Source organism: Hemitrygon akajei, chromosome 31, assembly GCF_048418815.1.
Source record: "Hemitrygon akajei chromosome 31, sHemAka1.3, whole genome shotgun sequence".
NCBI classification, from domain to species: Eukaryota; Metazoa; Chordata; class Chondrichthyes; order Myliobatiformes; family Dasyatidae; genus Hemitrygon; species Hemitrygon akajei.
The window spans coordinates 38113971-38184238 of NC_133154.1; the positions used below are offsets into that span (position 1 = coordinate 38113971).

At 50.5% G+C, this 70268-nt stretch overlaps 1 protein-coding gene across 2 annotated transcripts; it reads left to right on the top strand.

Annotated features, from left to right (window-relative positions):
• Positions 1-1550: 1550 nt before the first annotated feature.
• On the top strand, positions 1551-58681 carry LOC140719018 (modulator of macroautophagy TMEM150B-B-like). 2 transcript variants are annotated; one of them, XM_073033348.1, is made up of 7 exons: positions 1551-1586; positions 11575-11649; positions 21970-22029; positions 50910-50977; positions 52160-52287; positions 54594-54771; positions 57930-58681. In XM_073033348.1, exons 2-7 carry the CDS (start codon positions 11585-11587, stop codon positions 58112-58114), a joined length of 684 nt encoding a protein of 227 aa, XP_072889449.1. In that variant the 5' UTR covers positions 1551-1586; positions 11575-11584; the 3' UTR covers positions 58115-58681. The 2 variants fall into 2 exon arrangements, with proteins under 2 accessions (XP_072889449.1, XP_072889448.1); XM_073033347.1 differs by lacking the exon at positions 1551-1586 and adding an exon at positions 1710-1950.
• Positions 58682-70268: the final 11587 nt, after the last annotated feature.

Consider the following 70268-nt stretch of genomic DNA (forward strand, 5'->3'; position numbering starts at 1 on the left):
TTTTCTCTTTGGAGTGGAGGAGGATGAGAGGTGACCTGATAGAGGTGTACAAGATGATAGCAGGTACAGATTATGTAGCAGCCAATGGCAAAAATATGAGGGGTGATAATTTTCAGGAGGAAAGTATAGGGGTGGAAGTGTCAGCAATGGGGAGGAAAGTATGAGGGTCTTGTCAGAGGTATAGTTTATACACAGAGGGTGGGGGATATGGATTGTTCTGCCAGGGGTGCTGATAGATTAGATACATTAGGGAGATTTAGGAGACTCTTAGATAGGTAAATGGGGGCTGTGCGGGAGGGAAGGGTGAAATTGATCTTGGAGTAGGTTGAAAAGCCAGCATAACTTTATGAGCTGATGGTCTTGTACTGTGCTGTAATGTTCAATATTCTATGTTCTATCTATCCTTTAAATGATTCTGATAATGTTATACAGAATAACTTCATCAGGTCATACCTCAGCTTCCTACACTGCAAGGAAAACAAGGCCAGTTTACCAAAGTCCTCCAACTCAGTGAATCTCCTCTACACTCACTCCCTATCGTGTTGTTACCCTACACTCACACCACACACTATAAGAAGGAAGTGATTCCTTATAGTAATTTCTAAACGTCACAAAGAGCAGGGGAGCTGGAATAGATCCCTCTGAACACCACTGGTCACCGGTTGTCAGAATTGTTTTCCCATTAAAACCAAGAGGACGCCATTTTAAGGTGATTGCAGAAATGTACAGGGAGAATGTCATAAGCAGGTGGTGGGTGCATGGAGCCCACTGCCAGGGTGGGGGGGGGGGGGAGAGGCAGACACGTTGGGAAGAGTTTACACTCTTAAATTGGCAAATGATGAAAGAAACAGATGGAGAATTTTGGGTGATGGAGAGGAGGTATGAGTCCACCGAAGGAGGTGTAAGGTGCTCTTTCCTTCTGCTAACCAGCAGGTCACCCTTGGCTAAGGTGTAGCACCTGCTTAGCTCCTCAACCCCCCCCCCCCCCACCAACTCCCAATCAGGGTCACATGAACCCTTGGTCGTATGAGCAGCCGGTGCAGATCACAAGTGCTAGTTATGTGACCACTGACGGCAGGCTGGCAATCTCTGGTATTCATAAAGGCAGTGGGCACCCGTCTCATAAAGATGCTGCCCAGAAGAAGGCAATAGCAAGCCATTTCTGTAGAAAAATTTGTTAAGGACAATCATGGCCATGGAGAGACCATGATCACCCATGTCATAAGACACAGCACATAATGAACGAACAAACGGGAGAAAGAAGGATTAGACTCAAAAGAAGCTGTATGGTTGGAGGAAGGATTTTTAAAGAGCTCCTAACCAACCAAAAATAGCCTATAATCTATCTAGGATGATCTTTTTATTTAATGATTATTAATTAATACATCTTAATTCCCGATGAGATAGGTTTAAACTTTCTCTTTAGCTGGGATTATATATAGAGTAGGTTTATATATGAGTAAATACGGTAATTTACCTGCACAGTGTCCAAGGCTTTTCAATGGAAACTCACTCTGCACACGTGTAGAGTTAAAGTATACTCAAGGGGCTGACCTCATTCATACCATTAAATCCACTGGAAGGAGGTGAGTGAGCTGGACTTTACAAAATATATACCATGTAAATTAAACAGGAAATGTGATTTAAAAGAAATGACAACGAGTTCTATTCAGGGAGAAAATTAGCTGGTTACAGAGGTGGTGGAGAAAGAGAGGTAGATAGGAGACTGTCTTGATAAAATAGCCACAGGTTCTATGATAGTCCTACTTTTGGGACAAAAAAAAGGATTGGATTAAAAACCGTGAATCCTAGTTCTGATCTCTATGTTCGGCTCACACGATTAAATATGACCATTTTTTGTGTGGATCTTTAATCCCTTCATTGAAAAGTGATTTGTGGAATTTGACCTGGTAAGAAATCAAGACATTCCAGGAAGAGAACAGAATATCGGTGAGTAAAACCAAAATCTTTATAAATTGCAGACGTATATTTCAGGAAATGGCATATTAGACAGGGTTTTTAAATGATTATGTCGAGCTGTCTGGTTCTTTGGGATTTATTATTCTGATGAAATGACTTTTGTTTTTTAAGTTTACTCTTTGTGAACTGAATACATCATAAATTAACAGTGAAAAGTGTTAATTTATAAAGATTTTGGTACTACTCGTGTGTGTGTGTGTGTGTGTGTGTGTGTGTGTGTGTGTGTGTGTGTGTGTGTGTGTGTGTGTGTGTGTGTGTGTGTGTGTGTGTGTGTGTGTGTGTGTGTGTGTGTGTGTGTGTTCATAATTGCAGGAAACTTCAATAACTTTTTTTTGTTCTTTTAAAAATTTAGCAACTTTCATTTTGTTCTCCTTTACTCATGAGTACTGAAGAAATGACAAGAGACAACCTTGATTTTTTTTTAAGAATAAAAGCCTTGTGCTGAGCTCTGCAAGTTTGCTTTCTGTCACATCTTGGTACTGATTGATGGTTCTGTATATTTTTGCCCCCTTGAGTACTTTGGGCAAGTTTATAAGCACTAATCTAGCAGTGAAAAAATGTCTGATGTTAGAGTCAGGCTGGGTTTGAAATGTATTCTGGTGGTCATCTCAGATATTTCCCAAGATCACCCAGCAAAAAAAAATTTAAATCTGAAATCTGAAATTTAATTGATTCATAATGAAACACATTGCAAACTTTAGTTCATAATAACTGAAAGAACACAGGAGAATCTGTTGGAAAAAACTGCTGTGTCTCCATGGAGTGAGACGCCAACGTTAATAAGCTTTGCCAAGGGATAAATATAGATGTTTCAGTCAAACAAATATTTAGTCGATTATTAATGGCTTTAATCCTGAACATAAACTTTAAAGCATCACAGAATGGCTAGAATTAACTCTGATCCTGGGCCAGAGTGGGATTTTGTGAGGAAAGGCTGGGCAAGAGAAATTATACACTTCTAGTTTAGTTAGGCAAATATTACTGCCTGAAAGCCATAATTCACATTGTGAAGGTCGAAAATATATTGACATCCCCTCACCTACAAAAGCCTTAGGTGATCTAACCATTTAGAAGATGGAGTAGAAAAGGCCCTTTGGCCCACCATGGTGTGTAGACCTACATTATCAGGAAATGTAGGGAAGGCTTGATACAAAAGCGGGGCAGTGGAGACAATTTAGCGGTGAGTGATAACTTTAATAACCAGCTGCAAAATAACAAAGCAGGAGGGGCCACAGAACAGATACTAATCTCACAGGTGCCAAGGTAACTGAAGGCTAGGAAAAACTGATTCAATGAGTGAACAGGGATTGTGGATGAGAGATGGGTTTAAATAGGCTGCAGGTGATGAGCTGGAAATGACTGCCAGGTGACTCCTGTTAACTGCGTTGAGACTTGGTGGAGGGGTGCCTGACAGGAATCCCACCCCCCCAACCAAGGCTGACACCCGATGGACCAGGATGATTTGTTGGGGTCCAGCGAAGCTTCTCGATGAGCAATGGATCCAAGATAAAACAAGATCTCTCCTCTGGACTGCACCCTTCCCTGTTGTCCAGGTTCTGCATTTTCCATCCACGATGAAGTGAATCTCTTAACGAGCAAACTGTGTACACCGGACCACCTTCCATCACTCTAGGTTCCAGAGGTGAATGTTGAGTGGCCCACGGACAGGGCATGTGGTAGGTAGGTGTAGTCCTGAGGAATGGCGGCAGCCAGAGGACTGATGCGATGAGTGATCTTGAAGGGAGTGAAGAATTGCGGAGAGAGCTTACCGGAGTCGCTGAACAGGGGCAGGTCTCAGGTGGACAGCCAGACACGGTACCCAGGCAGGCTGCCGATGGCAGTAGGTGCAGTTGGCAGCTATGATGACCCTCTGTGCTCTCCTCCAAGCATCCTGGCATCTGCAAAGCAGGGAGCTACACTGTTGGCTGTGGGAAACAACGGGTCAGTAGCTATGAAGCAAATGGTGAGGAGGTGTGGGACGGTTCAGCCTAGAGCAGATATTTCTTCCATGTGGAAGAGTTAAAGGCAGCACAAAGTTTTAAGAGTATGAGGAGGAGGGAGCAAAAGGCTCACCAGAAGCAGAAGATGAATTGTGGACCCTGGTCCGACACAATGTCCTGAGGGAAACCGTGGAGACATGGTGGAGAAGCAGGTCCATTGTCTCAGTTGCTGATGGACATCTGGGGAGGGCAATGAAGTGGGACACCTTGGAGAACCAGTCCACCATTGTCATGACCCCATTGGAGGGCGGAAAACCTGTGATGAAATCCATGGCGATGAGGGGCCAAGGATGTCGGGGTACCGGAAAGGGCTGCAGAGGCTCAGAGGGCTGCTGGTTGGAGGAATCGGACTAGGCGCATTGAGGGCAGGCTGTGACAAACTGAGGTTCATCTGTTATCATGGAGAATCACCAGAACTGGCATTGCAGAGAATCCACTCTGGCTGGCTGAGGAGTGGGCTCACCGGAGTGCCTCAGAGTGCTCGGCCGCCATTGTCAGGTGTGTCAGTCGGAGCAGGCTCGTGCTGTGGAGCTGACAGACCTAGTTCTCGAGATCCCAGATGATCAGGGCAAGGATGGAAGGATGGGCTGAGGGTTAATCTCTGTTTCAGCTGGGTTGAGCTTTTGTGACAGTGTGTACACCTTAGTGTTCTTGGAGTCGGGTTGGTAGGAGATGCTGAAGTTGAATTGCTCGAAGAAGTGGGCCCTGATGTGGTTTGAGTTGGTGGGTCTGTTTCATCGATATGAGGTTCCGCTGGTTAGTCCAGATCAGGAAGACTCTCCATCAGCGACCAGTCTACTGGCGAGTAGTTCCCTGTTTCCTATCCCATAGTGATGCTGAGTAGAGTTGAACTTGTGCGAGAAGGAAGGACAAGGGTGTGTCTTGCTGTTCAGTGCTCACTTGGAGAGGATGGTCTTGGTGCCCAGGTCAGATGCATCTGCCTCTACCACAAAAGATCCAGAAGTCCTTGGATGGCAAAGAATGCAAGCAGTGCCGAAGCATCTCTTGACTTCTTCAAAAGCGTGGTCCATGGCAGCAGAGTCATGGTCCATGGCACCATCTCTTGGAAAACGTGGTCCATGGCAGCAGAGCAGCTGATTTGCTGAGGGAGGTGAGAGGAGCAGCGATTTCGCTGTGGTTGCTGATGATGTACGGTAGAAGTTGGAGAAGCCCAGGAACTGCTGTAGCTGTTTGAGGGAGCGCGATCGGGGCCAGTCAACGACAACGTGCACTTTCTCTGGGTCCATGGTGTGCCTTGAGGTAAAAGGACGTAAGCCAGGAAGGAAATGACTGGGGTGTGGAGTGGCATTTTTCTAACTTGCAGTACAGTTGGTTATCGAGGAGATGCTGAAGATCTGAAAGGATGTGACAGACGTGGTTTTGGGGATTCTTGAAGATGATGATGTCGTCAAGGGAACCGAACACATATCTGTTAGTGTGTATTGGAGGGTCTCATTGATGAAGGTTTGGAAAATGGCTGGACTGTTGGAAAGCCCGAAAGGCATCACCAAGTATTCGTCGTGGCCAGAGTGTGTTATGAACTCTCTCTGGCGGATGTGATCAGATTGTATGTGCTCCACAGATCCAGTTTGGTGAAAATCTGGGCCCTGATGAGTGTTTCAAATGAGCTATCCTCCATCGGGGAGAGGGTAAAGATGCAAAGGTTCAAAGTACATTTATTATCAAAGAATGTGTAAATTATACAACTTTGAGATTTGCCTTGCTCACAGGCAGTCACAAAGCAAGAAACCCAAAAGAACCCAATTAAAGAATAAAAAAAAATAAAAGCCCAACTCTTGATACACAATAGAAAGAAAAACAATATCATGCAAGCAATTGAAGCAAGCAATATTCCAAACTAAATTGAGCCCTCAGATCCAAATGCCAGAGCAGCCTGGAGTAGGCCCGAAGCCTGGCTTATCAGTTCATTGTATTAGTAGGCACAGAGTACAGCAGCCAGGGCCATCTTCATAGCCTCAGCACTCGGGAGAGAAGAGTCAGCATAGCGGAGAATGAATGAAATTGGCTCTCACCATCAATCTGGGCCGTTGTATTAACAGGCACAGAGTACAGCAGCCAGGGCCATCTTCATAGCCTCAGCACTTGGGAGAGAAGAGTGAGCATAGCAGAGAATGAATGAAATTGGCTCTCACCATCAATCTGGGCCATTAAATTGCCTAAACAACGAAAAGTAACCTTGCACTAGGACCCAGCTATTGACAAGGACTCAGGGCCTAGATCACAATGCCCAAAAGCTTGCTCTGGGCCCAAATTTCACCACCCAACCTGAAACCACTCTCCAACTCTTCAAATCAGTTTGACACCCAGAGCACCCAAACTCTCACCCAGGCCAGATGTACGGGCATCGAATTTCCTCTGCCCCGGCCTGACTTCTCCTCTCGGTGCCCAGAGTGATTCAGCCTTGCTCTGGACCAGTTGTATGGGCATCGGAACTCCATCTGTAACACACCATCTCAGCTCATCCCCTGAACTTGCCTTACCATTGCTTGCCCCTTCACTATTTGAGGTAATAGTTTAACACAATTTATCTCAGAAAAGTGAAGTTTTTAGTTGGATTTCTTAACTTTTTAACTACCATTGAACTGTTGTATGCATTTGGTAGCAGCATCTTAACCACGAATTTTGTTGAGTCCATGGTAGTCAATTCAGGGATGAAGACCCCCATCTTTCTTTTTGACAAAGAAGAACCCTGTGTCAGCTGGAGACTGGGATGGTCAAGTGCGATGGCCGTGCTGTAATGCTTTGGTGCTGTAGTCATTCATAGCCTGGCTGTCAGGAGGGAAGAGGGAGAACGGATGACCTCGGGCAGGAGTGGCTCCCGTGATGAAGCTAATCGTATAGTCGTGTGGTCTGTGATGTGTCAGGGTGCTGGCCTCCCTTTTACTGAAAGCGATGGCTATGTCGTGGTATTCCTGTGGGAGTTTGGTGAGGCTGAGGGTCTCCTCCGTCTCCACGCATTTATGGGCTGAGATCAGCTGAGGTGCAGGCAGGTGTGTCCCCAGCTCAACAGTGAACCAGAAGAGCAGGTGAAGTGGGGGTCATGAGTGGAGAGCTGGGGTAACCCAAGATGAGAGGAGTGTTGGGTGAGTCAATAAGGAGGAATTGGATAGCCTCACTGCGCTCTCCAGTGCTCGTGTGCACGCTCTGTCCATCCCAGACCCCAAGGGACGTCCATCAATGGTCGTGTTGCAGAAGGAGTGTGAGGTAGACAATCCAAGCTGCACACACAGAGTCCAGCTGAAAAAGTTCCCTGTTGTGCTGGAATCCACCAGAGGGCTGTCGGGGCGAGTCGGAGGAGGAGAGAGTGGAACAAGAGGCCGGGGAAATTTACCCTTCGCCGCTACCTGGTGGTGTGGTTTTCCCGGATACAGTGAGCATTCGATCTGCGGGTGATCAGCGGGTCCACAGGGAGCACACACGTCGATTATCCACTGGCCTGACGCTCTTAGGGAGTTAAGGGAGCTCTCCCTAATTGTCTGGGTTCTGGAGGTGTTGATGATGGGAGTGAAAATGGTGATCTGGCTGGTGACCTGGAGGGTCAGTCCTTCCATAAGACGCTTGTTGATGCAGAAAGCCCGAGTGATGAAGCTTTCGTGGTCAGTGAGCAGCTCCCGAGTAGAGTGCTCATCTTTCCAATGCTCCGAGAGGCTGTGATGGTAACGGGCCATCAGCTCTTCGTTCCAGCACGAGGGTCCTGAATTCCACAGCGTAATCCCGCACTCGGCGTGGGCAAAGTATCTGATCTGCTGACACCCTGCCTCCTCCCGGAAGGTTGAATTACTCATATTTATTTCAAATGGTGGTTTTATTGTCCCAGTTACTGGCAGCCCAGGTGAGAGCCCGTCCAGTCAAGAGAGAGCGATGACAAAAGCAATTTTAGCTCGGCGTGTGGAATTCAGAGATGGCTGGAGCCCAGATTGCAACGTGCACTGGCACAGGAACTCACAGCAACGGACTGCGGGTCCATCGTAGCATTTGGGCACCAAACTCTGGGGCTCAGGAGGAGGAGGCTGACCGGTATGGGGTTGCTGTCATGAGACGGAGAGTTGGTTCAGAGCAGCGAACAGATAGTCAGTGGTTTCCTGCTGCTTCTGCTTGGTGTGCTGGTGTCGACGGATGGCTTCCTTTAGGTGAGCAAATCCTGCTGGGCCAATTGAGGGTCACTCATCCTGTCGGGAAACGCAGAGGAGGCTTGGCCCAAAAGCAGAGAAGAGGAGATGATTTAGTGGGGAGCAATCACTTGGATAATCACATGCAAAATCACAAGCCATGAGGGGCCACAAAATAAGACAGAACAGGTACTCAGCTCAAATAAACAGCAAGGTAGCTGAAAGCTCGGAACAACTGGTTTAGTCTGGCTGATTCGATGGGTGAACGAGGATTGTGATTTAAATACCCTGCAGAAAATGAAATGGAAGCAAGTGGCAGGTGAGTCCTGTTAGCTGGGTGGAGACTGGGAGATGCCTGCTCTTCAGCCCGGACATATATAAACTCCTCCATCCTGCACAGCGCATAACCCTCCATTTTACTTTCATCCATCTAACTACCTGAGAGTCTCTAGGAGGTCCCTAATGCCCCGCCGTGCATACCAGGCACTCACCAGTATCTGTATAAAATCCTACCTCTGACATCTCCTCTATATTCCCTCCACTCACCTTAAAAGGATGTCCCCTGGTATGAGCCGTTGTTGCCCTGGGAAAAGTCTCTGGCTGTTCACTGCCTCTTATCATCTTGTACACTTTTATCAAATTGCCTCTTACCCTGCTCCTCTCCAAAGAGAAAAGTTCTAGCTCGCACAACCTATCTTCATAAGAGATGCTCTCTAATCCAGGCCACATCCTCCCCATCCTCTCTAGGGCTTCCACATTCTTCCTATAATGAGGTGACCAGAACTGAGCATGATATTCCAAGTGTGGTCTAACCAGGGTTTTATAGAGCTTCAATACTACCTTGCAGCTCTTGAACTCAATCCACCGACTAAAAGGATAACACACAATTCGTCTTCTTAACCATCCTATCGACTTCCATCTAACCGTCAAGTGTGGAGAATTCCACAGATTCAATGCCAGTTTTAAAATACCACTTCATTTATTTATAACTATTTCCCCTAATAGAGTATTATCTTGATCAGAGGCTGAAAATCAAGAACAAAGAATGATCTTGTCTTAAATGCATTCCAATAAAGACTGAAAGACTCTTTAAACAGACCCTACATCACATCTATTGTTAGGCAGATATTTGATAGGATTATCTTTCAGAAAAGTAGAATAGGTCAGGAGCATATGAGAATGAGGGGAGATTTAGAATGGGCAGCCCATTCCACACACTCACCACTCTCTGAGTAAAAAATTTACCCCTGACATCACCTCTGTACCTACTCCCCAGCACCTTAAACCTGTGTCCTCTTGTGGCAACCATTTCAGCCCTGGGAAAAAGCCTCTGACTATCCACATGATCAATGCCTCTCATCATCTTATCCACCTCTATCAGGTCACCTTCATCCTGTGTCGCTCCAAGGAGAAAAGGCCGAGTTCACTCAACCTATTCTCATAAGGCATGCTCTCCAATCCAGGCAACATCCTTGTTTAAATCTCCTCTGACCCTTTCTATGGCTTCCACATCCTTCCTGTAGTGAGGTGACCAGAACTGAGCACAGTACTCCAAGTGGGGTCTGATCAGGGTCCTTTACAGCTGTAACATTACCTCTCGTCTCCTAAACTCAATCCCACGATTGATGAAGAGCAATACATTGTACGCCTTCTTAACCACAGAGTCAACCTGTGCAGCTGCTTTGAGCATCCTATGGACTCGGACCCCAAGATCCCTCTGATCTTCCACACTGCCAAGAGTCTTACCATTAATACTATATTCTGCCATCATATTTGACCCACCAAAATCAACCACTTCACACTTATCTGGGTTGAACTCCATCTGCCACTTCTCAGTCCAGTTTTGCATCCTATCAATGTCCCACTGTAACCTCTGACAGCCCTCCACACTATCCACAACACCTCCAAACATTGTGCCATCAGCAAACTTACTAACCCATCCCTCCACTTCCTCATCCAGGTTATTTATAAAAATCACGAAGAGTAAGGGTCCCAGGACAGATTTATTAGACATATGCAACATTATGAGGGTATAGAGAGGGTAAATGCTTTTTTCCATTGAAGTTGGGTGATACTAGAACTGGAGCTCATAGGTTGAGTGTGAAAGGTGAAATATTTAAGGGAACCGGGTTGGGGGGGGAAGACGTCTTCATATAAATTTAATTGCAAAGAAAGCACGATAGCGCCTCTACTTCCTCAGGAGTCTGTGGAGATTCGGCATGTCATCCAAAACCTTGGCAAACTTGTATAGATGTGTGGTGGAAAGTGTGCTGACCGGGCCGCACTAAGACCTGCGAGCGGAAAATCCTACAAAAGTTAGTGGATTCAGCCCGGTACATCACGGGAAAAACCCTCACAACCATTGAGCACACCGATGTGAAACATTGCCATAGAAAAGCAGCATCCATCCTTCATCAAAGATCCTCACCACCCAGGCCAGGCTCTTTTCTCACTGCTGCCATCAGGTAGAAGGTGCAAGAGCCTCAGGAGTCACACCACCACAGTAACTACCCCTCAACCATCAAACTCATGAACAAAAAGGGATAACTACACTCATTCTGTTTCTGGTGTTCCCACAACCGAAGGTCTCACTTTAAGGACTCTTTATCTTGTTATTTCATGCTCTCATTATTTTTTGCGATTTATTTATATTTGCAATTATGCATTTTTTTGTTCATTGATCCTGTTTACAGTTACTGTTCTATATGCCTGCAGATAAAGAATCTCAGGGTTGGATGTGGTGACGTACTCTGTATGTACTCTGATAATAAATTTTACTTTGAACTTTGAACTTCACTCAGAGAGTTGTGTGAGTGTTGAACGAGCTGTCAGTGAAAGTGATAATTGCAGGTTTGACTACAACATTTCAGAGAAATTTGGTTAAGCACATGGATGGGAGGGGTGAGAAGGGCTTAGGTCAGTGGGACTAGGCCGTATAACAATTCAGCATGGACTAGATGGGCTGAAGGGCCTGTTTCTGTGCTGTAGTGCTCTATTTCTACCAAGTACCTCATCACACCAGCCACCCACACTGGCCCTTTGATCACCATCCATGGAGACAGAAATCCTTGTTATTCACAGTAACATGCAGAATCCGGCAACACAGAGAGGCCATTCAGCCCACTGAGACTACCTTGCCCATCAACCGCCCACTTACACATGCCCGACTATCCCATTTTATTCTCCCAGGTCCAGCCCTTACCAACAGTCAAAGGGGACCGAACCCATCAGCAAGCCTGCCTTTCGGATGTAGGAGCAAACAAGAGCCCCTGGGGAAACGCCCACAGTCACAGGGAGAATGTGTAAATTCTTTGTGGGCAGCAGCAGGAACCTAGACTGCTGGAGATGAGACACAGACTCTGCCCGCTGCGCCACTGTACTGCCTGTGGTAAATGCTTATGGGAAAGTCAACTGCAGATTGGTGTTGTGCTTTGAAATAACCAGTGTTTTATACTCTGTTCCAGCTGGTGCAGAATGTGGATCTGGGCTCTGCTCCCAATCTTCCTGGCCATCTTTGCAGCAGGTGGCATCTGGGCTGTGTAAGTATCGACATGCTGTTGATTGTAAATGTATGTACTGTATGTCGCACTGTCCTGTCGGTGTGGATCGAGTTAAACTATAGATCACCACTGTCCCATTGGTGTGGATCGAGTTAAACTATAGATCACCACTGTCCTGTCAGTGTGGATTGAATTAAACTATAGATCACCACTGTCCTGTCGGTGTGGATTGAATTAAACTATAGATCGCCACTGTCCTGTCGGTGTGGATTGAATTAAACTATAGATCACCACTGTCCTGTCGGTGTGGATTGAATTAAACTATAGATCACCACTGTCCTGTCAGTGTGGATTGAATTAAACTATAGATCACCACTGTCCTGTCGGTGTGGATCGAGTTAAACTATAGGTTCACTTTCAAGCACTCTCTCTACACTCTGCGGCCACTTTATTAGGTACACCTGCTAACCTGGTTGTTAATGCAAATATCTGATCAGCCAATCATGTGGCAGCAACTCAGAGCATAAAAGCATGCAGACATGGTCAGGAGGTTCAGTTGCTGTTCAGACCAGAATGGTAAAGAAATGAAACCTAAATGACTTTGACTGTGGAATGATCGTTGGCGTCAAATGGGGTGGTTTGAGTATCTCAGACCTCCTGGGATTTTCACACTCAACAGTCTCCAGGTGTACCGAGCTGCAGCTCCTCAAACAAACATGTCAAGGAACAGGAGCTGCAGCTCGATGACCTTGGCTCATATGGGAGGTGATAATCAGGAACTACAGGGAGGTAGACACCCCTGGGTTGCAGGAGGCAGGTAACTGGGTGACTGTCAGGAGAAGAAAGGGACTGGGTAGCCAGTGCCCTGTACCCCTGTGGCTATTGGATACTGTTGAGGGGGATGACTGACCAGGAGGAGCCACAGTGACCAGGACTCGGGCACTGTGGCTAAGAGAAGAGGAGAGAGGTAACGAGGACAGGAGATTCTATAGTTAGGGGAATAGAGACAAGGTTCTTTGGGTGCAATAGAGACACCGTGATGGTATGTTGACTCCCAGGTTCCAGGGTCAGGGATGTCTTGTATTAGATCTGTGGCATTGTAAAGGGGGAGGGGGAGGAGCCAGAAGTCTTGGTACATATTAGCACCTATGACACAGGCAGGAAAGGGAGGAGGTCCTGAAAAGCGATATTAAGGAGCTTGGCACAAAGCTGAGAAACGGGACCTCCAGGGTAGTGACCTCTGGATTGCTGCTTGTGCCACATGCCACTGAGGGTAAGAATAGAATGAATTGGCAGCTGAATGTGTGGGAGAGGAACTGGTGCTGGGGGCAGGGGTTCAGATTGCTAGACCATTGGGATCTCTTCTGGGGAAGGTATGACCTGTACAAAAGGGAAGTGTTACACCTGAGTCCAAGGGGGACCAATACCCTTGTGGGTAGGCATGCTGGAGTTGTTCGGGAGGGTTTAAACTAATTTGGCAGGGTGATGGGAACCAGAGTAATAGGGCTGAGGATAATGTAGTTGGTTTACAGAGGCAGTGTCTAGTGAGACAGGCTGATGACAGGGCTAAATTGTAGTCAACAGGATGAGTTGCAATGTAAAAGGGGGCAACAAAATCAAAAAGTGTGATGAATGTTATATTGATTGATGATGTTATTTGTGAATGTGCACAGTACATGAGATAAGGGAGATGAACTTGTAGCACAGTTACAGATTGGCAGGTATGATGTTGTGGGCATCACTGAATCATGGCTGAAAGAAAATTATATCTGGGAGCTTAATGTCCAAGGATACACATGGTATTGAAGGGACAGGCAGGTGGACAGAGGGAATGGGGTGGCTCTAGTGGTAAAAAATGAAATCAAATCCTTAGAAAGAGGTGACATAGGATCAGAAGATGTGGGATCATTGTGGGAAGAGTTATAAAACTGCAAGGCTAAAGAGACTCTGTTGGGAGTTAGGGAGTGATGGGCAGGTAAGGAGATAACGTGAGAGGGGGAAATAGAAATGACCAGTGGTGAAGCAGATGGGGGAGCAATCACCAGAAGTTTGAGAAATCGATGTTCGTGCCATCAGGTTGGAGGCCGCCCAGATTGACTATAAAGTGTTGCTCCTCCAGCCTGAGCGTGGCCTCATCACGGCAGGAGAGGAGACCATGGACTGATCTGTCAGAATGGGATTGGGAAGTAGAATTGAAATGGATGGCCACTGGGAGATCCTGTTTTTTCTAGGGGATGGAGAGTAGGTGCTCGGCGAAGTGGTTTCCCAATCTGCGTCGGGTCTCACCGATATACAGGCGGCCAGACCAGCAGCACCGGATGCAATAGATGTCCCCAACAAACTCACAGATCAAGTGTTGCCTCACCTAGAAGGACTGTTTGGGTCCTGAATGGTGGTGTCTCCCATCAGATTCCAACATCTTTCACCCTTTCACCTATCACCTCCCAGCTTCTGACATCATTCCTGCCTATCACCTCTTCACTCGGATCACCTACCTTCCACCTTTTATATAGGCTTTGTCCACCTTTAAGATCCCGATGAAGGGTCTTGGTCCGAAATATCGACTACTTATTCCCCTCCATAGAAGCTGGGCTGTCTGACTCTCAGCAGCTTGTGTGTGTAAACGTGGCGATGGACTCCGGGCCCTGCGCACTCCCTGGCCGTGTACGTGCTCAGGATGCAGAGCTGGGCACTGCTATGAATTCCAGCATCTACAGTTTTTTTTTGCATATTTGACTTTGACTTTGACATTTGAACAAAATTGCCTGTCATTCTTTTAAATGCCAGAGTTTTAAAGGCTCGGTCCACTCTAGGGTTTAATTTTTAAGAAACAATTAATGTAGCTCAAGTTTTAATTGCCAGACATTTTCCGGAACTTTACATTAATACAGAATTGGAATATTACTGACATACGTTGTGAAATTTGTTGTTTTGTGGCAGCTGTATATCTATATATACAAATGTCTTAGGCACATAGCGTGATGGTGCCTAAGGCTTTTGCACGGTACTGTAAATGCCAATGAGATATTCTCCCTGATGAGCTCAATGCTTTGTATGCTTACTGTTAGTGAGTATTCTGGAGCTGTGTGAATATAGCATATATCAGAATCAGAATCAGGTTTAATATAAACAACAACACACACAAAATGCTGGTGGAACACAGCAGGCCAGGCAGCATCTATAGGAGATCTTTCCTTTCCTTTCAGTTAGTCCTGATGAAGGGTCTCGGCCCAAAACGTCGACAGTACTTCTCCTATAGATGCTGCCTGGCCTGCTGTGTTCCACCAGCATTTTGTGTGTGTTGTTGTTTGAATTTCCAGCATCTGCAGATTTCCTCGTGTTTGCTCAGGTTTAATATCACTGGCACATGTGGTGAAATTTGTTAACTTTGCAGCATCAATACAAAGCAATACATGATAATAGAGAAAAATTGTGTTTTACAGTGTGTGTGTGTGTGTGTTAGCTAAATTAATAAGTACTGCAAAAACAGAAATAAATAAGTAATAAATAAGAAATAAGAAATAAATAAGTAGTGAGGTAATGTTTCATGGGTTCAATGTGCATTCAGAAATCTGATGGCAGAGGGGAAGAAGCTGTTCCTGAATCATTGAGTATGTGCCTCCTTCCTGATGGTATTACTGAGAAGAGGGCATGTCCTGGGTGGTGGAGGTCCTTAACGATGGACACCAGTGATATTAATCCTGATTCTGATTTTGATTCTGACATTGCAGTTGACCTGAAGTGTAACTGAGGTCTGAGCTCCTTCCCTAAACCCTTTGACCTATCTCACCTCCTTAAAGATCTTTGACTGAGATTTTATTCCGGCACACTCACATTTCCTGATGTGGCATGGTTAATAATTGTTCTTTAACGATAATACGTGTAAGGTGACGATGATGTGGTAGTTGTGCACTTTATGGGATGTGTGCTCGTGAAATATTAAATGGGTGTGGTGCTTGTTACAGTCAATATTTATTGCCTATTCCTTGAGCTGAGTGTCTTACTCATAGTTCCACTGACATCGTTTTGCGTTTAGAGCCACCAAAATCAGAGTCAGGTTTATTATCCCTGTCTTATATAATGCGCAATTTGGTGTTTTAAGGCTGCAGTAGAGTGCTAGACTGAAAAATTGCTATAAATTACAAACTATATAATAGTTCAAGTCAAGTCAACTTTTATTGTCATTTCGACCATAACTGCTGGTACAGTACACAGTAAAGATGAGACAACATTTTTCAGGACCATGGTGTTACATGACACAGTATAAAAAACTAGACTGAACTAAGTTAAAAAAAACAACACAGAGAGAGCTACACTAGACTACAGACCTACACAGGACTGCATAAAGTGCACAAAAACAGTGCAGGCATTACAATAAATAATAAACAGGACAGTAGGGCAAGGTGTCAGTCCAGGCTTCGGGTATTGAGGAGTCTGATAGCTTGGGGGAAGAAACTGTTACATAGTCTGGTCGTGAGAGCCCGAATGCTTCGGAGCCTTTTCCCAGATGGCAGGAGGGAGAAGAGATTGTATGAGGGGTGCATGGGGTCCTTCATAATGCTGTTTCCTTTGCGGATGCAGCGTGTAGTGTAAATGTCTATGATGGCAGGAAGAGAGACCCCGATGATCTTCTCAGCTGATCTCACTATCCGCTGCAGCGTCTTGTGATTCTGAACCAGGCAGTGATGCAGCTGCTCAGGATGCTCTCAATACACCCCCTGTAGAATGTGATGAGGATGGGGGGGTGGTGGGGGGGGGACTTTCCTCAGCCTTCGCAAAAAGTAGAGATGCTGCTGGGCTTTCTTTGCTATGGAGCTGGTGTTGAGGGACCAGGTGAGATTCTCCGTCAGGCAAACACCAAGAAATTTGGTACACTTTATGATCTCTACCAAGGAGAGATGTTCAGCGGGGAGTGGTCGCTCCGTGCCCTCCTGAAGTCAACAACCATCTCTTTTGTTTTGTTCACATTAAGAGACAGGTTGTTGGCTCTGCACCAGTCCGTTAGCTGCTGCACCTCCTCTCTGTAAGCTGACTCGTCGTTCTTGCTGATGAGACCCACCACGGTCGTGTCATCGGCGAACTTGATGATATGGTTTGAGCTGTGTGTTACAACACAGTCATGGGTCAGCAGAGTGAACAGCAGTGGACTGAGCACGCAACCCTGGGGAGCCCCCATGCTCAGTGTGATGGTGTTGGAGATGCTGCTCCCGATCCGGACTGACTGAGGGAGGTGTTCAGGCCCAGTAGGCTCAGCTTTCCAGTCAGTTTCTGAGGGATGATTGTGTTGAATGCTGAACTGAAGTCTATGAACAGCATCCGAACGTACGTGTCTTTTTCATCCAGGTGGGTGAGGACCAAGTGGAGGGTGGTGGCAATGGCGTCATCTGTTGAGTGGTTGGGACGGTACACAAACTGCAGGGGGTCCAGTGAGAGGGGCATTAGGGTCTTGATATGCCTCATGACGAGCCTCTCGAAACACTTCATGATGATGGATTTAAGTGCAACGGGACGGTAGTCATTCAGGCAGGACACTGAAGACTTCTTCGGCACGGGGACGATGGTGGCGGCCTTGAAGCACGTTGGAATGGTGGCGCTGCTCAGGGAGATGTTGAAGATGTCAGTGAGAACATCTGCTAGCTAGTCTGCACATCCTCTGAGCACTCTACCAGGGATGTTGTCTGGTCCGGCAGCCTTCCGTGGGTTGACCCTGCACAGGGTTCTTCTCACGTCGGCCACGGAGAGACACAGCACCTGGTCATTTGTAGGAGGGGTGGACTTCCTTCCCATGGATGCTGCCCGACCTGCTGAGTTCCTCCAGTGTGTTGTGCGTGTTGCTTTGACCCAGCATCTGCAGAGTATTTTGTGTTTATGAAGTCAATGGATGTTGTTTACTTGGATTTTCATAAGGCCTTTGACAAGGTGCCACACATGAGACTACTTAACAAGATAAGAGTCATGGTATTACAGGAAAAATACTAGCATGGATAGAAAATTCAAACAACACACACAAAATGCTGGTGGAACACAGCAGGCCAGGCAGCATCTATAAGGAGAAGCACTGTCAACGTTTTGGGCTGAGACCCTTTGTCAGGACTAACTGAAAGGAAAGATAGTAAGAGATTTGTAAGTAGTGGGGGGGAGGGGGAAATGCAAAATGATAGGAGAAGACCGGAGGGGGTGGGATAAATCTAAGAGCTGGAAAGATGATTGGCAAAAGGGATACAGAGCTGGAGAAGGGAAAGGATCATGGGATGGGAGGCCTCGGGAGAAAGGAAGGGGGGGGGGGGGAAGCACCAGAGGGAGATGGAGAACAGGCAAACAACTAAGTATGTCAGGGATGGGGTAACAAGGGGAAGAGGGGCATTGGCAGGAGGCAAAGATTGGGAATAAAGGGGGTCTTTTCTGGTTGGCTGATGGTGACTAGTGGTGTTCCATGGGGTTGGGACCGATTCTTTAATGTTACACATCAGCAATTTGGATGACAGAATTGATGGCTTTGTGGCCAAGTTTGCAGATGATATGAAGATAGGTGCAGGGGCAGGTAGTGTTGAGGAAGCAGGGAGTCTGCAGAAGGAGTTGGACAGATTAGGAGAATGTACAAAGAAATGGCAGATGGTATACAGTGTATGGTCATGCACTTTGGTAGAAGAAATAAAAGGGTAGACTATTTTGTAAATTTGGAGAAAATTCAAAAATCTGACGTACAAAGGGGCTTGGGAGTCCTTGTGCAGGATTTCCTAAAGGTTAACCTCCAGGTTGAGTTGGTGATGAGGAAGTCAGATGTAATGTTAACATTCATTTTGAGAGGATTAGAATATTAGAACAAGGATGTAATGTTATGGCTTTATAAGGCACTGGTAAGGGCCTCTCTTGGAATATTGTGAGCGGTTTCAGACCCCTTATCGAAGAGAAGATGTGCTGGCACTGGGAAGTGTCCAGAGGAGGTTCATGAGAATGAAAGGGTTAACATATGAGGAACATTTGATGGCTCTGGGCTTATACTTGCTGGAGTTTAGAAGATTGAGGGACAATCTCATTGAAACCTATTGAATATTGAAAGCCCTAGACAGTAGATGTGGAGAGGATGTTTCCTATAGTGGGTGAGTCTCGGACCAGAGGACATAGCTTCAGAATAGAGGGGCATCATTCAGAGCAGAGATGAAGAGGAATTTCATCTCTGTGATGAACCTGTGGAACTCTTTGGTAGGGGTAGCTGTGGAGGCAAAACCATTGAGTTTATCTAAAGCGGACATTGGTTGAATAATTGGGCGGCACGGTAGTGTAGAGGTTAGCACGAGGCTATTACAGCTCAGAGCACCAGAATTTGGAGTTCAATCCTGATGCGGCCATCCTTCCTGTGAGTGTGGGTTTCCTCCGGGAGCACCAGTTTACAATGATTGTGTGGCACTGTGGCGTACAGGTGGCCTGGGTTCAATTCCCACTGCTGTCTGGAGGGAGTTTGTACGTCCTTCACGTGAGTGTGTGGGTTTCCTCTGGGTGCTCCGGTTTCCTCCAAAGACGTACCTGTTAGGAGGTTAATTCAGTCTTTGTAAATTGTCCTGTGATCGGGTTAGGGTTGGATCACTGGGTTGCTGGGTGGAGCGTTATCGAAATAATAAATAAATAAATAATCGTGAAGGCACTGCAAACCAGAAATTAGAAGAACATTCTGCACAAAGAGATATGTGTTTGGTATGAATGCGAGGTACAGATGTGGAAAGGCAAATATGCTGATGGGTGGGAAATGAGGGAACCAGATCTGGAGTCAAATAGAGACCATTAGATTTCCTTCCCTGCAGAGATTAATGAACCAGATGGAGCTTACAATAACTCAGCAAAATTTAACAGTTACTGTTCCTAAGGCGAGCTTTTAAATGTTGCACTTCACTGAATTTTATCCAGGCCGAGCTCTCTTCTCACTGCTGCCATCATGAAGGAGGTACAGGAGCCTCAGGTGCCACACCACCAGGTTCAGGAGCAGTTATTACCCCTTAACCATCACACTCTTCAGTCAGTTTGGACAACTTCATTCACCTCAACTCTAATCACAACCTATGGACTCACTTGCAAGGACTCTACAACTCATGTTCTCAGTGTTATTTATTCATCCATTCTTTGTATTTGCAGTTTGTCTTCTTTTGCACACTGGTTGCTTGTCAGTCTTTGTGTGTGCTTTTTCAGGAATTCTATTGTTCTTCTTTGTTTTACTGTGAATGCCCGCAAGAAAATTAATCCCTGTGTAGTATATGGTGACATATATGTGGTTTGATTATAAACTCAAGTTGAACATTGATTTAAACCCATGGGCTCCCTGACTTGAGTCTTTGTCCAAGAACAATTCTGTAATGTGTATGAATTTATATCCAAAACCAAAATTGAGAAATTTAAGTGAATTAACCACTACACTCCTACATCTTCATCTTTGTTATTATTCTCGATAACTTCACTTTCCCTGCAGTATATTCATTGAAAATTAGCTTAAAATCTTAGACCATTCTTGTGAGGACTCTATTTTATTTGTACTTAGTTGGAGATACAGCACAGTGACAAGACCCCATGCCAGCCGGTTACACCCATGTGCCCAATTAACTTGGTATCTGTACGTCTTTGGAATGTGGGAGGAAGCTGGATCACCCAGTGGAAACTCATACAGTCATGAGGAGAAGGTGGGAACTCCACATTGACATGGCTGGAATTGAACCCAGGTCACTGGCTCTGTAATACTGTTACGCTGCCATACAGTATGTTCTTGCCACTGTGCATTGTGAATTCAGAAGAGCGATGTCTCTCCAACTATGTGTCCCTGGCTCTATTTCAATCTCCTCTGCTTTTCCAATGGACCACTCTGTGTGGTTGAGATTCTAAAACCACTTCCGACACCAACATATTGCGTGATGCGGGTGGTCGTGACAGTAATTGTTCTTGGCAAGTTTTTCTACAGAATCGGTCTGTCATTACCACCTTCTGGGCAGTGCCTTTACAAGACTGGTGACTCCAGCCATTATCAAAACTCTTCAGAGATGGGTCACTTGGCGTCAGTGGTCGCATAACCAGGACTTGTGATACACACCAGCTGCTCATACGACCATCCACCACCTGTTCCCATGGCTTCACATGACCCTGATCAGGGGGGTTAAGCAGGTGCTACACCTTGCCCACGGGTAACTTGCAGGCTTGCGGAGGGAAGGAGCAATCTCTCCTTTGGTAGAGCTGAATTTCCAATCTGCCACCCAACCAACAACACCAACAAATTCACCCTAGTAAGCAGAGAGCTAGGGGACCCCATGATACTATATCCCCTCCGTCTACATCGCTGAAGCAAACCCTCTGTTTAGTGTGGCATCGCCGTGTCTGTGATCTTGTTATGTTGTATTCAAGATTATTTAATGCAAGGAGAACAAAATAATTGTTCTGGTTGTGCTTATGCACTTAATAAAACACCAGTATTACAATTAAAATGAATATCATAGACGGTATAAAGCTTTGCATTTATCCATGGTTGTGATGTTATTGACTCTTTTAAAACAAAATTAACTTGTTTACCACTTTGGTGGATCCACTTTTTAGATTTCCCCTGGTTTGCTCAATCATGGAGGTTTAATTATTATCAAACTTGGACCTTGGTTAGCTCTTGATAATCACTGTTAAAGTCGAGGTCAAAGTCAAAGCTGCAATTAGTGTTGTAGCACAGGTATACGGTCGATATGCACAGGAAATGTGATGATAAACAGCTGCTGTAGCATCGAGTTCGACACTTGATTGGCAATTGTGTTGGAACAATTTAAACTTTAACATAATCAGAATCAGATTTATTGTCACTGATTTAGTTCCGTTTTAATATACATGCAGCAGTGCAGTGCAAAGATAAAGTTGCTCCAGATTGCAGACACAGTACAATAAAAAGAAATAGTGAGGTAGTATAGCGTTCATAGGTTGACGGTCTGTTCAGAAATCTGATGGTGAAACTGCTCCTGAGTCATTGAGTCCGGGTCTTCGAAAAGAGAAAAGATGAGTTTTATTTGTCACATTACAGTACATCAAAACAGACAATGAGATACACCGTTGAGTCAATGACCCAGGTCTGAGGATGTGCTAGGGAAACCGTCAAGTGTTGCCATCAAGTGTTGTCCTTAACTTACTAACTTTGGAACTCCTGTATCTCCTCCCTGATAGCAGTTACCAGCAGAAGGCATGTCCCAGAGAGCGGGTGTCCTTGGAGTTGGGTGACGCCTTCTTGAGGCTGTCTATGATGGTGGGGAGGCTGTTTAGCCTCTTTTAGTCTTTCTATTACTTCATATCTTTATTTCAATATTAGTTATTCCCTTTCACACAAAGTCATTGCTGGTAAATTTCCTGCAGGTTTTCCATGGCGGTGGTGAACGAGTCTGTGAACATCACCGTGGAGTTCCCCTACATCAGGTGAGCACCTGGAAATCATCAAGTGAAATGTCATTCTCAATTGTTTCCCTACAGTTCCTCGTCCCCAGGTGAGGTGAGCTTTTCCAGTCCCTGCCCCTATTGCCCTGTATCCAGCTGACCTTCTCTCACCCCTGTCTTTGAGTGATCTCTCCATGTCCCGTCCCCAAGTAAAGACGTTTCTCCTCTGTCTCCAGGTGAGCACCTTTCTCCAGTCTCCAGGTGAGCTCTAACTCTAATTACCTGTTCCCAGGTGAGCACATTTCTCCTCTGTCTCCAGGTGAGCACCTTTCTCCTTTGTCTCCAGGTGATCATCTTTCTCCTGTCCCCAGGTGAGCACCTTTCTCCTCTGTCTCCAGGTAGCACCTTTCTCCTCTGTCTCCAGGTGAGTACCTTTCTCCTCTGTCTCCAGGTGAGTACCTTTCTCCTCTGTCCCCAGGTGAGCATCTTTCTCCTCTGTCCCCAGGTAGCACCTTTCTCCTTTGTCTCCAGGTGAGCATCTTTCTCCTCTGTCCCCACGTGAGCATCTTTCTCCTCTGTCGCCAGGTGATCATCTTTCTTCTCCTGTCCCCAGGTGAGCACCTTTCTCCTGTCCCCAGGTGAGCATCTTTCTCCTCTGCCGCCAGGTGATCATCTTTCTTCTCCTGTCCCCAGGTGAGCACCTTTCTCCTGTCCCCAGGTGAGCATCTTTCTCCTGTCCCCAGGTGAGCACCTTTCTCCTCTGTCTCCAGGTGAGCATCTTTCTCCTCTGTCCCCAGGTGAGCATCTTTCTCCTCTGTCCCCAGGTGAGCAACTTTCTCCTTTGTCTCCAGGTGAGCACCTTTCTCCTCTGTCTCCAGGTGATCATCTTTCTCCTTTGTCTCCAGGTGAGCACCTTTCTCCTCTGTCCCCAGGTGAGCACCTTTCTCCTCTGTCCCCAGGTGATCATCTTTCTCCTCTGTCTCCAGGTGAGCATCTTTCTCCTCTGTCCCCAGGTGAGCACCTTTCTCCTGTCCCCAGGTGAGCATCTTTCTCCTGTCCCCAGGTGAGCACCTTTCTCCTCTGTCTCCAGGTGATCATCTTTCTCCTTTGTCTCCAGGTGAGCACCTTTCTCCTCTGTCCCCAGGTGAGCACCTTTCTCCTCTGTCCCCAGGTGAGCACCTTTCTCCTGTCCCCAGGTGAGCATCTTTCTCCTGTCCCCAGGTGAGCATCTTTCTCCTTTGTCTCCAGGTGAGCATCTTTCTCCTCTGTCCCCAGGTGAGCACCTTTCTCCTCTGTCCCCAGGTGAGCATTTTTCTCCTGTCCCCAGGTGAGCACCTTTCTCCTCTGTCCCCAGGTGAGCACCTTTCTCCTGTCCCCAGGTGAGCATCTTTCTCCTGTCTCCAGGTGAGCACCTTTCTCCTCTGTCCCCAGGTGAGCACCTTTCTCCTGTCCCCAGGTGAGCACCTTTCTCCTCTGTCCCCAGGTGAGCATCTTTCTCCTCTGTCTCCAGGTGATCACCTTTCTCCTCTGTCCCCAGGTGAGCAACTTTCTCCTTTGTCTCCAGGTGAGCACCTTTCTCCTCTGTCTCCAGGTGATCATCTTTCTCCTTTGTCTCCAGGTGAGCACATTTCTCCTCTGTCTCCAGGTGATCATCTTTCTCCTCTGTCTCCAGGTGAGCATCTTTCTCCTGTCCCCAGGTGATCATCCTTCTCCTCTGTCTCCAGGTGATCATCTTTCTCCTCTGTCCCCAGGTGAGCAACTTTCTCCTTTGTCTCCAGGTGAGCACCTTTCTCCTTTGTCTCCAGGTGATCATCTTTCTCCTCTGTCCCCAGGTGAGCATCTTTCTCCTCTGTCCCCAGGTGAGCAACTTTCTCCTTTGTCTCCAGGTGAGCACCTTTCTCCTTTGTCTCCAGGTGATCATCTTTCTCCTCTGTCTCCAGGTAAGCACCTTTCTCCTCTGTCTCCAGGTGAGCATCTTTCTCCTCTGTCCCCAGGTGAGCATCTTTCTCCTCTGTCCCCAGGTGAGCAACTTTCTCCTTTGTCTCCAGGTGATCATCTTTCTCCTCTGTCTCCAGGTGATCATCTTTCTCCTCTGTCTCCAGGTGAGCACCTTTCTCCTCTGTCTCCAGGTGAGCATCTTTCTCCTCTGTCCCCAGGTGAGCATCTTTCTCCTGTCTCCAGGTGAGCACCTTTCTCCTCTGTCTCCAGGTGAGCACCTTTCTCCTGTCTCCAGGTGAGCACCTTTCTCCTCTGTCCCCAGGTGAGCATCTTTCTCCTGTCTCCAGGTGAGCACCTTTCTCCTCTGTCTCCAGGTGAGCACCTTTCTCCTGTCTCCAGGTGAGCATCTTTCTCCTCTGTCCCCAGGTGAGCACCTTTCTCCTGTCTCCAGGTGAGCACCTTTCTCCTCTGTGCCCAGGTGAGCATCTTTCTCCTGTCTCCAGGTGAGCACCTTTCTCCTCTGTCTCCAGGTGAGAACCTTTCTCCTCTGTGCCCAGGTGAGCATCTTTCTCCTCTGTCCCCACGTGAGCATCTTTCTCCTCTGTCTCCAGTTGAGCACCTTTCTCCTCTGTCCCCAGGTGAGCATCTTTCTCCTGTCTCCAGGTGAGCACCTTTCTCCTCTGTCTCCAGGTGAGCACCTTTCTCCTGTCTCCAGGTGAGCACCTTTCTCCTCTGTCTCCAGGTGAGCACCTTTCTCCTCTGTGCCCAGGTGAGCATCTTTCTCCTGTCCCCAGGTGAGCATCTTTCTCCTCTGTCCCCACGTGAGCATCTTTCTCCTTTGTCTCCAGGTGATCACCTTTCTCCTCTGTCTCCAGGTGATCATCTTTCTCCTCTGTCTCCAGGTGATCATCTTTCTCCTGTCTCCAGGTGATCACCTTTCTCCTGTCTCCAGGTGAGCATCTTTCTCCTGTCTCCAGGTGAGCACCTTTCTCCTGTCTCCAGGTGAGCATCTTTCTCCTGTCTCCAGGTGTTCACCTTTCTCCTGTCTCCAGGTGAGCATCTTTCTCCTGTCTCCAGGTGATCACCTTTCTCCTGTCTCCAGGTGAGCATCTTTCTCCTGTCTCCAGGTGATCACCTTTCTCCTGTCTCCAGGTGAGCACCTTTTTCCTCTGTCCCCAGGTGAGCATCTTTCTCCTCTGTCTCCAGGTGAGCACCTTTCTCCTCTGTCCCCAGGTGAGCATCTTTCTCCTGTCTCCAGGTGAGCACCTTTCTCCTCTGTCTCCAGGTGAGCACCTTTCTCCTGTCTCCAGGTGAGCACCTTTCTCCTGTCTCCAGGTGAGCATCTTTCTCCTGTCTCCAGGTGTTCACCTTTCTCCTGTCTCCAGGTGAGCATCTTTCTCCTGTCTCCAGGTGATCACCTTTCTCCTGTCTCCAGGTGAGCACCTTTCTCCTCTGTGCCCAGGTGAGCATCTTTCTCCTGTCCCCAGGTGAGCATCTTTCTCCTCTGTCCCCACGTGAGCATCTTTCTCCTTTGTCTCCAGGTGAGCACCTTTCTCCTCTGTCTCCAGGTGAGCACCTTTCTCCTGTCTCCAGGTGAGCACCTTTCTCCTCTGTCTCCAGGTGAGCACCTTTCTCCTGTCTCCAGGTGAGCATCTTTCTCCTCTGTCCCCAGGTGAGCACCTTTCTCCTGTCTCCAGGTGAGCACCTTTCTCCTCTGTCCCCAGGTGAGCACCTTTCTCCTCTGTCCCCAGGTGATCATCTTTCTCCTCTGTCTCCAGGTGAGCATCTTTCTCCTCTGTCCCCAGGTGAGCAACTTTCTCCTTTGTCTCCAGGTGAGCACCTTTCTCCTCTGTCTCCAGGTGATCATCTTTCTCCTTTGTCTCCAGGTGAGCACCTTTCTCCTCTGTCCCCAGGTGAGCACCTTTCTCCTCTGTCCCCAGGTGAGCACCTTTCTCCTGTCCCCAGGTGAGCATCTTTCTCCTGTCCCCAGGTGAGCATCTTTCTCCTTTGTCTCCAGGTGAGCATCTTTCTCCTCTGTCCCCAGGTGAGCACCTTTCTCCTCTGTCCCCAGGTGAGCATTTTTCTCCTGTCCCCAGGTGAGCACCTTTCTCCTCTGACCCCAGGTGAGCACCTTTCTCCTGTCCCCAGGTGAGCATCTTTCTCCTGTCTCCAGGTGAGCACCTTTCTCCTCTGTCCCCAGGTGAGCACCTATCTCCTGTCCCCAGGTGAGCACCTTTCTCCTCTGTCCCCAGGTGAGCATCTTTCTCCTCTGTCTCCAGGTGATCACCTTTCTCCTCTGTCCCCAGGTGAGCAACTTTCTCCTTTGTCTCCAGGTGAGCACCTTTCTCCTCTGTCTCCAGGTGATCATCTTTCTCCTTTGTCTCCAGGTGAGCACATTTCTCCTCTGTCTCCAGGTGATCATCTTTCTCCTCTGTCTCCAGGTGAGCATCTTTCTCCTGTCCCCAGGTGATCATCCTTCTCCTCTGTCTCCAGGTGATCATCTTTCTCCTCTGTCCCCAGGTGAGCAACTTTCTCCTTTGTCTCCAGGTGAGCACCTTTCTCCTTTGTCTCCAGGTGATCATCTTTCTCCTCTGTCCCCAGGTGAGCATCTTTCTCCTCTGTCCCCAGGTGAGCAACTTTCTCCTTTGTCTCCAGGTGAGCACCTTTCTCCTTTGTCTCCAGGTGATCATCTTTCTCCTCTGTCTCCAGGTAAGCACCTTTCTCCTCTGTCTCCAGGTGAGCATCTTTCTCCTCTGTCCCCAGGTGAGCATCTTTCTCCTCTGTCCCCAGGTGAGCAACTTTCTCCTTTGTCTCCAGGTGATCATCTTTCTCCTCTGTCTCCAGGTGATCATCTTTCTCCTCTGTCTCCAGGTGAGCACCTTTCTCCTCTGTCTCCAGGTGAGCATCTTTCTCCTCTGTCCCCAGGTGAGCATCTTTCTCCTGTCTCCAGGTGAGCACCTTTCTCCTCTGTCTCCAGGTGAGCACCTTTCTCCTGTCTCCAGGTGAGCACCTTTCTCCTCTGTCCCCAGGTGAGCATCTTTCTCCTGTCTCCAGGTGAGCACCTTTCTCCTCTGTCTCCAGGTGAGCACCTTTCTCCTGTCTCCAGGTGAGCATCTTTCTCCTCTGTCCCCAGGTGAGCACCTTTCTCCTGTCTCCAGGTGAGCACCTTTCTCCTCTGTGCCCAGGTGAGCATCTTTCTCCTGTCTCCAGGTGAGCACCTTTCTCCTCTGTCTCCAGGTGAGCACCTTTCTCCTCTGTCTCCAGGTGAGAACCTTTCTCCTCTGTGCCCAGGTGAGCATCTTTCTCCTCTGTCCCCACGTGAGCATCTTTCTCCTCTGTCTCCAGGTGAGCACCTTTCTCCTCTGTCCCCAGGTGAGCATCTTTCTCCTGTCTCCAGGTGAGCACCTTTCTCCTCTGTCTCCAGGTGAGCACCTTTCTCCTGTCTCCAGGTGAGCACCTTTCTCCTCTGTCTCCAGGTGAGCACCTTTCTCCTCTGTGCCCAGGTGAGCATCCTTCTCCTGTCCCCAGGTGAGCATCTTTCTCCTCTGTCCCCACGTGAGCATCTTTCTCCTTTGTCTCCAGGTGATCACCTTTCTCCTCTGTCTCCAGGTGATCATCTTTCTCCTCTGTCTCCAGGTGATCATCTTTCTCCTGTCTCCAGGTGATCACCTTTCTCCTGTCTCCAGGTGAGCATCTTTCTCCTGTCTCCAGGTGAGCACCTTTCTCCTGTCTCCAGGTGAGCATCTTTCTCCTGTCTCCAGGTGTTCACCTTTCTCCTGTCTCCAGGTGAGCATCTTTCTCCTGTCTCCAGGTGATCACCTTTCTCCTGTCTCCAGGTGAGCATCTTTCTCCTGTCTCCAGGTGATCACCTTTCTCCTGTCTCCAGGTGAGCACCTTTTTCCTCTGTCCCCAGGTGAACATCTTTCTCCTCTGTCTCCAGGTGAGCACCTTTCTCCTCTGTCCCCAGGTGAGCATCTTTCTCCTGTCTCCAGGTGAGCACCTTTCTCCTCTGTCTCCAGGTGAGCACCTTTCTCCTGTCTCCAGGTGAGCACCTTTCTCCTGTCTCCAGGTGAGCATCTTTCTCCTGTCTCCAGGTGTTCACCTTTCTCCTGTCTCCAGGTGAGCATCTTTCTCCTGTCTCCAGGTGATCACCTTTCTCCTGTCTCCAGGTGAGCACCTTTCTCCTCTGTGCCCAGGTGAGCATCTTTCTCCTGTCCGCAGGTGAGCATCTTTCTCCTCTGTCCCCACGTGAGCATCTTTCTCCTTTGTCTCCAGGTGAGCACCTTTCTCCTCTGTCTCCAGGTGAGCACCTTTCTCCTGTCTCCAGGTGAGCACCTTTCTCCTCTGTCCCCAGGTGAGCATCTTTCTCCTGTCTCCAGGTGAGCACCTTTCTCCTGTCTCCAGGTGAGCATCTTTCTCCTCTGTCCCCAGGTGAGCACCTTTCTCCTGTCTCCAGGTGAGCACCTTTCTCCTCTGTCCCCAGGTGAGCACCTTTCTCCTCTGTCCCCAGGTGATCATCTTTCTCCTCTGTCTCCAGGTGAGCATCTTTCTCCTCTGTCCCCAGGTGAGCAACTTTCTCCTTTGTCTCCAGGTGAGCACCTTTCTCCTCTGTCTCCAGGTGATCATCTTTCTCCTTTGTCTCCAGGTGAGCACCTTTCTCCTCTGTCCCCAGGTGAGCACCTTTCTCCTCTGTCCCCAGGTGAGCACCTTTCTCCTGTCCCCAGGTGAGCATCTTTCTCCTGTCCCCAGGTGAGCATCTTTCTCCTTTGTCTCCAGGTGAGCATCTTTCTCCTCTGTCCCCAGGTGAGCACCTTTCTCCTCTGTCCCCAGGTGAGCATTTTTCTCCTGTCCCCAGGTGAGCACCTTTCTCCTCTGTCCCCAGGTGAGCACCTTTCTCCTGTCCCCAGGTGAGCATCTTTCTCCTGTCTCCAGGTGAGCACCTTTCTCCTCTGTCCCCAGGTGAGCACCTTTCTCCTGTCCCCAGGTGAGCACCTTTCTCCTCTGTCCCCAGGTGAGCATCTTTCTCCTCTGTCTCCAGGTGATCACCTTTCTCCTCTGTCCCCAGGTGAGCAACTTTCTCCTTTGTCTCCAGGTGAGCACCTTTCTCCTCTGTCTCCAGGTGATCATCTTTCTCCTTTGTCTCCAGGTGAGCACATTTCTCCTCTGTCTCCAGGTGATCATCTTTCTCCTCTGTCTCCAGGTGAGCATCTTTCTCCTGTCCCCAGGTGATCATCCTTCTCCTCTGTCTCCAGGTGATCATCTTTCTCCTCTGTCCCCAGGTGAGCAACTTTCTCCTTTGTCTCCAGGTGAGCACCTTTCTCCTTTGTCTCCAGGTGATCATCTTTCTCCTCTGTCCCCAGGTGAGCATCTTTCTCCTCTGTCCCCAGGTGAGCAACTTTCTCCTTTGTCTCCAGGTGAGCACCTTTCTCCTTTGTCTCCAGGTGATCATCTTTCTCCTCTGTCTCCAGGTAAGCACCTTTCTCCTCTGTCTCCAGTAGAGCATCTTTCTCCTCTGTCCCCAGGTGAGCATCTTTCTCCTCTGTCCCCAGGTGAGCAACTTTCTCCTTTGTCTCCAGGTGATCATCTTTCTCCTCTGTCTCCAGGTGATCATCTTTCTCCTCTGTCTCCAGGTGAGCACCTTTCTCCTCTGTCTCCAGGTGAGCATCTTTCTCCTCTGTCCCCAGGTGAGCATCTTTCTCCTGTCTCCAGGTGAGCACCTTTCTCCTCTGTCTCCAGGTGAGCACCTTTCTCCTGTCTCCAGGTGAGCACCTTTCTCCTCTGTCCCCAGGTGAGCATCTTTCTCCTGTCTCCAGGTGAGCACCTTTCTCCTCTGTCTCCAGGTGAGCACCTTTCTCCTGTCTCCAGGTGAGCATCTTTCTCCTCTGTCCCCAGGTGAGCACCTTTCTCCTGTCTCCAGGTGAGCACCTTTCTCCTCTGTGCCCAGGTGAGCATCTTTCTCCTGTCTCCAGGTGAGCACCTTTCTCCTCTGTCTCCAGGTGAGCACCTTTCTCCTCTGTCTCCAGGTGAGAACCTTTCTCCTCTGTGCCCAGGTGAGCATCTTTCTCCTCTGTCCCCACGTGAGCATCTTTCTCCTCTGTCTCCAGTTGAGCACCTTTCTCCTCTGTCCCCAGGTGAGCATCTTTCTCCTGTCTCCAGGTGAGCACCTTTCTCCTCTGTCTCCAGGTGAGCACCTTTCTCCTGTCTCCAGGTGAGCACCTTTCTCCTCTGTCTCCAGGTGAGCACCTTTCTCCTCTGTGCCCAGGTGAGCATCTTTCTCCTGTCCCCAGGTGAGCATCTTTCTCCTCTGTCCCCACGTGAGCATCTTTCTCCTTTGTCTCCAGGTGATCACCTTTCTCCTCTGTCTCCAGGTGATCATCTTTCTCCTCTGTCTCCAGGTGATCATCTTTCTCCTGTCTCCAGGTGATCACCTTTCTCCTGTCTCCAGGTGAGCATCTTTCTCCTGTCTCCAGGTGAGCACCTTTCTCCTGTCTCCAGGTGAGCATCTTTCTCCTGTCTCCAGGTGTTCACCTTTCTCCTGTCTCCAGGTGAGCATCTTTCTCCTCTGACTCCAGGTGAGCACCTTTCTCCTCTGTCCCCAGGTGAGCATCTTTCTCCTGTCTCCAGGTGAGCACCTTTCTCCTCTGTCTCCAGGTGAGCACCTTTCTCCTGTCTCCAGGTGAGCACCTTTCTCCTGTCTCCAGGTGAGCATCTTTCTCCTGTCTCCAGGTGTTCACCTTTCTCCTGTCTCCAGGTGAGCATCTTTCTCCTGTCTCCAGGTGATCACCTTTCTCCTGTCTCCAGGTGAGCACCTTTCTCCTCTGTGCCCAGGTGAGCATCTTTCTCCTGTCCCCAGGTGAGCATCTTTCTCCTCTGTCCCCACGTGAGCATCTTTCTCCTTTGTCTCCAGGTGAGCACCTTTCTCCTCTGTCTCCAGGTGAGCACCTTTCTCCTGTCTCCAGGTGAGCACCTTTCTCCTCTGTCCCCAGGTGAGCATCTTTCTCCTGTCTCCAGGTGAGCACCTTTCTCCTCTGTCTCCAGGTGAGCACCTTTCTCCTGTCTCCAGGTGAGCATCTTTCTCCTCTGTCCCCAGGTGAGCACCTTTCTCCTGTCTCCAGGTGAGCACCTTTCTCCTCTGTCCCCAGGTGAGCACCTTTCTCCTCTGTCCCCAGGTGATCATCTTTCTCCTCTGTCTCCAGGTGAGCATCTTTCTCCTCTGTCCCCAGGTGAGCAACTTTCTCCTTTGTCTCCAGGTGAGCACCTTTCTCCTCTGTCTCCAGGTGATCATCTTTCTCCTTTGTCTCCAGGTGAGCACCTTTCTCCTCTGTCCCCAGGTGAGCACCTTTCTCCTCTGTCCCCAGGTGAGCACCTTTCTCCTGTACCCAGGTGAGCATCTTTCTCCTGTCCCCAGGTGAGCATCTTTCTCCTTTGTCTCCAGGTGAGCATCTTTCTCCTCTGTCCCCAGGTGAGCACCTTTCTCCTCTGTCCCCAGGTGAGCATTTTTCTCCTGTCCCCAGGTGAGCACCTTTCTCCTCTGTCCCCAGGTGAGCACCTTTCTCCTGTCCCCAGGTGAGCATCTTTCTCCTGTCTCCAGGTGAGCACCTTTCTCCTCTGTCCCCAGGTGAGCACCTTTCTCCTGTCCCCAGGTGAGCACCTTTCTCCTCTGTCCCCAGGTGAGCATCTTTCTCCTCTGTCTCCAGGTGATCACCTTTCTCCTCTGTCCCCAGGTGAGCAACTTTCTCCTTTGTCTCCAGGTGAGCACCTTTCTCCTCTGTCTCCAGGTGATCATCTTTCTCCTTTGTCTCCAGGTGAGCACATTTCTCCTCTGTCTCCAGGTGATCATCTTTCTCCTCTGTCTCCAGGTGAGCATCTTTCTCCTGTCCCCAGGTGATCATCCTTCTCCTCTGTCTCCAGGTGATCATCTTTCTCCTCTGTCCCCAGGTGAGCAACTTTCTCCTTTGTCTCCAGGTGAGCACCTTTCTCCTTTGTCTCCAGGTGATCATCTTTCTCCTCTGTCCCCAGGTGAGCATCTTTCTCCTCTGTCCCCAGGTGAGCAACTTTCTCCTTTGTCTCCAGGTGAGCACCTTTCTCCTTTGTCTCCAGGTGATCATCTTTCTCCTCTGTCTCCAGGTAAGCACCTTTCTCCTCTGTCTCCAGGTGAGCATCTTTCTCCTCTGTCCCCAGGTGAGCATCTTTCTCCTCTGTCCCCAGGTGAGCAACTTTCTCCTTTGTCTCTAGGTGATCATCTTTCTCCTCTGTCTCCAGGTGATCATCTTTCTCCTCTGTCTCCAGGTGAGCACCTTTCTCCTCTGTCTCCAGGTGAGCATCTTTCTCCTCTGTCCCCAGGTGAGCATCTTTCTCCTGTCTGCAGGTGAGCACCTTTCTCCTCTGTCTCCAGGTGAGCACCTTTCTCCTGTCTCCAGGTGAGCACCTTTCTCCTCTGTCCCCAGGTGAGCATCTTTCTCCTGTCTCCAGGTGAGCACCTTTCTCCTCTGTCTCCAGGTGAGCACCTTTCTCCTGTCTCCAGGTGAGCATCTTTCTCCTCTGTCCCCAGGTGAGCACCTTTCTCCTGTCTCCAGGTGAGCACCTTTCTCCTCTGTGCCCAGGTGAGCATCTTTCTCCTGTCTCCAGGTGAGCACCGTTCTCCTCTGTCTCCAGGTGAGCACCTTTCTCCTCTGTCTCCAGGTGAGAACCTTTCTCCTCTGTGCCCAGGTGAGCATCTTTCTCCTCTGTCCCCACGTGAGCATCTTTCTCCTCTGTCTCCAGTTGAGCACCTTTCTCCTCTGTCCCCAGGTGAGCATCTTTCTCCTGTCTCCAGGTGAGCACCTTTCTCCTCTGTCTCCAGGTGAGCACCTTTCTCCTGTCTCCAGGTGAGCACCTTTCTCCTCTGTCTCCAGGTGAGCACCTTTCTCCTCTGTGCCCAGGTGAGCATCTTTCTCCTGTCCCCAGGTGAGCATCTTTCTCCTCTGTCCCCACGTGAGCATCTTTCTCCTTTGTCTCCAGGTGATCACCTTTCTCCTCTGTCTCCAGGTGATCATCTTTCTCCTCTGTCTCCAGGTGATCATCTTTCTCCTGTCTCCAGGTGATCACCTTTCTCCTGTCTCCAGGTGAGCATCTTTCTCCTGTCTCCAGGTGAGCACCTTTCTCCTGTCTCCAGGTGAGCATCTTTCTCCTGTCTCCAGGTGTTCACCTTTCTCCTGTCTCCAGGTGAGCATCTTTCTCCTGTCTCCAGGTGATCACCTTTCTCCTGTCTCCAGGTGAGCATCTTTCTCCTGTCTCCAGGTGATCACCTTTCTCCTGTCTCCAGGTGAGCACCTTTTTCCTCTGTCCCCAGGTGAGCATCTTTCTCCTCTGTCTCCAGGTGAGCACCTTTCTCCTCTGTCCCCAGGTGAGCATCTTTCTCCTGTCTCCAGGTGAGCACCTTTCTCCTCTGTCTCCAGGTGAGCACCTTTCTCCTGTCTCCAGGTGAGCACCTTTCTCCTGTCTCCAGGTGAGCATCTTTCTCCTGTCTCCAGGTGTTCACCTTTCTCCTGTCTCCAGGTGAGCATCTTTCTCCTGTCTCCAGGTGATCACCTTTCTCCTGTCTCCAGGTGAGCACCTTTCTCCTCTGTGCCCAGGTGAGCATCTTTCTCCTGTCCCCAGGTGAGCATCTTTCTCCTCTGTCCCCACGTGAGCATCTTTCTCCTTTGTCTCCAGGTGAGCACCTTTCATCTCTGTCTCCAGGTGAGCACCTTTCTCCTGTCTCCAGGTGAGCACCTTTCTCCTCTGTCCCCAGGTGAGCATCTTTCTCCTGTCTCCAGGTGAGCATCTTTCTCCTCTGTCCCCAGGTGAGCACCTTTCTCCTGTCTCCAGGTGAGCACCGTTCTCCTCTGTGCCCAGGTGAGCATCTTTCTCCTGTCTCCAGGTGAGCACCTTTCTCCTCTGTCTCCAGGTGAGCACCTTTCTCCTCTGTCTCCAGGTGAGAACCTTTCTCCTCTGTGCCCAGGTGAGCATCTTTCTCCTCTGTCCCCACGTGAGCATCTTTCTCCTCTGTCTCCAGTTGAGCACCTTTCTCCTCTGTCCCCACGTGAGCATCTTTCTCCTGTCTCCAGGTGAGCACCTTTCTCCTCTGTCTCCAGGTGAGCACCTTTCTCCTGTCTCCAGGTGAGCACCTTTCTCCTCTGTCTCCAGGTGAGCACCTTTCTCCTCTGTGCCCAGGTGAGCATCTTTCTCCTGTCCCCAGGTGAGCATCTTTCTCCTCTGTCCCCACGTGAGCATCTTTCTCCTTTGTCTCCAGGTGATCACCTTTCTCCTCTGTCTCCAGGTGATCATCTTTCTCCTCTGTCTCCAGGTGATCATCTTTCTCCTGTCTCCAGGTGATCACCTTTCTCCTGTCTCCAGGTGAGCATCTTTCTCCTGTCTCCAGGTGAGCACCTTTCTCCTGTCTCCTGGTGAGCATCTTTCTCCTGTCTCCAGGTGTTCACCTTTCTCCTGTCTCCAGGTGAGCATCTTTCTCCTGTCTCCAGGTGATCACCTTTCTCCTGTCTCCAGGTGAGCATCTTTCTCCTGTCTCCAGGTGATCACCTTTCTCCTGTCTCCAGGTGAGCACCTTTTTCCTCTGTCCCCAGGTGAGCATCTTTCTCCTCTGTCTCCAGGTGAGCACCTTTCTCCTCTGTCCCCAGGTGAGCATCTTTCTCCTGTCTCCAGGTGAGCACCTTTCTCCTCTGTCTCCAGGTGAGCACCTTTCTCCTGTCTCCAGGTGAGCACCTTTCTCCTGTCTCCAGGTGAGCATCTTTCTCCTGTCTCCAGGTGTTCACCTTTCTCCTGTCTCCAGGTGAGCATCTTTCTCCTGTCTCCAGGTGATCACCTTTCTCCTGTCTCCAGGTGAGCACCTTTCTCCTCTGTGCCCAGGTGAGCATCTTTCTCCTGTCCCCAGGTGAGCATCTTTCTCCTCTGTCCCCACGTGAGCATCTTTCTCCTTTGTCTCCAGGTGATCACCTTTCTCCTCTGTCTCCAGGTGATCATCTTTCTCCTCTGTCTCCAGGTGATCATCTTTCTCCTGTCTCCAGGTGATCACCTTTCTCCTGTCTCCAGGTGAGCATCTTTCTCCTGTCTCCAGGTGAGCACCTTTCTCCTGTCTCCAGGTGAGCATCTTTCTCCTGTCTCCAGGTGTTCACCTTTCTCCTGTCTCCAGGTGAGCATCTTTCTCCTGTCTCCAGGTGATCACCTTTCTCCTGTCTCCAGGTGAGCATCTTTCTCCTGTCTCCAGGTGATCACCTTTCTCCTGTCTCCAGGTGAGCACCTTTTTCCTCTGTCCCCAGGTGAGCATCTTTCTCCTCTGTCTCCAGGTGAGCACCTTTCTCCTCTGTCCCCAGGTGAGCATCTTTCTCCTGTCTCCAGGTGAGCACCTTTCTCCTCTGTCTCCAGGTGAGCACCTTTCTCCTGTCTCCAGGTGAGCACCTTTCTCCTGTCTCCAGGTGAGCATCTTTCTCCTGTCTCCAGGTGTTCACCTTTCTCCTGTCTCCAGGTGAGCATCTTTCTCCTGTCTCCAGGTGATCACCTTTCTCCTGTCTCCAGGTGAGCACCTTTCTCCTCTGTGCCCAGGTGAGCATCTTTCTCCTGTCCCCAGGTGAGCATCTTTCTCCTCTGTCCCCACGTGAGCATCTTTCTCCTTTGTCTCCAGGTGAGCACCTTTCATCTCTGTCTCCAGGTGAGCACCTTTCTCCTGTCTCCAGGTGAGCACCTTTCTCCTCTGTCCCCAGGTGAGCATCTTTCTCCTGTCTCCAGGTGAGCATCTTTCTCCTCTGTCCCCAGGTGAGCACCTTTCTCCTGTCTCCAGGTGAGCACCTTTCTCCTCTGTGCCCAGGTGAGCATCTTTCTCCTGTCTCCAGGTGAGCACCTTTCTCCTCTGTCTCCAGGTGAGCACCTTTCTCCTCTGTCTCCAGGTGAGAACCTTTCTCCTCTGTGCCCAGGTGAGCATCTTTCTCCTCTGTCCCCACGTGAGCATCTTTCTCCTCTGTCTCCAGTTGAGCACCTTTCTCCTCTGTCCCCACGTGAGCATCTTTCTCCTGTCTCCAGGTGAGCACCTTTCTCCTCTGTCTCCAGGTGAGCACCTTTCTCCTGTCTCCAGGTGAGCACCTTTCTCCTCTGTCTCCAGGTGAGCACCTTTCTCCTCTGTGCCCAGGTGAGCATCTTTCTCCTGTCCCCAGGTGAGCATCTTTCTCCTCTGTCCCCACGTGAGCATCTTTCTCCTTTGTCTCCAGGTGATCACCTTTCTCCTCTGTCTCCAGGTGATCATCTTTCTCCTCTGTCTCCAGGTGATCATCTTTCTCCTGTCTCCAGGTGATCACCTTTCTCCTGTCTCCAGGTGAGCATCTTTCTCCTGTCTCCAGGTGAGCACCTTTCTCCTGTCTCCTGGTGAGCATCTTTCTCCTGTCTCCAGGTGTTCACCTTTCTCCTGTCTCCAGGTGAGCATCTTTCTCCTGTCTCCAGGTGATCACCTTTCTCCTGTCTCCAGGTGAGCATCTTTCTCCTGTCTCCAGGTGATCACCTTTCTCCTGTCTCCAGGTGAGCACCTTTTTCCTCTGTCCCCAGGTGAGCATCTTTCTCCTCTGTCTCCAGGTGAGCACCTTTCTCCTCTGTCCCCAGGTGAGCATCTTTCTCCTGTCTCCAGGTGAGCACCTTTCTCCTCTGTCTCCAGGTGAGCACCTTTCTCCTGTCTCCAGGTGAGCACCTTTCTCCTGTCTCCAGGTGAGCATCTTTCTCCTGTCTCCAGGTGTTCACCTTTCTCGTGTCTCCAGGTGAGCATCTTTCTCCTGTCTCCAGGTGATCACCTTTCTCCTGTCTCCAGGTGAGCACCTTTCTCCTCTGTGCCCAGGTGAGCATCTTTCTCCTGTCCCCAGGTGAGCATCTTTCTCCTCTGTCCCCACGTGAGCATCTTTCTCCTTTGTCTCCAGGTGAGCACCTTTCTCCTCTGTCTCCAGGTGAGCACCTTTCTCCTGTCTCCAGGTGAGCACCTTTCTCCTCTGTCCCCAGGTGAGCATCTTTCTCCTGTCTCCAGGTGAGCACCTTTCTCCTCTGTCTCCAGGTGAGCACCTTTCTCCTGTCTCCAGGTGAGCATCTTTCTCCTCTGTCCCCAGGTGAGCACCTTTCTCCTGTCTCCAGGTGAGCACCTTTCTCCTCTGTCCCCAGGTGAGCACCTTTCTCCTCTGTCCCCAGGTGATCATCTTTCTCCTCTGTCTCCAGGTGAGCATCTTTCTCCTCTGTCCCCAGGTGAGCAACTTTCTCCTCTGTCTCCAGGTGAGCACCTTTCTCCTCTGTCTCCAGGTGATCACCTTTCTCCTTTGTCTCCAGGTGAGCACCTTTCTCCTCTGTCCCCAGGTGAGCACCTTTCTCCTCTGTCCCCAGGTGAGCACCTTTCTCCTGTCCCCAGGTGAGCATCTTTCTCCTGTCCCCAGGTGAGCATCTTTCTCCTTTGTCTCCAGGTGAGCATCTTTCTCCTCTGTCCCCAGGTGAGCACCTTTCTCCTCTGTCCCCAGGTGAGCATTTTTCTCCTGTCCCCAGGTGAGCACCTTTCTCCTCTGTCCCCAGGTGAGCACCTTTCTCCTGTCCCCAGGTGAGCATCTTTCTCCTGTCTCCAGGTGAGCACCTTTCTCCTCTGTCCCCAGGTGAGCACCTTTCTCCTGTCCCCAGGTGAGCACCTTTCTCCTCTGTCCCCAGGTGAGCATCTTTCTCCTCTGTCTCCAGGTGATCACCTTTCTCCTCTGTCCCCAGGTGAGCAACTTTCTCCTTTGTCTCCAGGTGAGCACCTTTCTCCTCTGTCTCCAGGTGATCATCTTTCTCCTTTGTCTCCAGGTGAGCACATTTCTCCTCTGTCTCCAGGTGATCATCTTTCTCCTCTGTCTCCAGGTGAGCATCTTTCTCCTGTCCCCAGGTGATCATCCTTCTCCTCTGTCTCCAGGTGATCATCTTTCTCCTCTGTCCCCAGGTGAGCAACTTTCTCCTTTGTCTCCAGGTGAGCACCTTTCTCCTTTGTCTCCAGGTGATCATCTTTCTCCTCTGTCCCCAGGTGAGCATCTTTCTCCTCTGTCCCCAGGTGAGCAACTTTCTCCTTTGTCTCCAGGTGAGCACCTTTCTCCTTTGTCTCCAGGTGATCATCTTTCTCCTCTGTCTCCAGGTGATCATCTTTCTCCTCTGTCTCCAGGTGAGCACCTTTCTCCTCTGTCTCCAGGTGAGCATCTTTCTCCTCTGTCCCCAGGTGAGCATCTTTCTCCTGTCTCCAGGTGAGCACCTTTCTCCTCTGTCTCCAGGTGAGCACCTTTCTCCTGTCTCCAGGTGAGCACCTTTCTCCTCTGTCCCCAGGTGAGCATCTTTCTCCTGTCTCCAGGTGAGCACCTTTCTCCTCTGTCTCCAGGTGAGCACCTTTCTCCTGTCTCCAGGTGAGCATCTTTCTCCTATGTCCCCAGGTGAGCACCTTTCTCCTGTCTCCAGGTGAGCACCTTTCTCCTCTGTGCCGAGGTGAGCATCTTTCTCCTGTCTCCAGGTGAGCACCTTTCTCCTCTGTCTCCAGGTGAGCACCTTTCTCCTCTGTCTCCAGGTGAGAACCTTTCTCCTCTGTGCCCAGGTGAGCATCTTTCTCCTCTGTCCCCACGTGAGCATCTTTCTCCTCTGTCTCCAGTTGAGCACCTTTCTCCTCTGTCCCCAGGTGAGCATCTTTCTCCTGTCTCCAGGTGAGCACCTTTCTCCTCTGTCTCCAGGTGAGCACCTTTCTCCTGTCTCCAGGTGAGCACCTTTCTCCTCTGTCTCCAGGTGAGCACCTTTCTCCTCTGTGCCCAGGTGAGCATCTTTCTCCTGTCCCCAGGTGAGCATCTTTCTCCTCTGTCCCCACGTGAGCATCTTTCTCCTTTGTCTCCAGGTGATCACCTTTCTCCTCTGTCTCCAGGTGATCATCTTTCTCCTCTGTCTCCAGGTGATCATCTTTCTCCTGTCTCCAGGTGATCACCTTTCTCCTGTCTCCAGGTGAGCATCTTTCTCCTGTCTCCAGGTGAGCACCTTTCTCCTGTCTCCAGGTGAGCATCTTTCTCCTGTCTCCAGGTGTTCACCTTTCTCCTGTCTCCAGGTGAGCATCTTTCTCCTGTCTCCAGGTGATCACCTTTCTCCTGTCTCCAGGTGAGCATCTTTCTCCTGTCTCCAGGTGATCACCTTTCTCCTGTCTCCAGGTGAGCACCTTTTTCCTCTGTCCCCAGGTGAGCATCTTTCTCCTCTGTCTCCAGGTGAGCACCTTTCTCCTCTGTCCCCAGGTGAGCATCTTTCTCCTGTCTCCAGGTGAGCACCTTTCTCCTCTGTCTCCAGGTGAGCACCTTTCTCCTGTCTCCAGGTGAGCACCTTTCTCCTGTCTCCAGGTGAGCATCTTTCTCCTGTCTCCAGGTGTTCACCTTTCTCCTGTCTCCAGGTGAGCATCTTTCTCCTGTCTCCAGGTGTTCACCTTTCTCCTGTCTCCAGGTGAGCACCTTTCTCCTCTGTGCCCAGGTGAGCATCTTTCTCCTGTCCCCAGGTGAGCATCTTTCTCCTCTGTCCCCACGTGAGCATCTTTCTCCTTTGTCTCCAGGTGAGCACCTTTCTCCTCTGTCTCCAGGTGAGCACCTTTCTCCTGTCTCCAGGTGAGCACCTTTCTCCTCTGTCCCCAGGTGAGCATCTTTGTCCTGTCTCCAGGTGAGCACCTTTCTCCTCTGTCTCCAGGTGAGCACCTTTCTCCTGTCTCCAGGTGAGCATCTTTCTCCTCTGTCCCCAGGTGAGCATCTTTCTCCTGTCTCCAGGTGAGCACCTTTCTCCTCTGTCCCCAGGTGAGCACCTTTCTCCTGTCCCCAGGTGAGCACCTTTCTCCTCTGTCCCCAGGTGAGCATCTTTCTCCTCTGTCTCCAGGTGATCACCTTTCTCCTCTGTCCCCAGGTGAGCAACTTTCTCCTTTGTCTCCAGGTGAGCACCTTTCTCCTCTGTCTCCAGGTGATCATCTTTCTCCTTTGTCTCCAGGTGAGCACATTTCTCCTCTGTCTCCAGGTGATCATCTTTCTCCTCTGTCTCCAGGTGAGCATCTTTCTCCTGTCCCCAGGTGATCATCCTTCTCCTCTGTCTCCAGGTGATCATCTTTCTCCTCTGTCCCCAGGTGATCAACTTTCTCCTTTGTCTCCAGGTGAGCACCTTTCTCCTTTGTCTCCAGGTGATCATCTTTCTCCTCTGTCCCCAGGTGAGCATCTTTCTCCTCTGTCCCCAGGTGAGCAACTTTCTCCTTTGTCTCCAGGTGAGCACCTTTCTCCTTTGTCTCCAGGTGATCATCTTTCTGCTCTGTCTCCAGGTAAGCACCTTTCTCCTCTGTCTCCAGGTGAGCATCTTTCTCCTCTGTCCCCAGGTGAGCATCTTTCTCCTCTGTCCCCAGGTGAGCAACTTTCTCCTTTGTCTCCAGGTGATCATCTTTCTCCTCTGTCTCCAGGTGATCATCTTTCTCCTCTGTCTCCAGGTGAGCACCTTTCTCCTCTGTCTCCAGGTGAGCATCTTTCTCCTCTGTCCCCAGGTGAGCATCTTTCTCCTGTCTCCAGGTGAGCACCTTTCTCCTCTGTCTCCAGGTGAGCACCTTTCTCCTGTCTCCAGGTGAGCACCTTTCTCCTCTGTCCCCAGGTGAGCATCTTTCTCCTGTCTCCAGGTGAGCACCTTTCTCCTCTGTCTCCAGGTGATCACCTTTCTCCTGTCTCCAGGTGAGCACCTTTTTCCTCTGTCCCCAGGTGAGCATCTTTCTCCTCTGTCTCCAGGTGAGCACCTTTCTCCTCTGTCCCCAGGTGAGCATCTTTCTCCTGTCTCCAGGTGAGCACCTTTCTCCTCTGTCTCCAGGTGAGCACCTTTCTCCTGTCTCCAGGTGAGCACCTTTCTCCTGTCTCCAGGTGAGCACCTTTTTCCTCTGTCCCCAGGTGAGCATCTTTCTCCTCTGTCTCCAGGTGAGCACCTTTCTCCTCTGTCCCCAGGTGAGCATCTTTCTCCTGTCTCCAGGTGAGCACCTTTCTCCTCTGTCTCCAGGTGAGCACCTTTCTCCTGTCTCCAGGTGAGCACCTTTCTCCTGTCTCCAGGTGAGCATCTTTCTCCTGTCTCCAGGTGTTCACCTTTCTCCTGTCTCCAGGTGAGCATCTTTCTCCTGTCTCCAGGTGATCACCTTTCTCCTGTCTCCAGGTGAGCACCTTTCTCCTCTGTGCCCAGGTGAGCATCTTTCTCCTGTCCCCAGGTGAGCATCTTTCTCCTCTGTCCCCACGTGAGCATCTTTCTCCTTTGTCTCCAGGTGAGCACCTTTCTCCTCTGTCTCCAGGTGAGCACCTTTCTCCTGTCTCCAGGTGAGCACCTTTCTCCTCTGTCCCCAGGTGAGCATCTTTCTCCTGTCTCCAGGTGAGCACCTTTCTCCTCTGTCTCCAGGTGAGCACCTTTCTCCTGTCTCCAGGTGAGCATCTTTCTCCTCTGTCCCCAGGTGAGCACCTTTCTCCTGTCTCCAGGTGAGCACCTTTCTCCTCTGTCCCCAGGTGAGCATCTTTCTCCTGTCTCCAGGTGAGCACCTTTCTCCTCTGTCTCCAGGTGAGCACCTTTCTCCTCTGTCTCCAGGTGAGAACCTTTCTCCTCTGTGCCCAGGTGAGCATCTTTCTCCTCTGTCCCCACGTGAGCATCTTTCTCCTCTGTCTCCAGTTGAGCACCTTTCTCCTCTGTCCCCAGGTGAGCATCTTTCTCCTGTCTCCAGGTGAGCACCTTTCTCCTCTGTCTCCAGGTGAGCACCTTTCTCCTGTCTCCAGATGAGCACCTTTCTCCTCTATCTCCAGGTGAGCACCTTTCTCCTCTGTGCCCAGGTGAGCATCTTTCTCCTGTCCCCAGGTGAGCATCTTTCTCCTCTGTCCCCACGTGAGCATCTTTCTCCTTTGTCTCCAGGTGATCACCTTTCTCCTCTGTCTCCAGGTGATCATCTTTCTCCTCTGTCTCCAGGTGATCATCTTTCTCCTGTCTCCAGGTGATCACCTTTCTCCTGTCTCCAGGTGAGCATCTTTCTCCTGTCTCCAGGTGAGCACCTTTCTCCTGTCTCCAGGTGAGCATCTTTCTCCTGTCTCCAGGTGTTCACCTTTCTCCTGTCTCCAGGTGAGCATCTTTCTCCTGTCTCCAGGTGATCACCTTTCTCCTGTCTCCAGGTGAGCATCTTTCTCCTGTCTCCAGGTGATCATCTTTCTCCTGTCTCCAGGTGAGCACCTTTTTCCTCTGTCCCCAGGTGAGCATCTTTCTCCTCTGTCTCCAGGTGAGCACCTTTCTCCTCTGTCCCCAGGTGAGCATCTTTCTCCTGTCTCCAGGTGAGCACCTTTCTCCTCTGTCTCCAGGTGAGCACCTTTCTCCTGTCTCCAGGTGAGCACCTTTCTCCTGTCTCCAGGTGAGCATCTTTCTCCTGTCTCCAGGTGTTCACCTTTCTCCTGTCTCCAGGTGAGCATCTTTCTCCTGTCTCCAGGTGTTCACCTTTCTCCTCTGTGCCCAGGTGAGCATTTTTCTCCTGTCCCCAGGTGATCATCTTTCTCCTCTGTCCCCAGGAGATCATCTTTCTCCTCTGTCTCCAGGTGAGCGCCATTCTCCTCTGTCCCCAGGTGAGCATCTTTCTCCTCTGTCCCCAGGTGAGCATCTTTCTCCTCTGTCTCCAGGTGAGCATCTTTCTCCTCTGTCTCCAGGTGAGCGCCATTCTCCTCTGTCCCCAGGTGAGCATCTTTCTCCTCTGTCCCCAGGTGAGCATCTTTCTCCTCTGTCCCCAGGTGAGCATCTTTCTCCTCTGTCTCCAGGTGAGCACCTTTCTCCTCTGTCCCCAGGTGAGCACCTTTCTCCTGTCTCCAGGTGAGCACCTTTCTCCTCTGTCCCCAGGTGATCATCTTTCTCCTGTCCCCAGGTGATCATCTTTCTCCTTTGTCTCCAGGTGAGCATCTTTCTCCTGTCTCCAGGTGAGCACCTTTCTCCTCTGTCTCCAGGTGATCATCTTTCTCCTGTCCCCAGGTGAGCATCTTTCTCCTGTCCCCAGGTGAGCACCTTTCTCCTCTGTCTCCAGGTGAGCATCTTTCTCCTGTCTCCAGGTGAGCACCTTTCTCCTCTGTCTCCAGGTGAGCATCTTTCTCCTCTGTCTCCAGGTGATCACCTTTCTCCTCTGTCCCCAGGTGAGCACCTTTCTCCTCTGTCCCCAGGTGAGCACCTTTCTCCTGTCCCCAGGTGATCATCTTTCTCCTCTGTCTCCAGGTGATCACCTTTCTCCTGTCTCCAGTTGTGCATTTTTCTCCTCTGTCTCCAGGTGAGCACCTTTCTCCTGTCTCCAGGTGAGCATCTTTCTCCTGTCTCCAGGTGATCACCTTTCTCCTGTCTCCAGGTGAGCACCTTTCTCCTCTGTGCCCAGGTGAGCATCTTTCTCCTGTCCCCAGGTGAGCATCTTTCTCCTCTGTCCCCACGTGAGCATCTTTCTCCTTTGTCTCCAGGTGAGCACCTTTCTCCTCTGTCTCCAGGTGAGCACCTTTCTCCTGTCTCCAGGTGAGCACCTTTCTCCTCTGTCCCCAGGTGAGCATCTTTCTCCTGTCTCCAGGTGAGCACCTTTCTCCTCTGTCTCCAGGTGAGCACCTTTCTCCTGTCTCCAGGTGAGCATCTTTCTCCTCTGTCCCCAGGTGAGCACCTTTCTCCTGTCTCCAGGTGAGCACCTTTCTCCTCTGTCCCCAGGTGAGCATCTTTCTCCTGTCTCCAGGTGAGCACCTTTCTCCTCTGTCTCCAGGTGAGCACCTTTCTCCTCTGTCTCCAGGTGAGAACCTTTCTCCTCTGTGCCCAGGTGAGCATCTTTCTCCTCTGTCCCCACGTGAGCATCTTTCTCCTCTGTCTCCAGTTGAGCACCTTTCTCCTCTGTCCCCAGGTGAGCATCTTTCTCCTGTCTCCAGGTGAGCACCTTTCTCCTCTGTCTCCAGGTGAGCACCTTTCTCCTGTCTCCAGATGAGCACCTTTCTCCTCTATCTCCAGGTGAGCACCTTTCTCCTCTGTGCCCAGGTGAGCATCTTTCTCCTGTCCCCAGGTGAGCATCTTTCTCCTCTGTCCCCACGTGAGCATCTTTCTCCTTTGTCTCCAGGTGATCACCTTTCTCCTCTGTCTCCAGGTGATCATCTTTCTCCTCTGTCTCCAGGTGATCATCTTTCTCCTGTCTCCAGGTGATCACCTTTCTCCTGTCTCCAGGTGAGCATCTTTCTCCTGTCTCCAGGTGAGCACCTTTCTCCTGTCTCCAGGTGAGCATCTTTCTCCTGTCTCCAGGTGTTCACCTTTCTCCTGTCTCCAGGTGAGCATCTTTCTCCTGTCTCCAGGTGATCACCTTTCTCCTGTCTCCAGGTGAGCATCTTTCTCCTGTCTCCAGGTGATCATCTTTCTCCTGTCTCCAGGTGAGCACCTTTTTCCTCTGTCCCCAGGTGAGCATCTTTCTCCTCTGTCTCCAGGTGAGCACCTTTCTCCTCTGTCCCCAGGTGAGCATCTTTCTCCTGTCTCCAGGTGAGCACCTTTCTCCTCTGTCTCCAGGTGAGCACCTTTCTCCTGTCTCCAGGTGAGCACCTTTCTCCTGTCTCCAGGTGAGCATCTTTCTCCTGTCTCCAGGTGTTCACCTTTCTCCTGTCTCCAGGTGAGCATCTTTCTCCTGTCTCCAGGTGATCACCTTTCTCCTGTCTCCAGGTGAGCACCTTTCTCCTCTGTCTCCAGGTGAGCACCTTTCTCCTGTCTCCAGGTGAGCATCTTTCTCCTCTGTCCCCAGGTGAGCACCTTTCTCCTGTCTCCAGGTGAGCACCTTTCTCCTGTCTCCAGTTGAGCACCTTTCTCCTGTCTCCAGGTGAGCACCATTCTCCTCTGTGCCCAGGTGAGCATTTTTCTCCTGTCCCCAGGTGATCATCTTTCTCCTCTGTCCCCAGGAGATCATCTTTCTCCTCTGTCTCCAGGTGAGCGCCATTCTCCTCTGTCCCCAGGTGAGCATCTTTCTCCTCTGTCCCCAGGTGAGCATCTTTCTCCTCTGTCTCCAGGTGAGCATCTTTCTCCTCTGTCTCCAGGTGAGCGCCATTCTCCTCTGTCCCCAGGTGAGCATCTTTCTCCTCTGTCCCCAGGTGAGCATCTTTCTCCTCTGTCCCCAGGTGAGCATCTTTCTCCTCTGTCTCCAGGTGAGCACCTTTCTCCTCTGTCCCCAGGTGAGCACCTTTCTCCTGTCTCCAGGTGAGCACCTTTCTCCTCTGTCCCCAGGTGATCATCTTTCTCCTGTCCCCAGGTGATCATCTTTCTCCTTTGTCTCCAGGTGAGCATCTTTCTCCTGTCTCCAGGTGAGCACCTTTCTCCTCTGTCTCCAGGTGATCATCTTTCTCCTGTCCCCAGGTGAGCATCTTTCTCCTGTCCCCAGGTGAGCACCTTTCTCCTCTGTCTCCAGGTGAGCATCTTTCTCCTGTCTCCAGGTGAGCACCTTTCTCCTCTGTCTCCAGGTGAGCATCTTTCTCCTCTGTCTCCAGGTGATCACCTTTCTCCTCTGTCCCCAGGTGAGCACCTTTCTCCTCTGTCCCCAGGTGAGCACCTTTCTCCTGTCCCCAGGTGATCATCTTTCTCCTCTGTCTCCAGGTGATCACCTTTCTCCTGTCTCCAGTTGTGCATTTTTCTCCTCTGTCTCCAGGTGAGCACCTTTCTCCTGTCCCCAGGTGAGCACCTTTCTCCTGTCTCCAGGTGAGCAGCTTTCTCCTCTGTCTCCAGGTAATCGCCTTTCTCCTGTCTCCAGGTAATCGCCTTTCTCCTGTCCCCAGGTGATCATCTTTCTCCTGTCTCCAGGTGAGCAGCTTTCTCCTCTGTCTCCAGTTGAGCACCTTTCTCCTCTGTACCCAGGTGAGCATCTTTCAACTGTCTCCAGGTGAGCACCTTTCTCCTCTGTCTCCAGGTGAGCATCTTTCTCCTCTGTCTCAAGGTGAGCATCTTTCTCCTCTGTCTCCAGGTGAGCACCTTTCTCCTGTCTCCAGGTGAGCAGCTTTCTCCTCTGTCTCCAGGTAATCGCCTTTCTCCTGTCTCCAGGTAATCTCCTTTCTCCTGTCCCCAGGTGATCATCTTTCTCCTGTCTCCAGGTGAGCACCTTTCTCCTGTCTCCAGGTGAGCATCTTTCTCCTCTCTCCAGGTGAGCACCTTTCTCCTGTCTCCAGGTGAGCGTCTTTCTCCTCTGTCTCCAGGTGAGCACCTTTCTCCTGTCTCCAGGTGAGCACCTTTCTCCTGTCTCCAGGTGAGCGTCTTTCTCCTCTGTGCCCAGGTGAGCACCTTTCTCCTGTCTCCAGGTGAGCACCTTTCTCCTGTCTCCAGGTGAGCATCTTTCTCCTCTGTGCCCAGGTGAGCACCTTTCTCCTGTCTCCAGGTGAGCACCTTTCTCCTGTCTCCAGGTGAGCATCTTTCTCCTCTGTGCCCAGGTGAGCTCTAATTACCTGTGCCCAGCTGAGCTGCTCTGTTACCCCTGTCACCATAGGAGCTCCTTTCACCTCATGTCCCCATCTACAGAGGAAATCTCCAATTCTTGATCCCCAGGTGACCTACTTTCACCTTCATCTGCAGGTGAGTTGAGCTAATTTATTTAGAGATACTGGGCAGAACGGAGCCTTTTGGTCTAACAAGTCACATCGCCCAGCAACACCCCTATTTAACCCCTTGCAAACGATTTACAATGACCAATCAACCTACTAATCGGTATGCCTTTGAACTGTGGAGGAAACCAGATGTCAGGGTCCGGTCCGGAATCGGCGGTCTGATCCACTCCCCCGTACCCGGGTGATCCGCTCCCCCGTACCCAGGTGATCCGCTCCCCCGTCCCCGGGTGATCCGCTCCAATCCCCTGTACTCGGGTGATCCGCTCCCCCGTACCCGGGTGATCCGCTCCAATTCCCCGTACCCGGGTGATCCACACCAATCCCCCGTACCCGGGTGATCCGCTCCCCCGTACCCGGGTGATCCACTCCCCCGTACCCGGGTGATCCGCTCCAATTCCCCGTACCCGGGTGATCCGCTCCAATCCCCCGTACCCGGGTGATCCACTCCCCCGTACCCGGGTGATCCACTCCAATTCCCCGTACCCGGGTGATCCGCTCCCCCGTACCTGGGTGATCCGATCCAATTCCCCGTAGCCGGGTGATCTGCTCCACTCCCCCGTCCCTGGGTGATCCGCTCCACTCCCCCGTCCCCAGGTGATCTGCTCCACTCCCCCGTACCCGGGTGATCAGTTCCAATCCCCCGTCCCCGGGTGATCTGCTCCAATCCCCCGTACCCGGGTGATCCGCTCCAATCCCCCGTCCCCGGGTGATCCGCTCCCCCGTACTCGGGTGATCCGCTCCAATCCCCCGTCCCCGGGTGATCCGCTCCCCCGTACTCGGGTGATCCGCTCCAATTCCCCGTAGCCGGGTGATCTGCTCCACTCCCCCGTCCCCGGGTGATCCGCTCCACTCCCCCGTACTCGGGTGATCCGCTCCACTCCCCCGTACCCGGGTGATCCGCTCCCCTCCCCCGTCCCCGGGTGATCCGCTCCACTCCCCCGTACCTGGGTGATCCGCTCCCCCGTACTCGGGTGATCCGCTCCAATTCCCCGTAGCCGGGTGATCTGCTCCACTCCCCCGTACCTGGGTGATCCGCTCCCCCGTACTCGGGTGATCCGCTCCAATTCCCCGTAGCCGGGTGATCTGCTCCACTCCCCCGTCCCCGGGTGATCCGTTCCAATCCCCCGTCCCCGGGTGATCCGTTCCAATCCCCCGTCCCCGGGTGATCCGCTCCAATCCCCCGTCCCCGGGTGATCCGCTCCAATTCCCCGTAGCCGGGTGATCCGCTCCACTCCCCCGTAGCCGGGTGATCCGCTCCACTCCCCCGTCCCCGGGTGATCCGCTCCACTCCCCCGTCCCCGGGTGATCCGCTCCAATGCCCCGTACCCGGGTGATCCATTCCAATCCCCCATCCCCGGGTGATCCGATCCATTCCCCGTACCCGGGTGATCCGCTCCAATTCCCCGTACTCGGGTGATCCGCTCCAATCCCCCGTCCCCGGGTGATCCGCTCCAATCCCCCGTACCCGTGTGATCCGCTCCAATCCCCCGTACCCGGGTGATCCGTTCCAATCCCCCGTACCCGGGTGATCCGCTCCAATCCCCCGTACCCGGGTGATCCGCTCCAATCCCCCGTACCCGGGTGATCCGCTCCAATCCCCCGTACCCGGGTGATCCGCTCCAATCCCCCGTACCCGGGTGATCCGCTCCACTGCCCCGTCCCCGGGTGATCCGCTCCAATCCCCCGTACCCGGGTGATCCGATCCACTCCCCCGTACCCGGGTGATCCGATCCACTCCCCCGTCCCCGGGTGATCCGTTCCAATCCCCCGTACCCGGGTGATCCGATCCACTCCCCCGTCCCCGGGTTTTCCGTTCCAATCCCCCGTACCCGGGTGATCCGATCCAATCCCCCGTACCCGGGTGATCCGATCCAATTCCCCGTACCCGGGTGATCCGCTCCAATTCCCCGTACCCGGGTGATCCGATCCAATCCCCCGTCCCCAGGTGATCCGATCCACTCCCCCGTCCCCGGGTGATCCGTTCCAATCCCCCATCCCCGGGTGATCCGCTCCGCCGTACCCGGGTGATCCGCTCCAATTCCCCGTACCCGGGTGATCCGCTCCAATCCCCCGTACCCGGGTGATCCGCTCCAATCCCCCGTACCCGGGTGATCCGATCCAATTCCCCGTAGCCGGGTGATCTGCTCCACTCCCCCGTCCCCGGGTGATCCGCTCCAATCCCCCGTCCCCGGGTGATCCGCTCCAATCCCCCGTACCCGGGTGATCCATTCCAATCCCCCGTCCCCGGGTGATCCGATCCATTCCCCGTACCCGGGTGATCCGCTCCAATTCCCTGTACTCGGGTGATCCGCTCCAATCCCCCGTCCCCGGGTGATCCACTCCAATCCCCCGTCCCCGGGTGATCCGAACCAATCCACTGTACCCGGGTGATCCGATCCAATTCCCCGTACCCGGGTGATCCGCTCCAATTCCCCGTACCCGGGTGATCCGATCCAATCCCCCGTCCCCGGGTGATCCGATCCAATCCCCCGTACCCGGGTGATCCGATCCACTCCCCCGTCCCCGGGTGATCCGTTCCAATCCCCCATCCCCGGGTGATCCGCTCCGCCGTACCCGGGTGATCCGCTCCAATTCCCCGTACCCGGGTGATCCGCTCCAATCCCCCGTACCCGGGTGATCCGCTCCAATCCCCCGTACCCGGGTGATCCGATCCAATTCCCCGTAGCCGGGTGATCTGCTCCACTCCCCCGTCCCCGGGTGATCCGCTCCAATCCCCCGTCCCCGGGTGATCCGCTCCAATCCCCCGTCCCCGGGTGATCCATTCCAATCCCCCGTCCCCGGGTGATCCGATCCATTCCCCGTACCCGGGTGATCCGCTCCAATTCCCTGTACTCGGGTGATCCGCTCCAATCCCCCGTCCCCGGGTGATCCACTCCAATCCCCCGTCCCCGGGTGATCCGAACCAATCCACTGTACCCGGGTGATCCGATCCAATTCCCCGTACCCGGGTGATCCACTCTAATTCCCCGTACCCGGATGATCTGCTCCAGTTATCCGTCCCCGGGTGATCCGTTCCAATCCCCCATACCCGGGTGATCCGATCCAATCCCCCGTCCCCGTGTGATCCGCTCCAATCCCCCGTCCCCGGGTGATCCGCTCCAATCCCCCGTCCCCGGGTGATCCGCTCCAATCCCCCGTACCCGGGTGATCCGTTCCAATCCCCCGTACCCGGGTGATCCGCTCCACTCCCCCGTCCCCGGGTGATCCGTTCCAATCCCCCGTACCCGGGTGATCCACTCCAATCCCCCGTCCCCGGGTGATCCGTTCCAATCCCCCGTCCCCGGGTGATCTGCTCCAGACGCCTGTACACAGGTGAGCTGTTTCAATCTCCCGTACTCAGGCAATCTGCTCTGATACCCCTGTTCCCAGGCTGAGCTCCACATCTGTCCCCATTTAGGTACTGACACCGTCATCTCCAGGTAAGCGCTTCTAATCGTCTGTTCCACATGAGCTCCTCTAATCTCCATCCCCAGGTGAGCTCACCTCATCCCATCCCCAAAAGAATTCCAATCAGAGCTGAGATCTTCTAAGTTCATGTCTACAGGTGGGTACCTCTATTCTCCTGGCCGCAGGTGAGCAGCATGCTCCCCCATCCCCAGGTGAACTGGTAGGGGTCTGGGGACAGAAAAGAAGAAAGGTCGAACTGGGTTGTCCTTATGATGGCTGTCCTGGACACGATGGGCAGCATGGCCTGCTCCTGACCCTTTGTCACACTATGTGAAACTACCCTCCACTGTACAGTTAAGATGCTGACTCCGAATGTGAAGCTACCTTGTGGGATGGGTCAAGAAGTAAGTATCCAAGAAGAAAGAGGGTGAGTTATTGAGGGAAAAAGGACAGTATCTGTAGGGGGCGATAAAGTATGATGGGCTGAAGGGCTGTGGCCGTAATCCTCTGTCGGGTACACTCAGTGGTCACTTTATTAGGTACACCTGCACATTAATGCAAATATCTAATCAGCCACTGATGTGGCAGCAACTCAACATACAAAAGCATGCAGACACGGTGAAAAGGCTCAGTTGTTGTTCATCAGAATGTCTGCAGAGAATGGTGTGAGAAACACAAAACATCCAGTGGGTGAAAGTGCCGTATTAATGCGACTGAACAGAGGATAATGGCTAGATTAGTCCGTGCTGACAGGCAGGTGACAGTAAATCAGATAACCAGGCATTACAACAGCGGTGTGCAGGAGAGAATCTCTGAACACACAACACGTCAAACCTTGGAGTGGATGGGCTACAGCAGCAGAACATACAGTCAGTGGCCACGTTATTAGGTAGGAGTGTAGATCACAGCCAGATGAGATTCACCAGTGGAGTTATGTTCCCTCCTCAGTGTCTGTGGTGCTGAGCCTCCTCAGAGTTGTCTCTTTGGCCAAGTCATGAACATCGGGGCATTCCTAGGTGAGTAAATCCCTTCTCAGTTTTCAGTTCTCATCCTCCCCAAGCTCAGCGTGAAGGGACTAAGAGAAATTTCACTTGCATCCAGCAGTGAGATCGAACGTGCAGTGAAGTGCATTGTCGAAGGTGTGCTGCGAGGGTAGCTTGCTAGTGTTGTTAGGCTTCTGCCACAGCACAGCATGCCCACGGCTCACTAACCTTTCAAATGCAGCAGTAAACTGGAGCACCCGCAGGAAACCCACACAATCATGGGGAGAACGTAGAGACAGGGGTGGGAATTGAACCCGCTCGCTTGTGCTGTAAAGCATTGCCCTGTGCTCCAACTCCAGGGAATTGGACATCCATCCAGCACTACGCCACTGTGCTGGCCACTGATCGGATTGTACTTTAGCCTTTCCCTCTGTCTCCAATCTGTTACTGATTAATAATCACAAGCATTTCATGTAACTAATGAAAATGTACCCTCCCCTTGAATGATCAATTGGTTACGGCACAGTAAGGGACCATTTGGCCCATCGTGTCTATGCCTGCACCCTACCCAAGGAACTCACTAGCTCCACATACTTGTCCTGTCTGGTCGTTGATTCGAACGGTCTCCAACAAGCCGTAACCCACAGCCCCACAATTGTGATAGATACTGAGGGTTTTATTCTTGTAACACATAACGGCTTGGTACGGCAGCTACGCCGCACATGACCGCGAGAAATCGCAGAGAGTTGTGGACACAGCTCATCACATCACTGGAAGCAGCCTCCCCTTTGTGGATTCTCGCTGCCTCAGTAAAGCAGCCAGCAATATCTAAGACCCCCCAGCTCAATATTCTCTCTTCTCCCCTCTTGTATCAGGCAGAAGACTGAAGGCATGTACCACCAGGATTGAGGAGAACTTCTACCCCTTGGGCCTCTTGTATAATAAGATACCCTCATACTTCACCATCTACCTCGTTATGACCTTAAACTTTACCATTTATCCGCACAGCACATTTCAGTAGCTTTTACACTTTGTTATTGTTTTACCTTATTCTAAATGTAATTACTGTAATGATTTGATCTGTATGAACAGTATGTGAGACAAGCTTTTCACGGTATCTTGGTACACGGGGCAATAATAAACCAGTACTGAATCCGGTACTGAACACGTTGATGCCGCTGATTCTGACAGTGTCCTTTTCTCCTGCCTTTGCAGTGACATGGGTCTGTGTCATCAGGTACCAGCAAGTGGTGGACTATGGCTGCCAGTCCACGCTGAACATCGTCAGCTTGGTGACGGGCTGTCTGTGTGCCCTGGGCGGCTCTTTAGTGGGGAACTTCCAGGTAATTCACTGTTCCAGGCTGCGGGAAGGGACAATTCCGGCAGGGGTGTGCTCTGTCTGCAAGGTCACAGCTGGACTGACACCAGTGCCAACCCTTGCAACTGAGGGCAGAGAGTTGCTTGGTACGTACCTGGCTGAGGGGTAGGGATCGTTTGCTGCTCCATCGAGCCTGATCCCTTGCTCATGATGTCTGGTGTGTCGTGACTAATAAGCACGTTCACAACTGAGGTTTGCTCACAGCCATTCGATCCTCACCGGTTTCTATCAATGCATCATGGGAAGCATCAGGGCTCGGTACCGTAACCACTCTGCCTCAGACAGCGAGAAATTACACCACGGTGATCACAGAAACCAGCTTCCCCTCAACGGTGTCAGTAACGATACTTAAAGACCCCACCCACCCCGGCCATTCTCTCTTCCATCAGGCAAGAGATTCAAAAGCCTAAAAGTACCTGCTGTCAGGCTCAAGGACAGTTTCTGTCCCTCTGATATAAGATGGTTCCCCAGTCTGATAAGATGGATATTTTAACTTCATAATCTATGGCATTATGATCTTTCTGTAATGAGTTCTTCAGGCCTATGTGGGGCTGAAGACCGTTGGGCTCCTGGGCTTTCAGAACACCTGACTTGGCTTATTGTGGTTTAATGACATAGAACATAGAACAACACAGCACATGAACAGGCCATTCAGCCCACAATGTTGTACTGAACCAGCTAAAAATCAAATCAAAAACACCCAAACACTAATCCCTCCTACCTATGCCATGTTCATATCCCTCCATCTCCCTCACATCCATGTGCCTATCCAAATGTCTCTTAAAAGCCTCCAATGTATTTGCCTCTACCACCAGACCAGGCAGCGCATTCCAGGCATCCACCACTCTCTGAGTAAAAAACTTACCCCTCACATCCCCCTTGAACTTAACCCCTCTCGCCTTCAATGCATGCCCTGTGGTATTAGACATTTCAACCCTGGGAAACAAATACTCTCTGTCCACTCTATCTATGCCTCTCATAATCATGTAAACCTCTATCAGATCTCCCCTCGGCCTCCCGCACTCCAGAGAAAACCACCCAGGTGTACCCAGCCTCTCGTGATAACACATGCCCTCTACACCAGGCAGCATCTTGGTAAACCTCTCCAAAGAGTCAACATAGTGAGGCGACCAGAACCGTATGCAATACTCCAGAGGTGGTCGAGCCGGAGTTGCAGCATAATCAATTAGGGTTGCTAGTGGTTTTCTTGAGCGACTCAATCTTTGTGACGTGGTCTCCTGGTGCTTTCTGTTTAAGCTTGTTAAGTTTATTTTGACAGGCACAGGGATATTATTTAAACGATGCCTGATCAATGCAATGGCAGCGCAGCGCCCCTGTTTTGACGATATTACAGACAGCGGTGGGAATTGATGGTCAATATTCACTGATTCCACTTTCACAGCTCTTCATTGGAGATAATTCCAAAGTTTCATGTCCGATGAGGAGAAATTCCTCCTCAATTCTATCTTAAATGGGCAACTCCAGCATCTGAAACCATGGCACCCCAGTTCCAGATGGAAACGTGCATTTTTTTACTCAGTGGTGTTGGAGACACAAGAGATTGCAGTGCTGGGATCTGGAGCAATGAACAAACTCCTGGAGGAACTCAATGGGTTAGGCAGCACCTGCTGGGGGAAAATATTTGACAACTGAGGATGAGACCCTCCATCTGTACCCTTAAGTTGTTGCAGATTCAGCCTACCTACGTGGGAGGGAGGGATTCAAGTTCAGGTTTATCATCATGGGTACATACAGCCAGGGTCTCAGTGCCATGAAAATTAACATTACTCAGCTGCAGTACAAACAGGACAAATATAAATGATAAACTAATATAAATTATCCACAACAGTTGTACTGACTTTAATGAAAGATGAGAGAAGTATGCTGTGAGGTAGAATTAAGGTTTTTCAGGTCGGTTCAAGATCCCTTTGGCAGTGGGGAAAAGCTATTGTGAACCTCGAGGTGAGGGTGTTCAGGCTTCTGTACCTCCCACCTGATGGCAGCATGGTCTGGCTAGAGGGGGGTCCTTAGTGATGGGTGCTACCTTCCTGATACATTGCTGGTCAATGTCCTGGATGGTGGGGACAGCTGTACCCATGATGGAACTGGCCTAGCCCACCGCTTTCTGTGGCACCTTGGGTCCTTTTGCACTGGTGTTTCCAGATGAGGATTGAGTGGCAATGTGGTTGATGGATAGCATGGACAGGCCAAAGGGTCTGTTTCTCTGGTAAGTATGATATCCAGTGGTAACTTTGTCCATTTTTTCCACAGACTGTCAACCAGATTCATGTCCACCTGCTGGGAGCCTTTCTCGCGTTCTTCATTGGGAATCTTTACTTCTGGCTGCAGGTGGTGTTGACCTACAGACTCAAGCCAAGGCACGGGGGCTGGTGGATTGGGCCTGTGCGGATTATCTCCAACCTCACGTGCACAGTCTGCCTCATCTTGTGTATCCTTTGTTCATATTGACTGTGTGACTGAGCCTGGACTTTGCCAGAAGCCAGGAGCAACACCGTCATCATTCTGTGCCGTGTCATATATGGCATGGCTGATCATGGTCTTTGACAAATTTCTTAATTGTTCTTGGCAAATTTCTCTACAGAAGTGGTTTGCCGTTGCCTTCTCTGGGCAGTGACATTACAAGATGGGTCAAGACGTACAAAAAAGCTGGATGAACTCAGCAGGTCGGGCAGCATCTGTTGAAAGAAGCAGTCAACGTTTCGGGTCGAAACCCTTCGTCAGGATGAACTGCTGAGTTCATCCAGCTTTTTTGTACGTCTTGATTTGACCACAGCATCTGCAGTGCACTTTGTGATTACAAGATGGGTGACCCCTGCTATTATCTATACTCTTCAGACATTGTCAGCCTGGTGTCAGTGGTCACATAAACAGGACTTGTGATACGCACCGGCTGTTCCCATGTCCCTGAGCAGGTGCTACAGTTTGCCCAAGGGTGTCCTGCAGGCTAGCGGAGGGAAGAAGCACCTTACACCACCTTTGGCAGAGTCGTATCTCCACCCCACCACTCCACCTCCACAGCTCTCAGTCGGACAGAATTCCAAAGGTGCTTGTCAGGAGCCAGGAGCAAAGGCGTCATTCTCAGCCAGCGTGGTTCAGAAAGATGATAGGCAGTAAACCATGTGTAAATGCGTCAACTTAAAGCGCTGTCTAGGGAGCAGGGGCGTAAACAGAGACACAGGAGACTGCAGATGCTGGAATCTGGAGCAAACACAAACTGGGGAAGGAAGTCAGCAGGTGAAAGCATAGAACTTAGAACAGTCCGTACAGGAACAGTCACTTTCCTGGATGTTGTGCCAAACTAAATTAATCCATCTAATTCTTTCTGCCTGCTCACGGTCCATATCCCTCTGTTCTCTGCACATTCATGAACCTGCTAAATGCCTCTATCACATCTCAAGTCCAAGTTTATTGTCATCTGAAACATCAAAACATCTCTCCTCCAAATGAAACCAAATGAAACATTGTTCCTCTGGACCACAGTGCACACCCAAAACATATACCGAAATATCATACTACAAAATAAGTCAATAAAATATCATTCAAAATGCATGTGAAGTAGGTAAATAGTAAACAGTAAACAGCTCACTGTCCTAGTGACAAGACCTCGGTCGTGTCAGGGTATTCATTAGTCTCACAGCCTGAGGGAAGAAGCTGTTAGCCAGTCTGACGGTGCTAGTCCTGATGCTCCTGAACCTCCTTCCTGAGGTGGTGGGTCAAAGAGATTGTAGGACAAGTGGTAGGGATCCTCAACAATGTTTTGGGCCCTTCACCTGCAACACTCCTGGTAGTGGGGCGAGGGATCCTCTCGGCAGTTTTACCTGGGGCCTTGCAGCATCCGTACCACACAATGATGCAGGCAGACAGGACACTCTGGATGGTGCTCCTGTCCAACGTTGTTAGAATGAGCTCTGCGAGCCTTGCATGCCTCAGTCTTATCAGAAAGTGTGGACGCTGCTGTGCTCTTGAGGAGTGAGGAGGTGTTGTGAGTCCAGGCTCGATCATCCATTATGTGCACACCAAGGAACTTTACGCAGAGCCATTGATGTGCGATGGAGAGTGGTATCTATCTCCACCACTCCCCTCCACTCTGGCCCGCTTATCCTCTTTGCATGTACCTCCCTCACCTTAAATGTTTGCCCCCTAGTATTTGACATTTTGATCCTGGGAAAAAAGATTCCCACTGTCTAATCAATGTCTTTCATAATTTTATAAACTTTGATCAGATCTTCCCTCAACCTTTGCCACTCAAGGCAAAACAGCCCTAATTTATTCAATCTCTCCTTTTATAATTTTCCCACTAATGTAGACAACATCCTAGTGAACCTCTTCTGCATTCTCTCAAAAGCCTCCACATCCTGTCTGTTCTGAGGTGACCAGAAATGAATGACGTACTCAACGATGAGCCTGGAAAGCCCGATGACATTCTGGGTCGGGCTTCTCCATTAGGACTGAGAGTAGAAAGAGGAGATGGCGTGTAGAGAGAAGTGAGAGGGAGGAGCTGGCAGGTGAGATGGGGAGGGGGTGATGGATTCAGGTGGGGGAAGGAAAGCAGATGGGCGACAGGTGGGAACAATTAAGGAAGACTGAAAAAGGTAGGTAGATGGAACCAGGTGGGGCGGAAAGATGGAGACAGAGGATGCAAGGTGAGACACAAGAGATTCTGCAAACGCTGGAAATGTAGAGCAACACATACAAAATGTTGGAGGAACTTGGCAGGTCAGGCAGCATCTATGGAGGGAAATGAACAGTTGAAGTTTCGGACCAACACTTCTCATGAGGGTAGAAGCCAGAATAAAAGGATGGGGGTGGAGCATGAGTCGGAAATGGAACCAGAACGTTGCACAGGTTATCAAAAGGAGAGGGAGAACGTAGGTAGACAGGAGAATGGAGAGTGTGGGTTAGCTGAAGGTGGAGAACTCAACTTTCATACCCCCATAAAGAAACCTTCTGAATGAAAGGCTGTCTAGTTTATACTGGGTAAAATACACACTCCGATAATGAGGGAAGGCTTTGGGTTGGGATGATAGTCCTGCTCAGGAGATACAGGAATCTGTAGATACTGGAATCTGAAGCAAGAAGCAATCTGCTGGAGAAACTCAGAGCATCAGGCAGCACTTTGAGAGGGGAAGGGGGTGGGTGAGAAGTGAAAACCGATAAGGAAAAGCGTCAGATGGAGTCAGGTGAATTACAAACGCCTTACAGGCAGCAGTGGGAATTGAACCTGGCTTGCTGGTGCTGTAACAGCATTATGCTGCCCACTACAAGAGGGAGAGGCTTGGGATCGCCATATGTCCACCTGCAACCACTCGACTATGTAATGACCCTTGGTTTTCACTTTGTCCCCTCGAATTTCCAGATGACTTGCTTCCTTCCCCCAGATGTTCTGGCAGAATCAAAGATCTCCCCAAAAAGACAAATCAATGGATTTCAAACGAAATCCTCACAGATGCCGGACAACAAGACCCCTAGCCTTCTCGGCCTCACTCCCGAATGACCACCTCGCACTGTTCCCAGCCCTACCCCCACCCCCTCGCACCGAGTGAAGTAAGAACTCAGTGACTGTTGCTTCCTTGACAGCCAATGCAGTGGTGCCCTTGCACCTCTGGGAATTACGGACTGAGGCGGCCATTTGCGAGTGGGTGGCGGGGATGGTCCTCTTCTTCCTCTTTGGGCTCTTCGCCGTGGACTTTGGGCATATCGATGGACATTTCTTCCACGTCATGCGGGAGAAGACGGCCATGCAGAATTCGACCACCAGGCTTGAGCTGTAGCAGCAACAGCAGCGTCAGACCGGGATTCCCATGTTCAATTGGGATCACCCTCAGTGGTTAGTGAAGTGCCTCAGGATATTTCACCACGTTCCCTTGCAAGACATTTTACATCACTGACTTGGAGTCACCTTTCGGCCTTGGAGGACATTTTACCACACTCCCTTGAAGGACATTACACTGCACCCACTTGAAGGACATTTCACCATGCTCCCTTGAAACATGGTGATATTTACCATGGCAGCTTGGTGCAACTCAGGGCATTTCACCACGCTCCCTCGAAAGACATGTTTACCACGGTGCCTTAGCAATTCAGGATATTCTGCCATATCCCCTGAAACATTTTACCACATCAAGGGTGCTACACAAATGCAGGTTACCAGAGTGAGAAAATTAATTCAATCTACAGATTAGTTTATATAACTGAAGTGGATCTAAAAAGTAGGAAAAATAAGAGTCTTATCATTTCCATTCTTACTTTTATTTCAAGTCCAGTTTGAGTTTATTGTTATTGTACACACATGTATGAATAGGTGCAACAGAAACTTAACTTGCACCAGGTAGACAGCATCAGAAATGCAGCATTGACAGCAAAACACATTTTTCTTAATTTTTACAAGAATGAACATAATTAGAATAGAATGAAGTCCATTCTGGTGCAAGGTGGTGAAAGTGGTCAGAGTCTGGTTAGGGTTGCACAGGTTCGTTGAAGAACCGAGGGAAGTGGCCATTCCTGAAGCTGGTGGCCTGTACCCCCTGTGCAATGGTAGCTGTGAGAAGATGGTACAGCCTGGATGGGGGAGATTTTTGATGACAAACGGTGGCTTCCTGAGGCACCACTTCATAGAGCTACACCGGTGGTGTGATTGATGTGTGCTGACTGACATTAACACTGTAGATCAACCAGTGAATGGTCTAGCATATATCAAAGGCTGAATGGCTTTCTCTGCCTTCTACTTTCCAGGAGGGAGTAGATCTACCCAACCAGCAGATTTGGAGTAACACCAATGGTCAGGGAAATGAAGAATTACTCTCTGCCTGTTGTAACCTCCTGTCCCTTTGTGTGACTGAATGTTCCTTAACAGGGCAATGTGTAACTGGTTGTAGGACAAGAGGGGAATTGTGGAAAGATGTTCTCTCTGGGGGTGAACACAAGAGATTCTGCAAATGCTGGAAATCCAGAGTAACACATAGAGAATGCTGGTGGAACTCAGCAACTCTGGAGAGGAAAAGAGAGCTGATGTTTCGAGCTGAGACCTTGATAATGATCCTGCATCAAGGTCTCGGCCTGAATTGTAGACTCCCCACAGCTGCTGCCCGACCTGCTGAGTTCCTCCAGCATTTTGTGTGTGTTTTCTCCAGAGGGGGCTGGGGTTCTGGAATTTAATGGCTCTGGGGTGGGAGAAACAGATAGCTTGTCAAACCCTTTGTCAAATGTAAACAGTCTTGGTGTGAGCTGTGGTTCTGGGGGGTGTGGGGGGTGTGGGGGTGTGGAGCTGTGGTTCTGGGGGGCTGTGGGGCTGTGACCAGTGCTATGGGGTTATGGGCTGTGGTTCTGGGGGGCTGTGGGGCTATGGGGCTATGGGGCTGTAGGGCTGTGGGGCTATGGGGCTGTAGGGCTGTGGTTCTGGGGGGCTGTGGGGCTGTGACCAGTGCTATGGGGTTATGGGCTGTGGTTCTGGGGGGCTGTGGGGCTATGGGGCTGTGGGACTGTGCGGCTGTGGTTGTAACCAGTGCTATGGGGCTGTGGGACTGTGCGGCTGTGGTTGTAACCAGTGCTATGGGGCTGTGGGACTGTGCGGCTGTGGTTGTAACCAGTGCTATGGGGCTGTGGGACTGTGCGGCTGTGGTTGTAACCAGTGCTATGGGGCTGTGGGACTGTGCGGCTGTGGTTGTAACCAGTGCTATGGGGCTGTGGGACTGTGCGGCTGTGGTTGTAACCAGTGCTATGGGGCTGTGGGACTGTGCGGCTGTGGTTGTAACCAGTGCTATGGGGCTGTGGGACTGTGCGGCTGTGGTTCTGGGGGGCTGTGGGGCTGTGACCAGTGCTATGGGGTTATGGGCTGTGGTTCTGGGGGGCTGTGGGGCTATGGGGCTGTGGGACTGTGGGCTGTGGTTGTAACCAGTGCTATGGGGCTGTGGGCTGTGGTTCTGGGGGGCTGTGGGGCTATGGGGCTGTAGGGCTGTGGTTCTGGGGGGCTGTGGGGCTATGGGGCTGTGGGACTGTGCGGCTGTGGTTGTAACCAGTGCTATGGGGCTGTGGGCTGTGGTTCTGGGGGGCTGTGGTTCTGGGGGGCTGTGGGGCTATGGGGCTGTGGGACTGTGGTTCTGGGGGGCTGTGGGGCTATGGGGCTGTGGGGCTGTGATCAGTGCTATGGGGCTGTGGGACTGTGGTTCTGGGGGGCTGTGGGGCTATGGGGCTGTGGGGCTATGGTTCTGGGGGGCTGTGGGGCTATGGGGCTGTGGGGCTATGGGGCTGTAGGGCTGTGGTTCTGGGGGGCTGTGGGGCTATGGGGCTGTGGGACTGTGGTTCTGGGGGGCTGTGGGGCTATGGGGCTGTGGGGCTGTGATCAGTGCTATGGGGCTGTGGGACTGTGGTTCTGGGGGGCTGTGGGGCTATGGGGCTGTGGGACTGTGGTTCTGGGGGGCTGTGGGGCTATGGGGCTGTGGGACTGTGTGGCTGTGGTTGTAACCAGTGCTATGGGGCTGTGGGGCTGTGACCAGGGCTGATTATGGATCTAGAGCAGAACTGGACATTTGGTGTGATGGCATTGTTTTGATTATCCCAGGTGTGATGGGCTTGCTCTCACATCAGTTATGAAGCCATTTACAGCCATCAAAATACTTTTATAATGTAGGAAATGAGGAAGTGGCAACAATTTCTGTGAGACGTAGGAGCAGATTTTGGGCCATTCGGCCCATCGATTCTGCTTTGCCATTTCATCATGGCTGACCCATTTCTCTCTCAAACATCCTCCTGCCTTCTCCCCACAAACTTTCATGCCTTGACTAATCAAGAACCTATCAACCTTTGCCTTAAATGCACCCATTGACTTGGCCTCCACAGCTGCCTGTAGAAACAAATTTCGTAGACACACCATCCTCTGGCAAGAAATTCCTCCTTATCTCTGTTTTAAATGGACACCCCTCTTTTCTGAGGCTGTGTCTCTAGTCCTAGACTCTCCCACCATGGGAAATATCCTCTTCACATCAACTCTATCTAGGCCTTTCAATATCCAATAGGCTTCAATGAGATTCCTCCTCAATCTTTGAAATTCCAATGAGTACCGGCCCAGAGCCATCAATCGCTGCTCATACAGTAACCCCATCACGCTTGTGAACCTCCTCTGAACCCTCTCCAATGTTAGCAGATCCTTTCTTAAATAAGGGGCCCAAAACTGCTCACAGTACTCCAGGTGAGGGCTCGGCAGTGCCTCTGCATTACGATCTTGCTTTTATATCCCAGAACTCCTGAAGCGAATGCTAACATTGTATTCACCTTCTTCACCACCAATTCAACCTGCGAATTAGCCTTTAGGAAATCCTACACAAGGATTCCCAAATCCCTTTGCACCTCAGATTTTTGAATTTTCTCCGCTGTTAGAAAATAGTCTGTGCTTTTATTCCACCTACCAAAGTGCATGGCCATACACTTTCTGACACCGTATTCCATCTGCCACCTCTTTGCCGATTTTCATAATCCTTCAGCAGACTCTCTACTTCCTCAACACTACCTGCCCCTCCGCCTGTCTTTGCATCATCTGTGAACTTGGCCACAAAGCCTCAATTTCATCATCCAAAGTGGTCCCAACACTGACTTCCGTGGAACACAACTAGTCACTGGCAGCCAATCCAAAAAGGATCCCTTTTCCCACTCCTTGCCTCCTGCCAATCAGCCAATGGTTTACAACCTTGTACTTCCTCCCCTCCCTCACCTTCGTACTCATACTTCTACCCTTCCTTTCTAGTCCTGAAGAAGGGTCTCAGCCCAAAACATTGTCTGTTTACTCTTACAGAAGTAAACATTGTCTGTTACATGGTTGCAACATCCTGCCTTTAGAATTCTACTTCTTCTTTGGGATGTATCTATTCTGCACTTTCTGAATTTCTCCCAGAAACTCCAGCCATTGCTGCTCTGCCATTATCCTTGCTGGTATCCCCTTCCAATCAACTTTGGCCAGCTCCCCTCTCATGCTTCCAAAATTCCCTTTACTCCACTGAAATACTGATACAAATTCTCCTCTCGAATTTCAGGGTGAATTCTATCATACTGTGATCACTGTTTCCTAAGGGTTCCTTTACCTTAAGCTCCCTAATCATATCTGGTTCATTACATAACACTCAAGCAGAATTGCTGATCCCCTCGTGCAGTTGTTCCAAACCACCGGGCCACTGCCCTAGTGGGTTCAACTACAAGCTGCTCCAAAAAGCTATTCTGGAGGCTTTCCACAAATTCTTTTATACCGAATCTTCAATGAGGTCCCAACGTACGTGGACTTCAAGGGAGCATTTTCACCAGGAGATAAAAATGACGAGATGGAGTGAGGGAGTCGAGTGTAGATTACCAGAGATGGACCAAGATGGACGGGAGAAGTCAGGAACTCAAATTTTACCAGCCCAGTGGTGTGTGGATTTGTGTACTGCAACTAGCTTCTCACGTGGAGTGTGATGTCCTTTCAGTGCTACAGAGATCCACCATTGAGGACTTGGTTAGGTCTCTCTTTGTCTGGAACCTCTCCCTTGACCTTACTGCCATGGATGACCCCAGCAGGAGCCGATCTCCAGATAGTGAAACTCGAGATGTCAAAGCTCTCGGGATCTCGGGATGTCAGGAGCTCACAAACCTCTCCACCACGAGAAGGTGTCGATCATTAGAGAAGGAGGGGGAACGGGGAATTACTGGCAGGGAGAGGACTCTACTGATCCATGTGGGAACAGTCCAGGGATCTTTTTTTTCACACACACAGGCAGACGGTGAGAGCTGCCCAGGTTAGAAACTCTCCTCAAATCAATGCTGCACAAGCAAATAGATTCCATGAGTTGGGGCAGGCAGTGGACTCAGTGGGACAGGAGGAGAGTGTTGCTGGGACTGACCGCCTGTACCACCTAACAGCTGGGTACAGGCTGTGCGTTTATCTATACAACAGTACAGCTAAGGGGCAAACCCTTCAGCCACCACATCAGTGCTGACTGTGATAAAGGGACGATCTTTATTTGTCAGTGAAATGTGCAGTTTACATCATTGACCAACCCTGTCTGAGGATGTGATGTAAGTGTCACCATGTTTCTGGCATGAACACAGCATGCCCACAACTTACTAACCATGACATCTTTGGAACGTGGGAGGAAACTGGAGCACCTGGAGAAAACCTACATGGTCATGGGGAGAACCTCAATGACAGCGGTGAGAATTGAACCGGACGCTGGTACTATAAAACGTTATGTTATCTGCTGCACTGCTGTGCTGCCCGGTGCCACTCCTACTAATGGCATCTCCCTGCCCCTCATCCACATCCCCCTCATGTTCACACGTCTGGCTCTCAACCTGCTTCTACACCTCCCCTGGTAGTGCGTTGAAGGGACCAACCACACTCTGAGTAAAAATAAAATCTTTCCTCATAAATCTCCTTCGAAGATTTCCCTCTTTCACGTTAAGGTAATGCCTTTTAGTACCGAGATTTCCTCTCTGGACTCTGACTTTATAGTTTTATAGACCTCGCTCAGGTCTCACCCCAGCCTCCAATGCTTCAGGGAAATCGACCAAAGTTTGACACAGCTCTCCTAGTTCATGCTCTCTAATCCAGGAAGCACCTACCGCACCCTCTCCAAATCCTCCACACCTTTCCAGCAATGCAGAGGTTCCCAGCCTTCTTTACGTCGGAAGCTGACCATTAACCAAGGGGTCCTCAGACCCTGGGTTGGGAACCCTGCTGTAATGCAGCAATGGGAACTGCCCTCAACACTCCAAGTGACCACGAGCCAAAGAAGCAGTATTAGGCCATTCAGCCCATCGAGTCGGCTGCGCCATTCCCTTATGACTGATTTAATATCCCTCTCCACTCCACTCTCCTGCCTTCTCCCTGACACCCTGATTAATTAAGAAACTCTCAACCTTTGCTTTAAATACACCCAGTGATTGGCCTCCACAGCTGTCTGTGGCAAAATGTAGCCTAATTAAAAATTTAAGCGGACAGAATACATTTTGATTCCACCATCTCCTCCTCAACATCTAAAGACACTTTTGACCTATAATCGCAGGGTCAGCACAGCTTTTAGAAACAGGAGCAGGCAGCTGGAGAAGCAAAGTGGTGACACCGAGCACCTGCCTGCAGACGGGGTGTAAATCTGTACGGAGGGACTGCTTCCTCCCACACCCCATAAAAACTCCAATAACTTGGCACTTCAGGACTTTGTCCAATTTTCCAGAATTTTGGACACTATTTTTTATAACTAACTTAACACCCTTAGACCATTAGACATAGGAGCAGAATTAGGCCATTTGGCCCATCAAGTCTTCTCCACCATTTCATCATGTCTGATCAATGGGGCTCCCTCTAAGCCCCAATCTCATGCCTCTTCCCTGTATCCCTTCATGCCCTGACTAATCAAGAACCTGTCAACCTCTGCCTTAAATAGACCCAAAGACTTGACCTCCACAGCCACCTGTGGCAACGATTCCACAGATTCACCACTCTCTAGCTAAAGAAATTCCTCCTTATCTCATTCTACATGGATGTCCCTCTACTTTGAAGCTGTGCCTTCTCCTCCTAGACTCTCCCACCACAGAAAACATCCTCTCCACATCCACTCTATCAAGGCCTTTCAAATTCTGATAGATTTCAATGCGATCCCCCCTCATTCTTGTGAATTCCAGTGAGTACAGGCCCAGAGCCATCGGTCATCATATGGTAACCCTTTCATTCCCGGAATCAGCTTGTGAACTTCCTTTCAACCCTCTCCAATGTCAGCACATCCTTTCTTAGATCAGTGGCCCAAAACTGCTCACAATCCTCCAAGTGAGGCCTCACCGGACCCTTAAAAAGCCCCAACATTACAGCTTTGCTTTTATATTCTAGTCCTCTCGAAATGAATATTATTAACATTGTGTTTGCCTTCTTCACCACTCTCTCAACTTACACGTTAACCTTTCAGGAATCCTGCACGAAGATTCCCAAGTCTCTTTGCATCTCGGATTTTTGAAATTTATTTCCATTTAGAAAAAAAAACATGCTTTTATTTTCTCTACCAAAGTGCATGGTCATACACTTTCTGACACTGCATTCCATTTGCCACTTCTTTGCCCATCCTCCTAATCTGTCTAAATCTTTCTGAGGCCTCCCTGTTTCCTCAGAACTACCTGCCCCTCCACCTATCTTCGTATTGTGTTCTTTGTCCATTAAATAGGAGATCCAAATGCCAAACTTGGGAAGTTCTGAACAGATGCAAATCGTTGGAGTTCCATTCTCATTGCTAATGCAAGGAGAGCAGAGCTGGCGTGCAGTTCAGTCCAGAGCCGCCTGATTCCATGAGGCACGGGAGGTTGCAGATGCTGGAATCTGGAGTTACGAATGATCTGCCAGAGAAATTCAGCATCTGATTCAGATTGCAGAACCAGTATCAGGTTTAATATTACCGGCGTATGTCAGGAAATTTGTTGTTTTGCAGCAACAGAGCATTGCAGTGCATAATAATAAAGTAAGAAATATACACTCTATATAAAATTAAGTAAGTAGTGTAAAACGATAGCAAAGAAAAAAAATATAGCGGTGGTGTACATGGAGTCATCATCCATTCCAAATCTGATGGCAGAGGGGACGAAGCAATTCCTAAAACATTGAGTGTGTGTCTTCAGACTCCTGTATCTCCTCTGTGATGGTAGTAATGAGAAGAGGGCATGTCCTGGGTGATGGGGTTCTTAATGATGGATGCTGTCTTTTTGAGGTATTGCCTTTTGAAGATCCTTGATGCTAAAAGGTGCTGATTCTAATATTCAGATTTATTTATCGCACGTACATTGAAACATTCAGTGAAATGTGTTGTTTGCGTTAATAACCAACACACCTAAAGGTGTGCTGGGGGCAGCCCGCAAAACACAAAACACTTTCCGCACATTCCAGAACCAACATGGCCTCCCCACGGTGCTCGGCAGAGGCACACAGAACACAACAAGCAACAAAACAACAACAGCAAAACGAGCCCTGGTTGCACCCACCACCCACACACACAGGCTGCCTTCTAACCCCAGGATGGGCTGTCTTCTTCGGCCTCCTGCTGACTTGCGGATTCGGAGATACTGGGTCCTAACTTCCCCGCGGACTCTCACAGACCTGCAGACTCAGGGTCAGAATATTGGGCCTCACTGGTGGGAGGAAAGGAATCTGTCAATGTTTCAGGTCGAGACACTCGTCTCTGAGACTCTCCCACACAGATGCCGCTCGACCCACTGAGTTCCTCCGGCAGGCTGACGCAAAGGCAAGCAGGCGGCAGTCGAGATGAATGTCGACTCTTCCAGGGTGACGTTCGTGCCTGTGTATCCCTGGAGAAGGAGCAGGTGGTGTCCACAAACCCATGGGGAATGTCCGGCACTGCGGTGTGCCACAGGGTCGCGAGTGTGTTTTGGAGAACGTTGACACTGTTATAATTTGAAAGTGTAGATGGTCTAAATCATAAAGTACTGTAAAATTAACAATGTGATTCTCGAATAAACCACCTTAGGAAAGGAAAAGATAAGACAAGGTTACTAAATAATGACTTTTGTGTAAGCCTCTAAATCCATTTCATTGTGAAATATACAAATAGTGCACTGTCATTTATTGATGGAATTTAACGATCGGGGGGTCAAGCACCTTTGTTCTGGGATTTCCCAGTGGCCACCCATTTCAATTCTCCTTGCCACTCCCATTCCGACTGGTTGGTCTATGGTCTTCTCTACTGCCACCACGAGGGGACATTCAGGCAGGAGGAGTAACACAACATATTCCGTCTGGGTAGCCTCCAACCTGATGGCATGAACAATGATTTCTCTAATTTCTGGTGATTTCTACCCCCAATCCCTTCTCTCCTTATCCATTCACCATTCTGGCTTTCTTCTCTCCCCTTCCTTTCACCTGCCCATCACCTCCATCTAGTTCTCCTCCTCCTTCCCTTTCTCCCTTGGCCTACTGTCCTCTCCTTCTTCAGCGGCCCTTTACCTCTTCCTCCTATCACCTCCCAAATTTTTACTTCACCCCTCCCCCACCCACCCATCTTCCCCCTCACCTGGTATCACCTATCACCTGGGGGTGGCAACTTCGGTGGGGCATGAGCAGGGAGGAGCCTACCAGGACAACCAGGTTTGGTGATCTTGGGTAGGAGGCAGAAATGAGCAACATGGGGTAAGGAAGCTTTGAGGCCGTGGATGGGAATTCTCCAGATTTGCTGAGGTTGGTAAGGGTGCGGGAGACAATGGCCTGTTGGTCCCGTGTGGGATCCTCTTCAAGGGGTAAGTAATAGGAGGTGGCTGAAAGTTGCCACCTGGCGTCAGCAAGTTAGAGGTCGATCTGCCACACTATGACAGCACCTCCTTTGTCTGTGGGTTTGATGGTAAGGCTGGAATTGCATTCGGAGGGGTAAGGTTCGAGGAGGAGAGAAGAGTGCTGAAGTCGAGCCAGTCAAAGTCTCGTCGGCAATTCGAGATGAAAAGATCCAGAGCAGGGTGACCAAGAAGAGCAGGTGAAGGGGTCATCAGTGTGGGATGAGGAATCCTCGCCAAAGAAGCTGGCTCGGAGTTGGAGGCGACGAAAGATGAGCTTGACATTGTGACGAGCTTGGAGCTCACTGAGGTGCAGGTAGGCCCACTGTTTCTGCCTGTTCCTGCTTCACAGTACTCGTGCCTGCATACCTGGCCTCCATTTTATCCCCTTGTCTCAGTCCCTCCCACCTATATCCTCATCAACAGTTCCCTGGCCCTGATCACCTCAATTTCACCATTGAAGTCTGGGCCCTGTACACTCCATTACATCGTCAAGAAAGCCTTGGAAGTTAATCAAATCAAAGTACATTTATTATCAAAGACTGTATAAATTATACACCTTAAGATCTGTCTGCTTACTGGCAGCTACAAAGCAAACCTGAAGACCCCAATTAAAAAAAGGAAAGGCCCTAACCACTGGGCAGAGAAATAGAGAAAAATAACACATCATGCAAACGACAGCATTCAGAACCAGACTGAGTCCTTAGGTCCACTGCCTGGAGCAGTCAGAGTAGTCGGCCCAAGCCTCGATTTCATCATATTAGTGGGCAAAAACACTGCGAAACTCACAGAGATGGCGGCCACCGGCGAGAGGAGTGAACGTGGCGAAACTCACAGAGATGGCAGCCACCGGCGAGAGGAGTGAACGTGGCGAAACTCACAGAGATGGCAGCCACCGGCGAGAGGAGTGAACGTGGCGAAACTCACAGAGATGGCAGCCACCGGCGAGAGGAGTGAACGTGGCGAAACTCACAGAGATGGCAGCCACCGGCGAGAGGAGTGAACGTGGCGAAACTCACAGAGATGGCAGCCACCGGCGAGAGGAGTGAACGTGGCGAAACTCACAGAGATGGCAGCCACCGGCGAGAGGAGTGAACGTGGCGAAACTCACAGAGATGGCAGCCACCGGCGAGAGGAGTGAACGTGGCGAAACTCACAGAGATGGCAGCCACCGGCGAGAGGAGTGAACGTGGCGAAACTCACAGAGATGGCAGCCACCGGCGAGAGGAGTGAACGTGGCGAAACTCACAGAGATGGCAGCCACCGGCGAGAGGAGTGAACGTGGCGAAACTCACAGAGATGGCAGCCACCGGCGAGAGGAGTGAACGTGGCGAAACTCACAGAGATGGCAGCCACCAGCGAGAGGAGTGAACGTGGCGGGACAGCAAGTGAAATCAGCCTGACTCTTGCCTCCACACTCAGCTTTCCAGTCTCTCTGGGCCAGTGTTTAAATTGTCCGAGCACTGAGCGCCTCGCTGTAGCACCCAGGGCCTGGCAAGGCGACACATCCGGGCTGCTCGGCTCAGAGTTGTTCTCGATCTCACTAAATCAGCCCTTGGAACGATGAGCCTCGCACCCGGGTTAGGAGATCGAGCGTCCGAACTCTTCTGCATCAACCCCTCTCCAAATCACTGGCTCCAACAGCGACACCGATACCAACTCCGACTGCGACCCCCGTCTTGAACAGGTTGCGTTTGGGCTTTGCGATACGCTGGTACAGCTCATCCTTCGAATCAGCTTAATCTCCATTTGCTTCTTCATTGACCACAAGTTACTTCAGAAAGGGTGTAATGTTTTCAGTCATATTTCTTGCCTTCTGGTCTACCAGTAAACTGTCACACAACTTCAGTAGCGTCATCTTAAACTGAAACTCTCCACTTCAACTCTCCCCAGCCACCTATCTTCACTGCCCCACCCTCACCTGGCTTAACCTATCACCTACCAGCTTGCACTCCCTCCCCTCTAATTCTGGCTTCTTCCTCCCCTCTGACAGGGGCTCAGTGATGACCTAAGTGCAGAGGGGAGACACAGACACGGAATGAAAAGCTCACTGAGTTTTGGTAAGTGTACAGAATGACTGCTAGACCATCTGGGCTGCTAACTAAAACTCTCAAACTAACTGAAAACTAGCGTGTCACTGTGGATCAAAAGCAGTGGCCTAAAACTAAGTTAATACTGCTCCTTTAACAGCCTCTGTCTAAATCACTAATCTTCTATTCTGGAACGCGGACAAAGGCAGCAAGGTGCGTGGTCTTTGCTGTGCTTCAAGACTTGGTACGATTGAAACAAAAAGACGAGAGTTAAATACAGTTACAAAATAACCCTAATTGTGTGTTCTCATGCACGCTGTCTACTTTCAGCTACCCACCTACGAGAGCTCCGCCGTTGTGATAAGACTATAAGATACAGGAGCAGAATTAGGCCATTTGGCCCATCGACTCTGCTCCACCATTCCACCATATGGCTGATCCATTTTTCTTCGCACCCTGATCTCCTGCTTTCTCCCTAAATCCCTTCATGCCCTATCCAGTCACAAAGATGAAGGGTCTTGTGCCAAAATTTCTCTCTATACATGCTTCCTGACGTGCTGAGTTCCTCCAGCATTTTGTGTGTTACTCTGGATTTCCAGCATCTCTTGTGTTAACT

Bases quoted from the DNA above. Each gene is read 5' to 3' on its own strand.
- LOC140719018 (XM_073033348.1), top strand. From the start codon at position 11,585: ATGTGGATCTGGGCTCTGCTCCCAATCTTCCTGGCCATCTTTGCAGCA. The intron at 52,288-54,593 runs GTAATTCACTGT...TTTTTTCCACAG, and splicing joins CTTTAGTGGGGAACTTCCAG to ACTGTCAACCAGATTCATGT. The intron at 54,772-57,929 runs GTATCCTTTGTT...CAGCCAATGCAG, and splicing joins CACAGTCTGCCTCATCTTGT to TGGTGCCCTTGCACCTCTGG.